At 36.4% G+C, this 72,089-nt stretch overlaps 1 protein-coding gene across 1 annotated transcript; it reads left to right on the forward strand.

Annotated features, from left to right (window-relative positions):
* The first annotated feature begins 2,963 nt into the window (after window positions 1-2,963).
* Window positions 2,964-29,790, forward strand: LOC121320399 (lipase member H-like). Its single transcript, XM_041258684.1, has 11 exons — window positions 2,964-3,103; window positions 12,646-12,717; window positions 17,022-17,392; window positions 18,116-18,224; window positions 18,670-18,771; window positions 21,061-21,150; window positions 21,935-22,102; window positions 23,634-23,723; window positions 23,852-23,960; window positions 26,312-26,485; window positions 29,517-29,790. The coding sequence occupies exons 1-11, from the start codon at window positions 3,085-3,087 to the stop codon at window positions 29,602-29,604; spliced, it is 1,392 nt and encodes a 463-aa protein (XP_041114618.1). The 5' UTR covers window positions 2,964-3,084; the 3' UTR covers window positions 29,605-29,790.
* Window positions 29,791-72,089: the final 42,299 nt, after the last annotated feature.

Here is a 72,089-nt window from a genome sequence, read left to right on the forward strand (position 1 = left end):
CCTTTGACAGTATTAAGGCACTAGCCTCTACACTCTAGTGCTAAACTGAGACTAAACTATAGGTTACAAAGAAAACCTGCAAACATTATTTACCTCAATCTCTGTAATTCTGTTTCACACAAAATTTTAAAACAGGTTTTTAACCAAAGTGTCTGAATACAGAGTTGTTGTTTAGTATTTTCAGAAACAAATTATTGAACTTTTTTATTATTATTTAGAGCTAAAGATTATAAAACAGAACTATATATATATATATATATATATATATATATATATATATATATATATTATATCTATATATATAATATCCCTTAAAAGGGAAATTCTATTCTCCTTTAACATTCAAATGACTGAAGTAATATTAAAATGTGAGAGGGTATTTACATGTTTCTATCATTTTTTCCAGTTTGGCCCTTACGCCAATACTGATAATCTGCAGCTTTCTTAAACTGGGTTTAAAATAAGTTTTTAGGTTGTGTTCAAGAACTGCAAGTCCAGTCTGTCTTATTTGGCCACCAAGAAAATACAATAAAAAAATCGTGGGAAACAAAACAAAAACCCAGACAGCGTTACAGAAATACCAAAAAACTAAAAAAACAAAAACAACATGATTCCATAGAGAACACTTTGCACTATCCATACATTATTTGCTAAACAGTTTTTGACTGTATAATTCCATACACATTAGACACGTACATATAGAATGCATGGTTTCCTACACTGTTAGCTTCATCACTTCTGACCATTATGGTAGTCTATGGGTGTATTTAGAATCCAGAACTTTACGTTAATGATATATATATATATATATAGTGTGCAAGTTTCAAGTAATCGGCTATTGCGTCTAAACCATATTTTGAAAACGTTTTGAAGATACTTTATAAAACTGACCTATATAAAATATATATATATAGTATATATATATATATATATATATATATATATATATATATATATATATATTATATATGAGGGTCAGTTTCAGTAAAATATCTGCAAAGTTTTTCACCATCAGTAGTAGTAATCCGCATGGAACCTTACTTGCAACATTTGTCACCACATATTGTTTATTATTATTATTATTATTATTATTATTATTATTATTATTATTATTTTCTCTCTCTCTCTCACTCTCTCTATCTCTATAGAGAGATAGAGAGATAGATAGATAGATAGATAGAATTGGGGAGCCACTATACTGGTAGCTCATACAAGTTCAACAAATTGCTCGGTAGATGCTAATCCACCCAGGCATTTTTGTAACTTTTGTTCTGTAAGTTTGCAGCAAGCTGATGTTAAGCCCCATATTTGTCTTTTTCAACAAATTCATGGAACCAACAGTTTTGGTTTTCTCCATGTTTTTGTTCTTGTGAAACTCTTGAGATTTTATTTCAACTCTAGACATGGTCGCTAAATCCTGGTGGTGAGGTTTGTAGCCTGCAGCAATAATATAGGAGACCAGCGGCACAAATTCCCAATTATGGGAATTCAATACATTTTGTTCATGGTAGGTATCTATGATAGATGCTACTTAAGGTTTGTGTAACATGAATTGTGCACTCGTAAAGCAATCAGCTATCCGATCACTAAACATGAAAATAACAAAAGTGCAAAGGATAGAAAATGACTGTTTAGAAAACAACTAAATTATAAAGAACTATCATTTTAGGAATGTAACAGGAGTGTTCTATTACTGTGTGGGATGCAAGCGACACAAGTTTATGTTAAAACATTGTTCAAGCTTTCAGGTTTTAACTTATAGAATTTACAATGGTGGGGCCACCACTAGGGTACCAGCCGTGGTAGCCCTAGTGCGGGAGGACATTCGCACAAGTGTACATACAATTAAATACAAAAATGCTAAACCAAAACACAGTGGAAAAAACAGCTAACAAAATAAAAGCTGGCCTAACAACAGGCGAGCGCTGCTCCCAGTAGAATGGGTCCCTCTCCCTGACACACACTGACTCCACTAAACTCTCCTCCGTTAAATCCCTTAGCTAAAGGGCAAAGATCCCAGTTAAACACACGGTGGTCCTTGCTTGCGCTCACCACCACGGGTAAACACATGCTGGCCGCTTATTTGGTTTCCTGACCCTGGATCTACACGCTGTCATGTCTAATTGTCTTTCAAGCATGACAGATTTGGTTATGCAAATGGATCTTATTCTGTAATACTTAAAGCCAGCACCTGCTTGTTTCAGCTTGTCTTAATGGATAGACCACTGCAGATATCCATCCTACATCCCTGAAGCTATTAAGTGGTAATGGTCCTAAGAGGCTGTGTGGTCCAGTGGTTAAAGAAACAGACTTGTAACCGGGAGGTCCCTGGTTCAAATCCTAGCTCAGCCCCTGACTCAAATGTGACCCTGAGCAAGTCACTTGTGCTCTGTCTTTCAGTGAGACATTGTTGTAAGTAACTCTGCAGCTGATGCATAGTTCACACACCCTAATCTCAAATCTTGTAAAGTGGTTTGTGATAGTGGTCCACTATGAAAGGTGCTATATAAAAATTTTAATCACTTTCTTCAAGTCAGTTCAATTCAAGTTGTAGTTTCTCTTCACCTTATTGACCCATGTTTATGCATGTTTAATGCTTTGTTTTAAAATGTAAGAAATGTTTAAAGCATACTTTCAAAAGAGGGAGGGAAGTGTAAGGCTTTACAGAAACTGAAAACAAGCTACATTGAAGGGAAAACAAATACATGATTTACAACAGAGCCATAACATTGTTCCAGCCAAGGAAAGCAAGCTTTTCACTTCAGCATAGCTTTGTTTTCAGTTTCTATAAAGCCTTCACTTCCCTCCCATCTTTGACAATATTTGCTAACAGACAGGTGATACTGTAGGTGTGTCTTCAGTTTAAAATGGTGAATGTAGCGTGGGCAAGAAAGCTGTTGGTATGTATCTGGGAGGAGCTTACTTTGAGTTTCATGCACAATACTACTCTGTACTTCCTGATTCACAATACTAGAGGTGCAGCTTGTTAAACTAGGGTTATTTTCCAGGGACTGAAAACAGAAACTTCAGGACTTAATAGTTCTGTCATTATTCAAATCCCTTCAATCCTTTCTTATATCGTCTATGGTCGCTCCTTCAGCTGGTAAGTCACTATTTTTTAAATGTAAAACTACAAGAAGCCTTTGTCATTAATTCAAATGTCAACAGCTCTTGGTATATACAGTACATATCAGTACATAGGGTAGCATATTGCCAAGTTGTGTTTGTGTTACATACTGGGTTATCAGTGCAGGTACAAAATAATGTAAAATGTAACAGGTGAAAAAATAAATCTGTAATTTTGTAAAACCCAGCTTGAAGTTCTTAAAGTTTTTTCTATAGTCATTTTGATTCAAATATGCACTCGAGTATAAATATTCATAGCCATAATGCAGAAAGTGCCGCAAGCAGTTATTAAACAAATGTATTTTATGTTATTGGTGTGTACATCATATTTTAATGCTGCAGTAAATATGTTCATAGCAAGAAGTAGGACACCTTCACAATTCTAAAGTACTTAAAAGGACAGGCTACACAATCAAATTGATGACTCCAAAATAATACAGTACTGTATGAAAAAAGCCAAAGTTATAAAGGAGCTTATAAAATTGTATAGTTAGGCACAATACAATGAAACATTAAACTGGAAAGGCAAACACCACTTTTACATTTTGGAATATGAAGTGTAACTTCACAATGTCCTTGAAACAATAAAGCACAACTTGACTTTACACATCTTCAAAAGATTAAAAAAAAAACAAAAAAAATAAACAACCCATGACCCTTTCAAAACCCCTTTTGAGAAGTCTCCACTCAGGAGCTAAACATGGACAACCTCCCTATTTACCACTCCTAAACTACAGCATGGATATCCAAAGTATCTGTAGCTGATGATAACTGGTCAGTAATGACACTTCATTTCTTTCTGATATGTCTCAATATGGCTGTCAATAGAATCTCCAGTGTATACTGCAGTAAAAGTACTAAATAAGTTGAATGGCCTGTACATTTAAATCCAAGTCTGGTCCAATAGGAGATAGTTAACACTGGGTAGTTGACACTAAACACTGGAGACCTATTAAATAATTTGCAGGATGTAAAGCAATATTTGTTTATATTGAATTAACACGTAAAAAACAAACACTTCTCCATATGTTTATTCCAAAATAACTTTTCACTGAAAGCTCATTGCCTTGGGAAGGTAAATTGCATGCCAGTTATACTGGTTTGACGACTAACCCTACTATCAAATCTTTCATCTATCTGGCTTAAGGTCGAAATCTGTTTGATTTCCATATACCATTTTTTACATCTGTATACAGTAATGGGTCTATTGATGAAAATGATAGTTATTTCATAAATATTATATCTTGGAGGTAGATTCAATTTAGAACTAAAGCGACGTGTTTTGTAAAGTTTAATTACCAGTCATACCCAAATTGACTGATACACTGTCTAGTTAAGGCTTGCCAGCAGATAAACTGACTGAACCAGAAAAAAGCAACATTTCCCACTTTTAACATTTTGTTTAGAATCTTCATTTCAAACGTAGAAGGGTCTACATTTCTGTTTTTCTGTGGTAGCTGTTTACTATTGTTCAATCGCCTGTGCTATCTTACTAAACCAATAAGCAGGCATGTGGTTGACCTGTTAATTTGTTTACATTTCCAAAGGTAGTTATAGCTGTAGTGATAAGTCAAGCCAAGTTTGTAACAGCAGAGTGCAAAAGATCATTACAGGGCTGGCGTCAGGGGGGGGGTGCGAGGGATGCAACCGCACCCAGGCCCAGCCTCTGCTGGGGGCCACACCAAAGATATTCTATAATATCTTCACCCATACCAATCGTTTTTTTGTGTTTTTTTTTTTTTTTTCCCCGAAGTCCACTATCGAGAAACAAAAAACTGTTCTCCTGGTGGTTCAAAAATAACCCGTGGTAAAGTTGTACTGTCAGTCAAAACACACATTATCAAATCAGAGCTACGCAGGCGGGACTCAGAGTGAAACTTTATAATAGGTCAGTGTCGATTAAAAAATTCCAAACTGTTCAATTTACGGGGGCAAAGGGATTGCATTTCTTTCCCAGCTGCTATTTATAAAGATTACAACAAACAGTTTACTAACAAGGTATAAAATCATAAATACTTCTGAAAAAAAACACACAGGCCTACTCAGCCAACTTTAATTCTCTGTGGGAACTCCTATATCACACCCCAATTTTCCATAATCGACTTGCGTAGTAAAAAAAAAATTAAAAGCGCTCAGTTATCAGCTGTTGCTGGTGAGTAGTTGCCCAAAATTATGAAGTGGACTTTGAAAAACAGTAGTTGACCAAAATTCAATTATGAAGCAGACGTGGAAAAACAGCAAACTTTCAGTTAAAAAGTATATTAGTTAAAAATACCACATAGCACAGATGTGGTATGTCTTACATCCACTCAGGGTGTCATGACAAGAATTACGTCTGGGCAAGTTATATGAGGAATTTCCTCCATTAGCAAATGTTTTGTAGGCGTCAAGGGAGGATTATTAACTTCTGGGTTTTAAAAGTTCACTAGATGATGACTGAAACTAAATTATTTTCAGCACTAAGTCTACCAAACTGCTCATTAAATGCGTTTTAGGGTTCCATTCAGTAATGCTGAATGAGTTTGTTAAAGGTCTAAGAGAGTTATTATTTACGCTTTGGAAATACCCAGGACGTGACATAGTCCACTGCTGGGATATTGAAGCGTGAAGGCTACCAAAGCACACATGGAATTATTATTATTTATTTATTTGGCCGATGCCTTTATAATACTACTAAAATAAAATATTTAAATAGGATACAACAAGTTAGGATTACAACAAGTTATATCTACAGTGACATATTAATAGTGCAATAGTGCAAGTGTAACCCTGTTTTATTAAACACACTCTAAAACAGTTCCAGCACACAAAGAGTTAATCACGTGGATGCAACGTGCAGGAAACAGGTGACCTAACTGTAAAAAAGCAAATGTATCTTTTAGATGCACTGGAGAGAAGCTTCTAGAAAAATTGACCAAAAGAAAAAAAAATTCCAAGCAACAGAGCAAGTCGTTAGAGCAATATATATAGTGCTTTATTTTTTTTAGAAATAAAAAAAAGAAAGCAAAGCGTAAGCAATACAGAATAAGTGAAAGAGAGAGAAATCGCAAGAAACAGCTGGTCCTGGTAGGACCATATATATATATATATATATATATATATATATATATATATATATATATATATATATATATATATAATTTCTGGTTCACTGATGAAGGCAGTAGTTTAAACATTTCTGTAAGTCGGGATCAAATAACAATCATTACTGAATGGGAAGGGAAGAGCATCTCTGACTGTCAATCTCTGAGCAAATATACAAAAGCTGCTCTATCAGGGCCTTGCTGTGAGGGGGAAGTCCCTCCCACCTCCTGATGAAGAGGGACGTCCTCACAGTAGCACATCGCCATTTTCTCTCTCATATCTCTGAGACAGGTCATAGATAGCTTTTGCTTTCACGTACCGAATTTGGTTGACTTGTTGGATTTATTCGCAAATTAAGAAATAATTTACTGTAAAATCACGCTTCAAGTGTGTCTAAAAGAGTGCCCTTGCTTTATTTTCGTGTCAGTTTATGATGAGAGCTGGTTTCGACCCCTCTGAAGAGATTAACGAGCGGCCATTTCTCTTTTCACTACACAAGGCCCATGTGGAGAGCTGTTGTGAATCTGTAAGGAGACTTCACAGGCTCAACCGACCGTGCCTGCCAGTGCCTACCATTGGCACCGACCTTGGAACAGGTCCACTCGGCGACCTTGGCGCTGATTGACTTGGCACCGACAGCGCTTGCCTCTACACCGATCCCGGCACCGACTGATTTGGCACCGGTGAATTGTTTTTAAACAGCATCTGCAGGCTGCTCATTGAGCACAGCAGTTAAAAAAAGAAAAAACAAACTGCAAAGCATGTCGGATCAGTCTACTGGGTCCTCCGCTGGTTTTCACCAGAGTGACCGGTGTGTGGCAAAATTGCCCAGGCAGTACGAGCACCGATCCTGCACCAGGTGCCTGGGGCCAGAGCACACGGCCAAGGCACTGGCAGGTGAGCTGGACTGCTCTCCATGTCAGAAGTTCTCGAGGAGAATTAAGGTTGTTGTTTTTTTGTTTTTTTTGGAAAACTTTTCTTTTACGGAGAAGCCATCGCCATTTCTTCCTAGCGGGACTGATGACATCATAACAGCTATTCAGCAACAACGTTATCAAAAGCTATGACTCAACTCTGCAACTACTTCATTTCCATTCTTTTGTTGGCCTCTGTGCCGTTTACATTAGCAAATACCCGAGCCAAGCCAGAACCAAGCCGTGAAACTCCAGCATTGCAACATTACTGAATCTGGCTCAGGGCCAAAGCAGGCTGTGGGCGGGGTTATTGCATTTCATCATCACGCTCAAGCCTCATGCCAACAGAAAGTGTCAGCCCCCAGGACCACAACCGCTAAATGTTTTCCTAACTCCTTACATTTACACTGTGGGACACATAACCCATAAAATACAAAATAAAAGAACTCCCTCGCTATAATGCATATATAGTGAAGCAAAAATATAACTTTCCATGAATTAACCATGCATAAAGCACCATGTAATCGCTATATTTTTTACAAAAAAAAAAAAAAAAATTCCCAATCGTGGGTCATTTTATTGATCAGTTTTTAAACTATAACTAGCCTGGCTAAACGGTGGGTGGGAGGTCAATTTGAAGAGACAGACAACCAAAGAGCGAGAAGGAGAGCGGCTTGGGAGACGGGAAACGGGAATGGGCACACCCCACGTTCGGCTACTGCCAGAGCATGGCTGAAGCGTCTCGTCTCCCAGAGAAAGCTGCAGCTCCTCTCGTAGCAAAAAAGTAAATACAGTAGGAAAGATAACCAGGTAATAGGCCTAATATTTATTTAGTTATAAAACAAATGCTGAATAAGATGTCTGTGTTATAAAGTGCCAGTGCAGCTTTTCTTCAGTTCAGATACTGTATCAAAAGGGAGGAACAGAAACAGAAGTTAGACTGAGAAGTTGTTTACAGTTTGAACAACACCGGTACTGTATTTACTGTAGAAATATTACATGAATGACTAGTAGGGAATTGAGAGACATGCTGTATCCAAGGCGCGTTATAACCGAGAGCCTTATAGTGAGGGACCACTATAGATATTCAAGCTGTCACTATTGATCGATGCATTAAAAAAAATTAAAAAATAGAAACGTTAAACCACGTTATTTCATTTTAGGATGTAATTAAATTATGTATATCTCTAATATGGTCCCCCGTCTTTGCTTCCTTTGTTTAGGCTTGTACACACACACGCACACACACACACACACACACACACACACACACACACACACACACACACACACACACACACAAGCACATTCTCAGAACTTTTCTGCATTAAAAAGAAATAAATCCATGATAAAAAATTATTTTATTCAATTAATGCTTAGTTCTATTTTTGCAGTCTGTGACATTTAATTTTATCGACATTTAATTTAACATGTTCATTATGCGTGACGTCTCTCAACTCAGCTCGCCTTTCTCTACTGTAAAAGCAACTCCAGCTACCCGAGCCATACCAGGCTGGCACAACTTGGCACTGGCTTGGCTCGGGTGTGCTGGTGTAAAAGGGGCATGCAGACTGAACTGAGTGGTAGGGTAAACGAACTGGTTATGTGAATGAATGGACAGTGAACTGTGGATTATGCTTATTGTGCTGTATTCATTGCTGAATGTTAATTGGTGATGTGCATAATGATTAAATTTTGTTATTACTTTTATTTTCTTAAAAAAAAAAAAAACACAAAAAGATAAATGTCATATGTAAGAAAAGTAATTACACTTGCTGTTAAATTATTTCTTTAGATTGCTGGTATGTTACTATTGTGCAGATCAATGAAACCAGTCTCCATAGAAATGTGGACGATAATCTGGAAGTGTTATTCACTAACATAAGGTTACACAAGGCTAGTGCAATAGCTGAGGATCCAGTAACATGGTGCGTAGGTCAGGCAAGTCCAGCGCATAGTAGGAGGGGTAGATCAAGACATCTACAAGTACAGTCTAAACAGGTGGGTCTTGATTATGCGGCTGAAGGCAGTGAGAGACGGAGCAATCCTGTAGTTCTCCGGTAGCTGGTTCCACCACTCTGGCTAGGGAAGAGAAGAAGCGGGCAAGGGAGTATGGATAGTGGAGGGAAGGCATGACCAGTCGGCCTGTAAAGGAGGAGTGGAGAGGGAAATAGGAGGGTTGGAGGTAGGATGGGGCAGTGTGGTGAAGAAAGTGGTAGGCAAGAACAAGGGTCTTGAACTGAATACGAGAAAACTGAGCAAACCGCATTACTCATGGAATATTGAGGAACACTAATGTATTTATTAGCAACAAAAAGTAGTACTGCATAAAATCATGAAAAAATCAAATAGAAAAAAAAAAATTAATATTTATTTTGTTACGCATCCATTTTCTAATAGCAATAGAACCATCATAAGAGGGCTTTAGCGTCTGGTAAGGCCCTTCTCGTTTTGTTAAATGCCCTCGTCTTCAACTTGGGACTTGAACTCGCCACATTCTGGCCTTACCAGACAGTAAAGCCCAATTCTTCGGGTTCTGTTGCTTAAATAGCTATATTAGTGACTTCCTTTGCATTCTACTCTAACTCTCAGTGGCATGGCAAGTGTTCACCATGTTTTACACATACTGTGATGGTTGCCAAATGATTATGTTATATAATATTTCAAATTGTGTAGTGAAAAAATTAAGCTGACAAATGTTTTTTGATTCAAAAACACTTTATATACAAGAAAGGTATACCTCCAATACAATCATATAAGCACGAGATTTAAACTGACTTCGGACAAGACCTCAGTAAAGCTCAGTGCATACATTTGTATCAGAAAGCACGGATATCCATGGAGTCAATTTGAAAGAGATGAAAAGACAGACAAAACTTTACAATTTGGGGTATTTATACCTTTGTAAACAACTGTTGACTCCACTCCCATTTATCTTACTTCTGTCCAATGATAGTGGTTTCCACTCTATCATTGCATATTCCCTCTGGGGGGGGAAAAGTGGGGCTGCATACCACGTTGTACCTAGTTCCCCTCTATCTCTTCTCACACTATCTCTGCTAGTCTCCTGCCTTTTGGTGTTTAGCTCAGACACCCACCTGTGACTTTGAGTCATGTTAAGTTGTGAAAAACTGCACGTAGCTTGTTTTGTCAATGGGAAATGAAAGAACTCAAAACTTACACAGTACTGTATAGAACCTTAATATAAAAGCATATTAAAGCAACTGAATTAGTAAGCACATTAAAACGACTATAAAAACACATTCACACATAATTTAAAAATAATGATTAAAAACAACTTAACTATAAAAGACACACCATGTAAAACTTACAATTAATAACATTACACCATGTAACAATTTTTTTTTTTTTTTTTTGTTCCTGGGTAGTAAGTGTCATTTCCTAATTGCTTATGCCTCAAAAGTATAGGAAATGGCTATTATTCCCCACAAACTTTGCTTTTGTGACCAGGACAGTGATATTTCAAAATATAACTATTTCCAATGGGAAAACGGGCAAATGTGTGTCTTTTCGTTCACATAAAGTCAGAAAAAAACAACATATGAATCCAAATTAACATGTATTTATACTAAAGTAATACAAAAATGACTACAAAAGATTTAGAAGTGAGTAGATTTTCGAGATTTACGATTATACTGTAAATACAAAAAAATAGTGATATTTTGAAATATCACTGTCCTGGTCACAAAAGCAAAGTTTGTGGGGAATAACAGCCATTTTCTATACTTTTGAGGCATAAGCAATTAGGAAATAACACTTACTACCCAGGAACAAAAATTGTGTTACATAGTGTAATTAATACCTCATGCAGAAAGCCATCACTACAATTACAGAATAATACAAATACAGAAATGTTTTATATTCAAGAAACTGTTGTTATGTTAAAGCATTTTTATTATGGCTTGCTACCTTGTATATGAGACACACATGTTAGTTATTTCTGGGTCTATTTTGGTAGCATGATAGCATGTCTGGTTGGTTTACTTGTTCAGGATAATTTTGTGGAAACGGTCTGTAATTTACTGACATCAACTTTATAGAACCACAACCCTTCCCTGAAAACTATTTATAATGCCACAAAAATAGTATCACTTACATTTTCACTCATGTTTCTGATGTGATATGCAAAGCTCCCACAGTTTGAAAGAGTTTACAAAATGATCATTTTGAAACCCCAAAATAACAGGTTCTCTTGTCCGACTGATCAGCTGGAGGCCTTGCCCTCTGTTACACCAGTTATAAGTACTACCTCCTTGCACACTTGCATCATTGCCTCCAAGACCATACATTGTTTTTTTTTTCATGGCAGGGGGCATTACTGCAGATGAGGAATATTAGCATTCATTGTTTTGGATCAAATTTGATAAGGAGTGGACTCATATACCTGCATTTATTTGGTATAACACATGGTGATAGAACATGGAAACCATTTACTGTTGTTTACTGAGCAAAGGGCATTTTCTTATAGTGATGTGTGGCTAATGGAATTTCATGTTTTTCTTCTACAGTAAAAATTAACACAGCATTGCTCCTTGCTGCTTTTAAGTTTACTTATTTTGCTCATCCAGTAATGTATCCCTCTCCTCCTCTGTATTTTGACCATATTCAATGGTCTCCTGATGTAAGAGATATAATAATAATAATAATAATAATAATAATAATAATAATAATAATAATAATAATAATACTGGGTAACTACATTTTCAGTATTTGTTTGGTCTGACATTGCTGACTTGTATTGTTATTTCTCAATGCAGCAATCCATTAACTTTAAAACATAACCCATTGACAAACACTGCTTTGGTCACTCTATTACTAGGGTGGCGAGATGGCCCAGTTTGACCAGGACTGTCCCATTTTCCCAACAATTGTCCCGGTGTGCCAACATTTTCCCTCAGAACTTAAAAAAGGCCCGGTTTGCAAGACAGCACTCCCAGGACCATGACATTATTTATGTAAACAATCGCCAATCATATTAAAATATGGTTCCAGCGTAATATTTTTTATATAGATTATTATACTAAATAAAAATTATGCAAAATGCTAGAATGAAAAATAAACATAGTAATGCATATGGATAACCATACTGTGATATATAATATATATATAGACACACACACACACACACACACACACACACACACACACACACACACACACACACACAACACATTGTAGTTTTTTGAAAAAATTTTTATATATGTTTCCCCGGTTCTGCGCTGGAACACGTAACCATCTGGTCACCCTAATACTGATAAGGGGTAAAATGCATTTTAGGATTACACTTCATATGCACGCTCATCATGTGTGTTTTCATTTGAAATAGTCTTTTGAGCTTCATTCTGAAATGCTCCTAATCCTGTACGGTATAGCTTTCCTACTTGACTCCAAACCACATATGTATAAAATTTGTTTAGTGGCTCATTTGACTGCAAGCAAGAACAGACATCACAGGACACACATTGCTCTCCTGATAATCCAGATTTTCTTCCTTTGTTAGTTCTGAAGATAAAAGCAGCAATGTTCAAATGGTGGATCCCGGTGCTCCTTCATCCCTGTGTACTTTGGGCAGGTAAGACTTATTGTAAAGTATTTAATAAATAAAAAAACAAAACCTTGAAATTTTAAAGGTTTTAATTTAATTAAATTTTTTACCTGAAGATTACTGAAGATTAATTATCATTTAGCTTTTATATTAAAATGCAATAAGCACGATTTTTGTAAAAGAGAAATAAATGTTAATGTTACATGAGAAATAACAAACATATTTAGGCATATTCTTTGGGTCCTTGAATTACCTTACTGGATTGTTTGTTACTAGTTTTGTATCATTCAAGTTTTATTTATCATTTTGCTGCAAAGTATGTTAACTTCAATTGTTTAGCATCATGTAAATACCTTAAAGGTTAAAATATATGGCATAAACACAGTACACTTTTTAAAATCTGTTGGAAAACTGTTACTGAAAAACTGTTATTGTAGTTGGACTTTTCCTGCTTATAATATCAATTTCTAGTTCTCAATGGAATTTTTCTTGATGTAAATGTCTCCTATCATAAGTTGTTTACATTTTTTTAAATGAAATCACAAATGAGTCAAAGAATTGCATGGCTTTCTTCTTTACTTAGAAGCATAATCCTATTTTGGAGGATGCATGAACTCTTAAGCTGAAGAGTGATTATTTTGAGGCTTTTTTCTCAGTAGCATAACAGACTGATTTTGTAATGAAGACTGTGTCATGAATAGTTTGCCTTTAGGTAAAGAAATACCATGACAGCAGCTGAAAACACTATACTGCCTGAAATAAAAATATTAACATTTTGGGGATCCTTTTTAAAAAAAGGGCTGCCTTATGCACTGATCATGTCCGTCCAACTGTAGCTGCCGATTTGCACCAATCTTCACCAAACTTTTATCATGCGTTCCTTCTTTTTCTTCTTAATCTTCTCTTCTGGAACATGAGGCTACACCCTTTGACCTCCACAATTATCTATCTTTGTTCACCTTCTCCACCTCTCCCCACCTCATATGTATGTCTTTCAGATCTGCCTCAACAGTCCTCCTCCAGGTGTTTTATGAGTTTTCCCTGTGGGGTATTTATTAAAGAATAAGAAAACTAAATAAAACAGATTCTTAAACACAAAATGAAAAGGCACGTGGGCCAAATAAAACCAAGATACAAATAAACTGTAAAAAAGAATACCTTCAGCAATACTGACACCGGTAGCAACTGTCTCTTTGTTTCTTTCTTTCTCTCTCCTTCAACCTCTCCCCACAGGTGACTCTGAGCTCTTGTATGTGGCTGGAGCCCTAATTAATCATTAATTAAACCATTACCTCAATAAGGCTCAAGCCATATTCCCACGTATTTCGTCAGGGAGAAATCAATCTAACTCCTTCACTGCCGACGAACATTTATAAACATAAAACAGAACCCAGCAATTACAATACCAGATGTCTTAGTCTATATAAACAAAACACATACACAAAACATAGCAATAAATCATAACACAAATAAATACACAAAACGATAACAACCATAATAATAATAATACAAAATGCACACACATCTGCAAAGTCCAAGTCTTCCAAAAATGACATGAGTCCATTTAATACCTCTCAATTTATCAGCTGTTACATTTCTCATAACCCAATCAAGTACAATGAGGAATAGAATGGGTGACAAAATAAAGCCTTGTCAGACTCCAGTATTGACTAGGAACCATTTGGAGATGTCATTATCTAGAATAACACTACATTCAAACTGGTTATAAAATCGGCGAATTAACATCAATATCTTTGGTGGGATTTCATATGTACCTAGTATTCTCCATAGGTTGTTATAATGAATACTATCGAATGCTTTTCTAAAGTCGATGAAATTGACATAAAGGGGTGCATTCCATTTAAGGCATTGTTCTATGATATTTCTTAAGACAAAAATGTGGACAATGCATCCCTTGCCTTCACAGAATCCAGCTTGCTCTTGACGAAGATTTGAATCAATTGTTTTGTCGATTTGGTTTAGAAGAGTTCTGCAGAAAACTTTGCTGGAAACAGACAGGAGTGTAATAGTTCTCCAACTGTCACACTTTCCCAGGTCACCCCTCTTCGGTAGTCTAACAATAAGACCTTTTGTTCAGTCTTTTCACCAACATTTCCCAGATGTTGGTGAAAAGATCTGTCAGTACTTGTGTAGCCGTGTCAATATCAGTTTTAACCATTTCTGTATGAATCATATTGACAGCTGAGGCTTTTCTGCACTTATGACTGATTGCTTGCTAACATCTTCATCTGTTGGTGGTCTTGTGTTTATATCAAGCATTTCCTGAGACGAAGTTGGAAAGGCAGGATTCTCAGGTTCTGGTTGATTAAGTATGTTCTGGAAGTGTTTCACCCATCTATCTGCTTGTTCTTGTTCTGTAGTGATGGGTTTTCCATTTTTGTCTTTGGCAGGTACAGCATTTCTCCACATAGCTCATGAGTAATCTTCTAGACAATGCTGAGTTCAGCACATTGGACTGCTTCTTCAGCTTGCTTTGCTTTTTCATCTACAAAATCACTTTTGTTCAGCTTCATTCTCTAATACGCTAATGACATAGTTTCTAAGCTCACTGGTAAACTTTAATTTCCAGGTTTCTGAGTCTGTCAATGTCAGCTTTTTGTCTTGTCTGCTGTTTTTGTGCTGTCGTGCTAAGTTCGAGCTTAATAGTTGCAGCTAGAAGGAAGTGATCACGTTTACACACGTCTCCTATAAACATGTCAGATTGTATCTGGTTATAAACTCTATGTTGTATCAATAGGATTAATCTTTCACTTACTGTGTGATGATTACACGATTGCGAGGACCCTTTGTATGTTCATGCACTGGTTAGCCTCTTCTATACATGTACTCTTTGAAGTTATTACCTTTGCGCTTACATTAAACTTGCCTCACTGAACAAAATTAACAATGTTAAAATTAATAAATGATATACTACAAATGTAGCTGTTATATACTACCCCTTCAAGGTTCTTTGTGATTTCAATGAGTGCACTGCCTTTATTCCTGTTGAAAAATTGTTTGCTTCAAAGCATGTCTTATGTAATTAAATATGCATACAAATGACCTCTGAATTCACCAGATATACAACCTATGATTATCCCATCTGGAATCTCTTAGGAGAAAGATGTAGGCTATTTTTAGCAATGTGATTTTTTTTTTTTTAAAGCTAGTGCTAATTTCACAAAGTTGCAGTGCCCAGCAATTATGTAACATTTTACACAAACATATCTGTTTACTACGTTGCTCGCTATGTTTAGCCTTCAGCATACTCTATCAGAAAGAAGACTTTTTTGACAACAAAAAACACATGAAGTTTTTAAAAAAGCTATTTCTTTCATGGGCATGGCATTTGGTCATAACAAAATTGAGACCAGGGACAGCTATGAAGAAAGCATCATCTATCCCTCATAAAATTTTACTACTATGATGCACCAAACAGTGTAGTAAAGCACAGTTAAAGTATGGTAAACAAAAAAACACCAAAAGTATTGTAAAAAAAAAAGTTAAAGCATGGCAAATGGATATTTTCCACAGCAAACTTTTATAATAATAATAATAATCTTTATATAGCACCTTTCATGGTGGACCATCATCACAAAGCGTTTTACAAGATATGAGACTAGGGTGTGTGAACTATCCATCAGCTGCAGAGTCACTTACAACAACATCTCACTCAAAAGACAGACTTGCTCAGAGTCATGCAATTTAATCAGTGGTTGAGCTGGGATTTGAACCAGAGATCTTCTGATTACAAGGCAGTTTCTTTAACCACTGGACCACATAGCTTCCTTTTAAAGAAAAGAATTAGTTTACAAAATATATTTTTCAACTTAACTAACTTCCAATAATCTGAGTGTTGCTGCTCTGCTTTATCGTGTTACCAGAGCACCTCCATGGAACTACATTATTATTAACCGTCCTGAAGTGTATGATTTTGCAAATCCACCGCCACCAATATTACAACTCCTGTACTAATACTCCATAAACCACTTCAGCTAGCTACTTCATATTTTCAGCGTTATGGAAACTCCTCCCACAGAATCTAACATCATCTTCACTTTGACCTATAAGATGGCCACCATATTGGGTTCAGTATTGGATTTTTTTCATTCCTGTTTGGTATAACGCATGCTTACAAATGAGTTCTCTCAATAAAGTGCCAAATGTGTCTAAATACTCTGCAACTATGTAGCATAGCAAACACAATGTATCAAAATATACTATTAATGTTGAGTTTTTTGTGTATTGATAAGCCTGTCAAGAAAGAAATAATAACTGGTTTAAAAATAACTCCAAATCATATATTTTTTTTTAATTTACTTCATTTCTAGAACCTGAATGTGAGCACTTCACAGCCTTGGACTTTCATGATTCCTTTATTGGGACAAAACTGAACGTTAAGCTATTGCTCTACACAAATGAAACCATAAACTGTGGAAATAAACTGGATCACACAAATTTCACAGGTTCTAATTTGCTGAATGTGAAAAGAAAAACCACCTTTGTAATCCATGGGTACAGGCCAACAGGAGCCCCTCCAGTGTGGATAAACACAATAGTACAGCTTTTGTTATCTGCTGAAGATATGAACGTGATTATAGTTGACTGGAACAGAGGAGCTGCTACCATCATATATCCAAAAGCAGCTGAAAACACAAAGAGAGTGGCACAAATCCTAACCACGTTTATTAAACAGATGATGGTAAGTTATTCTTTTAATATAATTATATTATATTGTGCAGGTATTTTTTTTACACTGTACACATTATTTCTTCTATGGTGTGTATTATTTTGACTGAATAAAATATATGTGTAAGCTGTACTTCGTATTGTGGAACTGAAGCGTATAGTTTAAAACTATTGGCACACAAGTTGAAAATTGTGTGAAACCCAAAGCTGCAGCCTTTGGTAAGGTAGTTCAAGATAAGTGCTAATCGCAGTCTGTGACACCAGACATTGATGCAACAGTTGTGTAGAATCTGTATAAAAGCAGATATAATAGAGCTGCTATAACTAAGAGAAAAGCCGTTGGTTAATGGAGCTCCTGCAGCTTTAAGACAGGTGTGCTGTGGATCACTTCCCATGGGGGATGGGGGGTTGTTATCATTTGATATCCTGCCACTGATTTTAGTGGGCGGCAATGAGAAAGATGTGGCCTACGTCTGATTACAGATATGCTGTTCGGTGGCTGCACTGACTTTATTCCTGTTGAAAAATTGTGTTTGCTTCAATACATTTCAAATTAACCTTACCTGAACTATATTATTAACAAATGTTTCAGTCATATGCTGGACTGTCCTTTAAAATGTGTTTCCAAACATTTAACCTGTGTTTCCATGTTTAAAATGTTGTGAAAAAGCTATGATTGTTATAAATAGACACAGTGACTAGTAAAGTTTGTTTTGTTGTGCTTTTTGTGCTTTAGGAAATGGGCAGTTCACTCAGCTCTTTCCATTTGATAGGAATCAGTCTTGGAGCTCACATATCTGGGTTTGTTGGGAACATGCTGGGTGGCAAAATTGGAAGGATTACCGGTAAGATTCAAAAGCATTTATTTATATTAATTGAAAAGAGACTCTGTATAACATGACATACTTCCAAGAAATATTGAAATTCATTCATTTCCTTTTTTTGTTCATGGCTTACCACAGTAGTGTCCGTTTAATTGATAACTATAAAACACTCAACAGTGATATACTAAAAGAAACTTTGCAAATTCTATATTTCAAGTACCATTTTTCAAGTGAAGACATTAAGAAATACTTTTATTTGAAACATTTATACATTTACAAAGTTTCTTTTAGTATTTCTAAAATTATTCATTTAAAACTGCAAGTAACTCACTTTGTTGTGAATTATGGGTGTAACAACTAAATACTAGTAAATAAATAATTATGTTTTTAATAATTATTTATGTTATTCTATTGTGGCTCTTTTGTATGGTATTTTCTCAGCACAAACTACATTTCTTTTTTTTAGGCCTTGACCCTGCAGGCCCAATGTTTACTGGCAAACCCCCGACAGAGAGGCTTGACCCCACTGATGCAGAGTTTGTGGATGTCTTACATACCGATATTGACGGTAAGTCAGTGTTTTAATCGTTTCAAACGCTTAGTAGTAGCAGCGTTTCTCAATGTCAAGTATTTCTTGTTCTATGAATTTGTATTTTGTTTGTAGGTTTTAACTATCATGTTTTATATGTCACACAAAACATAAAGCAGGGATTTCAAAATCTCCTTGGCCATGACATGGGGTACTGTAGATGTAAGTATACGGGCAGTGCAAATAATTGCTGATATAAAATTCAAAAGTGCATTTCGGCCAGGCAATTATTTTGCACTGCGCTTAAGAGCAATGCACATTACTCAACGCACACATATATTAATCTGTATTTTTGATAGTGAGGGTCTAAATAAGCACATTAAGGTCAATTTAATGGCCACACTTGCAGCTCAGAGGTGACTGAGTTAGGGGTACAGAGAGCAGTAGGCACTGTATGATATTTGTGGAGCACAAAACTACAAATCAAAAAGTATATATCTCAGAGGGAGGTCAGCAAAGTCCTCCTGACGCACGGAAAAGAAAATATTTTATTCTCAGAAGGAGCTGAGAGTCCTTACAGCTGAGGTCACTCAGCATGAAACAGAGTTGTTTGGAAAAGCCTCAGCCAACATCAGTTATGCTAGTATCCTAAGGAAATTATTGTATAGGCCTGCCCTTTTCAGCCTGACATCCAGAAATGTGCCTAGCACTTTGGAAAAGGACTATCCCTGTAGATATTCCAACTGCGGCCTGAAAGGAACCAGAGGCTAAGTAGTGCAGAGCACAATGCACTTTCACATGTGCAGGGACAGTGGCCCCTAGATTGACACTGCAGTCTAGCTCATCCCTCAATTCAACTATTAGGTCTAGGGTGACCTGCGGAGTGAGTCGATAATGCTTTAGCACCGCGTCCTTCGGCATCCCAAGCAAAGTGACCCTGGGATTGAATATGCTGGGAATTTTTCATCTTGCCCTTCTCCGACTGTATTCCTGCCTCTCCTCAACAAAAGAGCCAAGTGTTGCTGCATCAGGAAGTGTACCACAGCAGCCACCCTGAAGCCAGTGACAGGTCTCTGCAGGCTTGTGCTTTTATTCAGCTCTTAATTACTCGCTTCTACAATGGTTTGCACTTTGTAAGAAGAGCTGTAAAGTTTTTGGAGGGTCAGCAATTGCCTAAGTGCAGGGCAAAATCCTTACATCACATTATAATGTTTGGCCTTGCTTAGTATCCAGATCCCGCCCAACTCCATGCTCTTTTCTTCATTTGAATGCATTTCAATATAATTTGAATGGCTTAATGATGGTAAAGTGCACATTTGATAGTGGCTGCAGTGTACCAGGTGAACACCATTCTTTACATAAGACACTAAAATCAGACATTACGGCTGCTAAACACAATTTACGGCTGCATTATGGGAGTTTTGCACCTGCAAATCACTTTGCACGTATCCTTACCATTACCCCTATGTCTCCTAAATGACCACCACCACCCACTGTAAAATGTTGTTCTTCTTAAAGCACATAATGTTATCACACCATTGGAAATAAAGATTGCAAATTTACGACAGTCGACAACTAGGTAGTGAGTACTGCATTCAAAATAACCCCAAGTACCTAACAGAAGCGTTTATGTACATAAAATAATCTCCTGTTTTTTTTTTTTTTTTTTTTTGAGTTAATTTGGAGACATTTCTGTTTGTGTCTTTTGGCACAACTGAATTCATCTCCCAGCCCCCAGTTAGGGAACCTCCAAGAAGACCAAAAGCATGTGGTTATGCAGGATACTGGTCATTTCTTTGAAGTTGCATGCCCCATCCCTTTTCAAAGCCTTCTGTCATGTGACTATTCATATTTCAGGCCACTCCACCTCACAAGGGAACTGTGTGGGAAACCACCATCCGTTCAAGTCATACTGACTATCTTATGTTCTTATTTCTGTGTACACAACAACTTTAGTTCCAGTTTTCTTTAAAAGTTGAGATTGTGTATTGTTTTCATTCAGTCACAAATAACATTAACGGCATAAGCTAGAAAAAATGTTACTCTATACTCTGAATGCAGTCCTACAGTACATGCATTTTTCAATTCAGCACCAGCCTATTTACTTCTAATTGGTTGTAAGCAATCATGAAATAACAGCACATCATAACAACACACAAAAATAACTTGAAAAATCAAGTATGTCTTGCCCACAGAGTATGGTTATTCCAAAGCCAATAATGTAAGACAAGCATAGTGAACATTGCAATTCAAATGCGTGCTGTTCTTATTCACCTAATACAGTATTCCACCTCTGAGACTTGAATGAAAGGAAGCTTTTTATTTTAGCTTTAGGTTTCAGAGAACCGCTAGGACACATAGATTTCTATGCCAACGGAGGAACAGACCAACCTGGCTGCCCCAGAACCATATTTTCTGGTAAGTGCCCATCATACTATGGAAAGTTGTATTTATTACTATCACTTACACTGAGGCATATGCACAGAGGCAAGAGCTGGAGGGGATGTCGGGGGTATAACAGGGATATAGGCTGCCTGTCTGTATGATTGTGAGGTTTCTAATCATATCAGAACCTTTATTTAGTCCATCATCTGGAAAAGAGTTATCATGTTTAGTTTTGTTTATGTTTTGAATGGCTGAGGTACTTGAACGATTGTAACTGTTTTATATTAACTTTGCTGATTCAGATTGTTTCACTATTTCATGTGAACTGCACCTATATTGAGAATAAAGTATGACAGTAACTCAATATTGTTTGTCAGGAGTTTGTTTGTGTTATGGAATACACAAAATAAAAGCTCATCTACAACATAAAAATCAGTACAAGGCAGGGAAAAATAGCTCACAATGCTCATGTCATAGAGACAGGCAAAACACCTACAGTACCTCTACTACATACATGCAGCAGCAGTATATACCTGAAATATCACTCAAGTAATAATAAATGACAGAATCCAACCAATACAGAAATGCATAACTGTACCTAATTGTTCCACTGGACCCTACAAACTTTAAACTTCACAGCTGGTTTCACAGACCCTTATTAGCACCAATCTTGGACTACTCAATTTAATTTAGGTAAGACAACCCAAGATTACAGCTAATCAGCTGTCAATCATACAACTATAAAATAAAATGTCAAAAAGACAAGCATCTCAATTTCAACAAAAGGTGTCTTATCTAATTCACTTATGTCTTCTAGGAAAACAATATTTTGTGTGTGACCATCAGAGATCTGTATTCCTATTCCTCTGCTCTTTAAATAAGACCTGTGAAATAACGGCTTACCCCTGCTCATCATACCAACAATTTCTGGATGGTAAATGCACTCAATGTGAAGATTTTCATCCAGCACCTTGTCCTGTGTTAGGTAAGATTTATTCAAATTTGTGGCATATAATAATATAGAGCAGAGGTTTTCAACCGGGAATACACCTGGGGGCACGTCTGAGGGTAACAGGGGGTACGCATGAGAAATCATCTTGAATTGAGTTATTTTATATTATCTCTAAACCACTGCATACATAACTCATTTTTGTTTTGCAGCTCAAAGTTTACAGTCTGCCTATAGTTTCAAAATTATCATCCACCTGTACACACAACTGATTCTGATTGATCCACTAAATTATTACTAGGCACGGCTGCATTTTAGTAACAGCAATAGCGGCTGGTTGAGTTGTTTTTAATGTCTGATAGAGTAAATTCTGGGTATTTGGGAAAAATGAAGGAAGTCTACAGAAAGTGCAAATTGACAGAAAGTTAAAGAATCATGATGACAACCTAAAGCACCAGAAAAATACTTACAACTAGTGATTAGATACAATTAAGATAGACAAAACTAACATGTAGCTAATATTACATGTGTTTAGCATCTGTAATGCCGGTTGTAGGATACTTCGCATATTACATCATTTTTAATAGAATTGTTGACATTCTAGGCATTTAACTCACAGTTACACTGAGTGAAGTAACACACCCCAGTTTTAAAACCCTTGTGTTACGATTGTACAATATATCACAGACTGGCGGTTTTCAAGGGAGAGGTTGCAATGTATACATACAGTGTAGATAAAGCTATCTGAGGAATGTGAACAAAACAAGACTTGGACTGCAAGGCCACTTTAATAGGACTGTCCACCTGACTTGAATTTGGCATCGCCCTGAATTAGAAATGCTAATTAGGTTTATCATGTGATGTGACTTGTGGTCCCTGCATTGCTGTAAAGCCACCTAATAGCAAAATGTATTGTATGCAGTATGTCAAGGGCTTCGGGCATCTTTCACAGCCATCACAATTCTCAGATCTCAATCTAGTTGAGCATGTTAGGGATGACTAACAATCCTCTGCCTACCTCTCTGCACCAATTGCATGACATATTAATGACTAAATGGATTAACACTGATTGAGGCATCTTCCATCACCTTGTGGATTCTATGTCATGTCAAGTCAAGGCTGTGATCAGGGCAGACAGTGTACATCAAGATGGCCTTTGATACAGTGCTGTATAGGCCATTGTGTCTCAAACTGGTGTCGTGGAAACACTGGGGGGTTCATAGGGATTATTTAGGGGTCTTCAGTTTCTGGAAACTTATTTTTTCACCCCCAAAAAAGAAATAACTGCCTTAAAAATGTGAAATGTACAAACATTGAATTAAAAATTACTCAGACATTCTTTATTATCATTGTAGGGAAAAAACTCTTGTAATTCGATACACAGTTTCACACATTTTGTTGAACAGCAGTGATTTACTCAGTTCATTCAAGGTCACACTTAATTTTAATCCCCCTTTCCCTTACAAAAAAAAATTAAATTAAAAATCTGCAACTTGTTGCAGAATGTAGTCAAATTTAACATGCGTGTGGGGCAATGCTTTTACAATTTTTGTTCTTCAACATACAGGTTTTTACGTATACAGATGGAAAGATGCTCTTCTTAAACTTGAACAAACAAAAGCATATTTTTCTACAACAACAGATCCTCCATTTTGTAGTAAGTGACTTTTAAGTGTACTCATTCTATTTCTATCTATTGATTAATATTGGATTGTGAAATATGTCATTAAGAAATACATAACCTTCACCAAACAAGGATTGTGTTTTGTTTTCACTTCCCTAAAGTGTACAATTACCTTCTGGATATCATTACATGGAACAAAAGCACACGCTGGGGATTCATTACAATAAAATTCATGAGTGGAAAAAATGTGACAGAAGCAAAATTAAATCAGTAAGTTACATGTTTAAGTTCAAATTCAAATTTGAATTAAAATCTGTGTATTTGTGCAAAATGTGTATTATGTGTATTATTATTTATAGACCTAGAAATGGTCAACAGATTCAGTGTTTCAATACTGTTTGGTTACTTTTATTAATTTTAAAAGTATTAGCACCCTAAACTTAATACGATAATTCACGAAAACATGTTAAATACAAGCATGTAGTGAACATTAGCTACTAATTAATATCACAAAGACCAAAATACACAATTTATGGTAGTTTAACAAACAATCTTTAATAATAAACAAAATCACTTAAGCAATTTCAAATATTTGTTCATGACAAAAGTATTGGCACCTTTACATTTTAAAAGTCTGTAAAAATGTAATAGAACTCATTTAAACATATATTCATTGATTGAAAACCATTACACAGTAATTAAGCTGTATTATAAAGTCAATAGCTAGAAAAAGAGGTAATTATTTCCAGCATTTGTTGGTGAAAAGCATTGGCAACACAGCAGACAATCGTCAAGACAAAAAGTTAGATCCACGTTTGAGAAAAGCACTCATAGCAAATTGGCTACAGAATAGTATCAAAGAAATGGAATACCAAAATCCACCATCAGAGCAATAATCAAGAAGTACCACAGGACAAATTCAACTGAAAAGCTTGAAAGAAAGATGGACGTCCAAAGAAAATTACAGGTACAGCAGGTAGGAGAATCGTCCGAGCAGCTAAAAATAATGACCAGCCAAGGATTTAAAGAAAGATATAGAAGCATCAAGCACAAAAGAATTGCACAAAGGCAACTGAACAAAGAATAGTTGTACGCAAAGCTTGCACAGCTATGACCAAAAGTTTAGCATCACCTAGAATTTTACTGAGACATAATAAAAAAATGTAAATATATGAACATAATTATTATCTTTAATTTAAAGTTAATTTAAAGTCTACCGGAAGCCATAATAGTAGTCCAGAATTTCATGTTAGATTTAAAAATATCACATTTGTTAATTTTTGTCAGTTTTTTGTTAAGTATGTGGAAATCTAGTAAAAAGTGGTATGTAATTCAATATTTTATTCAGGTTTTATTTGACTTTATGAATAGAAAAATTCAATAGGGTGATGCTAAACATTTGGCCATAATTGTAGACCTTGCTGCAAACCACTTACTTTAAAGAAAATTCATAAAACAAACCACTAAAATTTGCCAAGAAATATGAACAGGAATCTGAAGTATTTTTCAACAAAAATATCTGGTCCAATGAGACTAAAATATAACTTTCCATCCATAATGGACCACAATATGTTTAGAGACAAACTGGGAACGCCTTCAATGAAGAAAATCTTGTACTTACAGTTAAACATGGAGGTGGTTCACTCACAGGGTTGTTTAGCAGTTCATGGATTAGAGACATTCATGTGATTGAAGGTCGAATGAATGCAGTCATGTATCAAAACATTCTACAAAGTGCAACAATACCATCTGCTCGTAGGCTGTTTGGCAGTTTATCTTCCAACACGACAATGACCAAAAGCATACTGCTAGAGTTCTTGAAGAAAATGAAGATAAATGTCTGAAAGCCATAATAAAAGCAAGAGCAGGGCACACAAAATATTAAAGCAGGGGTGCCAATACTTTTGTCAGGAATGAATACTTTAAATCAAACATGTTTGTTTGATTTTTGAGAATTACTGGAAATTATGTATTTTGCCTTTTTGTAGGTAGGTGTTGAGTGTTTGTGGCACAAATTTTCTAAAACAAATGTATGGCTTGACCCTTATTAAAGTTTTCTACAATAAAAGCATTGTAAAGTGCAATACAGCATAGGGAAAGCATGATCAAGCAAAGGTAAGCATTTGCAGAAAGGTTTGGTAACATATTAAAAACATGGCAACCCATGGTAAACTACGGTAAATGTATAGTACAATCATGGGGAAAGCATGTGAAAACTGCATAATTACAGTACAAAACGACAGTGGTAAATATTCCTAAAGGGTTTGAGCAGTAGTTTTATGTACTGCACTAACAAGGAAAACTAAAATTGCTAAACTAAATTGTTTGGCCATTTCCAGTCTAAATAATAAAATTAGTTGTATTTAAAATGGCAAAATGAATTATTCAGTTGTACAGTTTCAGGGACGTTTTATTCAGCAAGACGGTAAACATAACCTAATACATTTATGTCTGCTTTCACAGACCCTGATTCATACTAATCTTGGATTTCATTACCTGAAATAACACTATGAAGTCTAAGATTAGTGTTAATCACAGTCTGTGAAACCAGCCATGTAATTAAATATTTGAGAAATGTTGACAAGAAAAAGGTGTTATTATGTTTTTTTTCTCTCTTTCAGCAAAGCGTCGAAATTTGAAGAATACACAGAAACACAGTTGCTAGCACAGTTTGATAAGGATGTGGAGAATGTCCAAAAGATCTCAGTCAAATTCTCCACAGGAAATGTAATTGGCCCCAAATATAAACTGAGAGTTATACGCATGAGACTGAGGTCGTTGGATAACAAAAACAGGTAAATGTTGGGCTCAGTATATGTAAAATTATTAGTGGTTATTAAAAGAACCTTTGTTATGTTGCACATAGTTTTATGTGACTGCATAATTTGTTTTGCAAATGGCATTCCTGAGATATATTGCAATATATAAAAGTTGCATCTACCTAGTGCTTCCGTCAAAATATGCATGACAGTATTTTCAAGGAACAGTCTCAGAAGAGATACCAATTTCATTCACTTTGCTGCGGACTTCCACAAGTAACATTGATGAAGTAATTCAAGGCAGTAATCACTGGGGAATGGGCAAATCCCAAAAGAACAATTTCAAGACCCTGCAGACTTGTCACAGAGAATCATACTATAGGAGCCTATTGACAGTGCTAGGGCTGGCATTTCTAATATTTTGTCCACCCTCTATAGTTATCTGTTAAAACCAAGCTTCAGCTTGTGAACTACTGGCATCTACCACATGCTCAACAAGGATATTAAAGCGTTACAGAACCCCCTGCAGTGTTTACATGAAGCACATGACTTTACCTTTGCTGTATCCCATGTTGTCCTTATCACAGCAATATATTTGTCAACATAATCCTCTTGTGATATTTGTATTTACTCATCATAGGTAAATCAACTAAGGAATTGCTCGGGAACATGTGCCAGGAGAAAGACAATTTTTCTTCTAAACATTGCAGTGTATCCAGATCATGCGCCTTCCTGTGGGAATTGAAAATCATCGTTGCTGTGGGAAGATGATCTATATGCACTGCGATCTTTCTAAGAGTTCTCTATTTCCTGGTGAATGCTTGATAAAAAAAAGTTGAGAAATGTTTTCCCCACTTGACTTACCGAGAATGTGTGAGTCAGCAATATGTTTAGAAATGCAACACTGTGATAAGGATGAGACAGGACACAGCAAAGGCAATGTAATATGCTTCTTGTATACAGTGTTCTGTAACACTTTAAATTTGTAAATTAATTATACCTGATGCACAATGAAGGCATCGGAAATATTTGATTCCAAGATGTATGGTGGATAATATAAGTAAACATGCTATAATTCAACAGATTTTGAAATGCCATTTCTATCATAAGAAAATGTGTACAGACTTAAGGAAAAGACACAGGTTTAAATGTATTATTGAAAGAAATAACTTAAGCATTCACTGCCATGTATGATGATTAAAACAGCAAAGTGTAGTGCAAGTATGATAAAGAATATGGACTTATGTACGCTGCTGTGCAAAAGTTTACAGCGTCGAGGTCGGACGTCTCTGACCCCACCACTTCAGTTGGGCAGGACACAGCGGCGGGCTCCATACCGCCCCTTCCGCATGTATCGCAGAGGATGGAGTTCCGGGCCTTGATGCATCCTGCAGCTGCTGCCATGATCGTTCCCTGGCTGGCAGGCAGAACAGGAGGGGAAGGGGAAACACTTCTTAAAACAGAAAGGGCACCCTCAACAAGACCTGCCCTTGTGCCAGGACTTCCTGGAGCTGGTTCGCTTATCCTGGAGCAACCCGGCGTCCGCTCCCTCAGAGTCCTTGCTACACACCGCAGGAGCCCAAGAAGCTGGCCTAGGCACGTTCCCTGCCATCAGGGACACGGTCACGGTTCCACCTTCACCAGAGGGAACAAAGACCCCACTTCCCCGTCCAAGCCTTGCAGGACTACTGACACCATACTCAAGAAAGCATATGCGTCAGCGACGTTATCAGTCCGGGCAGCTAATGCAATGGCCATACTGGTGCTGTACCAGTCGCAGCTGGCGAAGAGGCTGCAAGAATGGGAAACTGAGGCGGACGCGGGAGAGCTCCAGGTGGTGATAAGAGCAATGACTGACCTAATGGGAGAGTTAGGTCAGGCATCAGGCAGACACCTCTGGTTAACCCAGGTCAAGGTCGTGGAGACCAAGAAGGTGGCGCTGTTAGATGCCAATATTACACCAGGGCAGACATTTGGAGCGACCATTGATGTGAGCCTTGAGAGGTCCTACAAGGCCACAGAGGCGGCTTCGAAATTCTCGGCCTGAATGCCGCCCTTCACCCCAGATCAAGCAAGCAAGCAGAGGACGAGCCGGCGATAAGGGACTACCGTAGGCCAGGGGGAACCGGTTCTCTGGCTGGAGACCGAGGCCGGGGCCTAAGAAAGACATGTCAACTCCAATCCCAAGGGAGACTGCCCCTGAGGGGCTCCGGCTGGCACCTTCCCCCCTCAAAACCAGACTGACTACTAGACACGACCCACGGCAAGGCTGCACCCAGGACTCCTGGGTGCTATCGACAATGAGACTTTTAAGTGGCATGACTACTGACTACTATTAAGTGGCACTAAAGAGCACGACGCACTGCATGTGATTCAGATTAGTTAGCTTTTCAGTGAAGCAATAGTTGAAAAGGTCTCAGTGATTCATGAGGCTTCAATTTTCCCATCACCAGCTGCAACCGATAGTCAAGGTTAAAAGGGGGGTGGAGGTACAGGCCTAGTGGTCAGGCTGTGTGTCAGAAAGCCAAACTATTTGTGATTAAGGCTCTTGTGAGCACTGTTATTTAAAAAAAAAAAGGAAATCAAAACACATTTAGCAAAAACTAACACAGAAAACAAAAGTCTAGCTCCTGATAAAGCAGTTACAAAAACTAAACCTACAGAAACCTAAAACAACAGCAGTTTCATAGCAGGCCCACCCTCTTCTGAGTCTAAAAACACTAACTGCCCTCTCTAGCCAGATGAAACAATCAACTCAGCCACCTGTCTCTTAACTGGATGTCCTTGGGCCCTGTATCCCCGTTTTGTATGTTTGCCAGTGGCTGGAACCTTTTTGTTCCTTTGAGTGCCCTCCTGGCCAACATAGGTATTACACTGCACTTTATATTTTTAATTGCAGTGCTTTCTCATTGCCACATAGGGGAAGAGTGTCATTGTCTCCTGTCGGTGAGAAGAAATGAGGTTAAACACTCATATAACCAAATAATCCATTCTCTGACAGTGTATTGTCTCAAACCAGATTTATTTTTTTTTTGTTAACTTTTTCAATAACATTTTTGTCTTCCAGACCACACTTGTGTAGATATGATCTGATTATGGAGGAAAATACTGAAGTGACATTCCGTCCAATCGTTTGCCAGGACATTGAAATGTAATATGAAAGCTATAGTGATGTTAAAAAAAAAAAAATGGATTATGGATTTTATAAAATAGCTTATTTGTAATTCTTTTGTAATAAGAACATGCAATAGTATTGGTATTATTTTTGTAAAGGATAATTTAAACAATATGTACAATATTTCTTTTGTTTCCTTTTTCCCCCTGTAAATAAACATTTCTAGCTTTTGAATTTATTTTAAATGTTATTTTTTATTCCTAAATCCTAAACACTGCAAACATTACATGGATTATTTCTGTTTGTTTTTTTGTTCATGTGTTCTTGTGCCTCAAAACTGTGTTTATCAAAATAAAAATTGGAAAGATAACTGATGTCCAACATATGACAATTATTCTTCTCAACAATGCTTGAAATTATCTACAAGTTATTGTGTAAAACTTCTGAATTTAAAATTATGAATGCAAATATGAATGTGAAAAAAAAACATTACAAATTTCTTTCAGTCTGCAGACTTAATCATATTTTGCTTCATAGTTTGTTTTACAGAATAGTTTGTAATGTTATTTAAAAAAAACAAAATAAATCATATAGTACACACATACGCATACTTCCTAAATTGTAACCCTATCAATGTGAGTTAGGGCATTTCGTACTGAAGGTGTAGGTGGGCTCAGAGTATAACATAAGCTTCCAAAAGTATTGACATGTCTCAAAAAAAAAAATTCAATTCCAACTGTAATAGAAAAGAAGTACAAATAAGTAATCATGGATGAAAACTTTGGGACCAGAGTTCAGTTTGTTGAGCTCTTACATTGCCCAATGCTGCCACCTGGTGTTTAAACTGGGGAAGCCTGGCTTTCATTGGAAAACATTTCACACTTTAGGGTTTTGACTATATCTACAAAACTGACTGTCCAATTGTGATGCAACTTGTTAAGATATTCTTTAGAACAATTTAAACTGGGGGTATATAGTTCAGTCTGCCTGACTGAATGCCATATATCTAGAGAACCGCTTATACAATTACAGTGACTTTTTTAAAAGAATGGGGTATATGGAGACACCCTGTCTATCCATGTATAGGTCACACTTATATCATTATATACAGCTATGCCCAAAAGTTCTGCATCACTATAGAATGAACACATTTTGCTTCATAAAGTCGAGTGAAACCTGCTGAACATTGTTACATTAACATACTGAATTACATACTGCTTTGTAGTTTTCTATATACTTAAAGAAAAACTGACAATTGAAAAATGTGACATTTTAAAATCCAACATGAAATACTGTATTATGGCTTCCGGTAGACTTTTGCAGTATCACTTTACAGTATATGTAGGTCATGGTGATCTTTTTCACATTATTGGTAGCACTAATTTTGTACTGTACTTACAGGGGTGGTGGGGGGTGTCTGACTGACAACCATCATAAGAATAAGGAAAAGAATGAGGTGAGATGAAGGGAGACTTGATAAATTAGAGATATACTGTATGTGTACAATATATTCATGGAATGAATGTATAGTCATGGAATATGTTAAATAAAATTGGTCTCCATATTTTTATTGATGTGTGGAAGAATCGGGAGACTGGGAGACCAGCATCTGTGTTGTTTATTAATTTTGGGGTTACACTTTCCCCCTCTTTAACCTTGACGATAGGCAATCCATGAGATCCAGGTCATGGCCCTAACATAACAGGGTAGAGGCTGTGCACAAACCAGCAACGCACACACTGAGCGAGCATCCGTACCACAGTGCAAAAGAGTCATGCTCATCTGCATTCATGGTTTTAGAGCTTTTAATCTCATCTCATTCAACCAACAGGGGTCAGCATCTTTAATGGCTGTGTATTACACATGCTTTTGGCTAGTAACATGTTTTGACCTAAAAGACACTGCGAAGGTGAAATGACCTAAGAAGTGCAAATGAACATATTTCCTGCAAGTATGACATGGGAACTGACTTTAACCTAATGGAGTTCCAGATGTCCTGTTTTTAATGAAAATACAAAACAGGTAACATTTATTCAATTGTTTTGTCAGCTGCAATCACTTTGAGGAAATAATATATTATTTGTAGCCACAGAGTTGGGAAGGGGATACTTGGGGAAGACATGTATAATTTTAAGGACACAAACAGGTATATAGGTCAATCTAAGAGAAATTAAGAAATCATAAGCAGAATAAGAATTTGTCACTGTGGTCTAAAGTAGGTCACAGAGTATTTAAGAGTATAGTCTTACCTGTATTTGTTGCCAGTTTCAGCAGATCGGATATATGTGAAATACCATATTCCCTGTGAAATACCAAGCATAGCCTTTCTAACTTGTTTGTACCACCGCACTGGATCAGACAGCATGCTGTTCTAGTCAAGGTCCACAAAATAGCTTGCTGCCTGCTGAGATTGTCAGATAGGCCCCTTGTGGAAGTGTTGATGGAGTGCTTACTGCATATATAATTCAAAATAAAAGCAACAGGGTGTTTGTTCACCATAACTAACTAACATGAAAGCGCCCTAGTAACAATCCCTGGCGAGTCTCCAACAATCACGCCTGTTGCTATACCTGAATATAAAAACAAGACTGAAGGAACACAACAGGAGAGTCCGTCTGCTGTGGAGGGACCTGTTTTCCTGTGAGGGACAGAGCGATGCAGGAGTTCTGTGCCTGTGTTCTTTGTTTCATCATTTTATCTTACATTGCTGTATTCCTGTGACTGAATTCAGAGTAGCTGTTTCTGTGTGACATTCTCACCGACTGATCAATTTTTATATAAAACAAAAGAACATGCTACTTTGCTGAAAAAGCAAACATGGAAAATAAAAAGATCAAGCAATAGTTCTCATATTAATGTTTCAATACAAACTACATACTGCAAATGACACATAAAACCACAACTTAACGACACAAATCCATGTGCTTGGCATGTGGCCAGTTCATGTCATGATCTAAAACCTGTTCAAGTCAGGGTTTATATCGTACCGTATCTCAAGTTTCTAAAGATTGTCTTGTCCAGTTTTGGCTGAAATCGTAATATTGGTACAGAAAAGCAATCTGAGGAATGTATTTTTTATGTATCTTGTTTTTCTACACTTTAATAATATGTAACCATTTTTATATATTTTCATTACTTTTTTGATCTGTTTTCTTACCGTATTTTTGATGTACATCTAAAGTCTGTGTTGACGGAAGTCCCTCTGGGCTATGGAACTGCTTTCATTATGGTTAGTTTTCTTTGTCTGGCAGGCAACATGACTGCATAACATGCTCTTAGAAGCTCTTGTCAGTTGTTGAAACCCAAAAAGGATTGTTCCAGGTCTGAAATACAGATTATATAATTAGCCAGCATTTTTTCTTGTCAATCAGCCAGTATAAGATTAAATACTATATAAATATGTAAGAATAAGTCAAAAAAACTATTGTATGTATTCAGAACTTGCAGTATTTATAACTAAAATTACAGAAGTGTGTAACAAAGATGTAAAGACATAGTACCATAATGTTGTACCACTCATTCTCTTTAGGGTCCTCATTGAAACAATGTGGACACTTACATATTGATTGTGAGTCCGTCTGTCACACTATACTGGGTGAATACGAGCAGTGCCTTGATTTTCCATGAAACTGGAAAATCAAGACGTTACGTATTGCATTTGGATATAGTCTGATAAACTTTTGATTTTACATGAATATTGTAAACCTCTACATGCGCTCATTCACTGCCTTACCTAAAGCAGTCCAAAGGCATTACATCATCACTATTTGACTAGAATTTTCAATTCCTGTGTTGTTTATTATGAGAGTAAAGGATGCCTGTTGGTTTATAGATAATAATTATAGACAATTATTTAATATAATCATATCTCTCTTCCCAGTCTCAGGCAGAACTGGACTATGCTCTATGGATTTTTGGAAGCATCATAGATAACCCTGCCCTGAGCAATGTCTGGATTTTGTGTCTGTTGACTTTATTGTATAGACGTTTATTACCTGTACATTGTATGAATATTAAAAATAAAGCACTGTAAGCATAACAAAATTAATTATAAACATTAGTAAATTCTGAGGAGTAGGTTTACTAAAGTATTGCACTTGTTGCAATAGTCACAAACCAGTTGCAAATGAATCAGAAATCTTGTGTGAAATGTACAGGAGCAATGCTATTTGCAACTTTTTAGGGAATGCTTTGCAGCTGTAGTTTCTGTTTGCAATTCAAGCGTAGATGAATATGTAATTATGAGCATTCCGAAGTACTATAATTTCGTAACTTTTTTTATGATGCCATTAGTTTAGGTCTAGGGTGGGCGGGACATATAATATTTTGATTACAAGGACAAGTCTCTGCTGGCGGCATTATGACTGAGTGCACGCCTGATTTGAAGTTCTGTATCTCCAGTTTTACAATTCCAAGAGTGCTAATCTACATATCATCTAAACAGTAAGTACTTGGGCTAATTAGCCACATTGTTGTTGGCTATTTTATTCAACTTTATATTATTTTCTATTGTGTTGAGTACATCGAGACGACATCTGCAGTCACAAAAAAGTGTGTGTGTGTGTGTGTGTGTGTGTGTGTGTGTGTGTGTGTGTGTGTGTGCTTGCTTGCTTGCTTACTGGGCAGGGCTAACTTTATGACTGTAGACAAGAATAACTACTGTACCAACATCACATTTAAAAAACTAAATAGGTCTATGTGGCAGGGCAGGGCCCTGTCTGTAAATATTGTTGTGTGGTGATTTGGTGGTGGTTGGCAGGGATAGGGTTAATTTCCTATCCCTGCCAAAATACATTTGAGAATGTGGCTGGAGCTAATTGAATAATTGATAAATAGGCTCCAGCCACATGCTATAAAAAAGGGGGGAATTCATTTGTTTGTTAGAGGTGTTTTGGGTGAGTGTTTCTGTGTTGTTACATTTGTTTTGTGTTACAAAGTTCAGCGAAGGCTCTGCCCAGCCTGAATAGTTTTTGTTTGACCTTTTATTTTCTGTGAGCAGTGTTTTGTTTAACTTTTTGATTTATTTTTGTTGATTAAAACAGTACATCAGTGCTTTAACTGCAGTTTTACTGTCTCTGAGTCTTTGTCCTACCAGCTATCCTGTCACAGTCTATCACATGTGATGTCAAAAGTTAGGTGTTTGTGTACGTCTGTGTATTAGCTAATTTTTGTTTACTTTTTCTAGTTGATGGAAGTCAGAGTAGAGCAGGTATGTGATGAACCGGCGGGGGAGCCCATCTCTGACAAGTGGAACTGGCGAGATGAGCAAGTTGCCTATCCTGAGATCCAGAAGATAAAAGTTTGGAAGGAACAAGGCAGACAAGCACTGCGATGGGGTATAGATAATTGGGATTATTGTGGGAGGGTGGTCCTTCCTTAATCATTGGTCCCAGAGATATTAAGTAAATTACATAACATGGTAATGGGAGGGCATTTAGGAGTGGTTAAACTGATGGACCGGGCTAGATCCCATTTTTATTGGCTTATCAACAACAAAAGATACAAATGCTAGACATGTTACTAAGCTATTTATAAATAAGTCATTTAGGCATGTTTTAGAAAAAGTGTGAAACTGAAGTGTGTAACACACCACTTAGGAAAGATGATGGAAAGTCTGTTGTAAAATCGCTTTAGATGCTGTTCAGACAGTGTGGGCAATTAGTCTAATATCAAAAATACATGAGTTTGCCCCAAATGCATGCTTCAAGTCTGCCCTGCAAGGACCATGCTCATTGGTGGGTGATGGAGACATTTTTGACTTGCCCATGAGGACTAAACTGATACATCAAAGTCACTTTACTTACTTTGGAAGTTGTCCTCCTGAGGTGGAAGGCTTGCTCAGTAACCCACTTGCCACGTAGCCACCCACTCTTATGTGTATACAAGGATTTTAAAGTATGCGTTTCTAGTTTATATTTCCCCAGTATTTTTTATCCTAAAGCAACAATTCCTTAAGACTGCGGAATTCTTCTTTGCATGTTTATTCAGGTTCACCATTCATATTGACATGCCTATCCAGACCTACTCGTATGGTACAGTTTTGATTATCAGTTGTTTGTAAAGTACTCAGCTTCTGTATGTAAGGCAACATATCTGCTCACGCTATTCTTTATATGTTTGGGATAAACAATGATACAAACAAAAAGCATATGTAGGACTTGATTCTCTGCTTGAATAACAAAATGTCTGGCCTTGTATTATACTAGGAGGTACACGGTCCATCTGTAATACACCTCCTACTCACATAAGGCAAACATGTAAATAAGACAAGCAAGTAAAGAACATTAATTAAAGTGGGGGGAAAGGAAAGCAGGCATAGAGAGGAGGGTAATATCACAGCCTGTTACTGTCAACGGGCATTCAGTGTAAAACAGATAAAAGTAATGAGTAAAAAAAAAGTAAAAGTAAAAAAAATATACCGCTATAAGTGACCATACTTTGTAGGTTGAACCTACTGACCGACTGTTTTTCCACTGCTGATCATTAGGTTTGATCAGTGTTATGGGTTAAGGATATGAACAGGATAATTACAAATGAATGAATGAATTCATACATAACTAAAATAACTCTGCAACAAGGAAGTGATCCAAACTAGCTACCTAATAAAATAATAATAAAGAAAATGTGAATTCCAAGTTTATGTTAACGACTAAGGGGTAGGTGTACTAAAGTATTCACCATGTACACCAATGTGTACAATGCAGCAGCATGATTTATTTTGTGTTATTATACCGGTAGCTTACAGTCTAAAGTAAAAAGAAAGTGCACTAGGTGTTCATTTGATTTTATTACTGTACTGTATATTATATAGGTGTACTGTACAGATTTATATTTTTGTTCATAATGGAATGTAATGTGTAGCCTAATAAAAACACATTAGTGTTATTTCAGCACAATGATATAATAAATATATATATGTGTTCGATTGTATAGTATTTTTTTAAACCTGACACCTCCTAATATCGGACAAACATATCTGGTTTAACAAGGGGCTATTGTATGATTATGTAAAGCTTTTTGATAGAAACACATTTTTTATTAGTGGGTGAAAGTGGGGGCCCCACTATAGAATCTGATGGGATTAAACTGCCTTTCATATATATATATATATATATATATATATATATATATATATATATATATATATATATATATATATACATAATCCAGGGCTGGCAATGGAACGTGAAACAAGCAATGTGATTGGTCGAGCAAGGTTCCAGCTGCCTGTATACTGGTTGAATACGGATAATTGGAGCCTCATCACATTATTAGAAATCACTGCTCTGCCTCACAGAATTTAAAGTAATGCTAGCCATCTTGTTTGCAGTTACAGATACAGTAGATTAACTGGAAGACGGCAAAACAGAAAAAAATACGAACACAAAAAAATTGCTGTCTTATACTCACTCACCTGACTTTGTAACTTCAAATGACGTATTTTTAGCAGTTTGTAAACGTTAAAGAAAACACAAAAGACACTTCTGTACATTATCCACCCATCTCTGACACAGATTTTGAACAAATTTATTTTTGTTCTTCACGTTTGTTCTGCTCAAACAGTGTGTCTGCACTGAGTGACAGGACAAAAATAAAATAACTCAGTGCCTTCTCAACTCTGCCCCCTGGTGTATCTTTCAATGGCAATGTGCACAATATCAAAAATAAAGAAGTATAGGCAGTCCTCGCACTTACGACACAATTGGTTCCTGAAAGTCGCGTTGTAAGTCAAAGTGTCATAAGTCGAAGCACATTTTCCCATAGGAACAATGTTATAAATTGGGGTTATGTTCCTGACTCTTCAGCCAGATAATAAAGTTTTACAAAAATGACCATTTATATTGTACTCATGCAAATATTTATTTTAACACCAGATGATTACGTGCATATTACTGACACACCCACCTGGCTTGTTTAAAAGTACAGACTCAAGGCTTTGCAATGACGTATTCATTGTTTGTATGCGGTACTTCTAGCAGGAAATACGATCGCTTGAAGTTAAGCCCCTCAGCATGTGACAGAGTTCACAGCTTAGGTTTCGTTTTGAGTCCACTGCTCTTATCAGCCATTGTCAAGGGCAAATAAATTCTAAAACAAACAAAAACAAAAAAACAGTTACATGCATAAAAAAAGGGCTAGACTGAGTCAGGGCGACCATGGCAGGTACTGCGGTTCGGACACCGAGCATGCGCACATGACGCGCGTGTTGTAAATGCAGTATCGATGTTGTAAAGTCGAAGCAGGGTAATAATGCAAAAGTCATAAGTGCCGTACGTCGTAAATCGAAGCGTCGTAAATCGAGGATCGTCTGTACTTTCTTTTACATGTTTTAATAAAATTAATTTACTCAGCTTAACTTAGTGTGTAGTTCAGAGTTATAATTGGGACTACTTTATTGGAGTAAGGATATTTATATATATATATATATATATATATATATATATATATATATATTTGCTATTAAACATGATTAATGCTTTTTTCTTTAAATCCACTCTTTTACCTGGATTATAAATGTAATAAGGCCCTTTGGGTGTCTGTATACATTTGGGGGTTGGAGGCACTCGACTTCGTCTCGTTCCGCACAATGCCTGAGGCATCCGTATATTCAACGTATACGGACACCGTGTAAGGACTTATTGCATACATATACTATACATACCGATGCACAAAAGAAACGCAACACTCAGGACTAATGGATTTAATCAAATATTTTAAACATAGATGTCAAACAAAATTACAGAAAATGTTAACAAAATTACAGATCAAAGAATCATGATAAGTTTTCAGTATGAAATGTGACACACAAAATGAAAACATTACAAAGTTAGTATCGGGTATGACTTCCCTGAGCAGTAACACGATCCTGGCAGCGTTGACACATAGACCTGATCAGCCTCTTGATAGACTGCTGTGGGATGTTCTGCAACTCTTCCTGTGCAGCTGCAGCCAGCTGGTGAAGGTTGGCTGGTCATGGTTGTCTCCTGCGGGTGGCACTGACGATTTGGTCCCACAGATGCTCTGTTGGACTCAGCTCTTGACATTGTTTTCTTGAAGTCGTGCAATTCTAATCCTAGCATTGTGTGATCTTTCATTGTCCTGCGGAAAAACTGACACTTGATTGGCTTGCAGGAACAGAAAAACTGTTTATTTTAATGCCTCATTTCTCAATGCATTGCTGAGCAGTAAGGTTGCCCTCAATTTGCACGAAAGTTGTTATTGTGCTAAAGGAGATTCCTCCCCACATCATCACACATCCACTGCCCCACCGGTTGGTTTAAACAATGCAACAGTCAGTATAACGTACACCACAGTGCTGCGGTGACCCTCTGCCTTCCAGGATGTGGCCTGTCCCTCACAGAGCCAGTTTCCTGGTTTCTCTGGACTAGTCTTAGCCATTTAGGAATATTCTTTTAAAAACTGTATACAGGACCATGTTACCATTTATGTCTTGCTGTCAACAAACATTTTGTTATTGTTAAACTTTGCTAAATGTAGACATCAGTATGTACCTCTGAAAGTAACCTGTATGGATTGATGCAAGAGAACATCAATACTGTGTGATGTATCCGTGTCGTTGCTTGCAACTACTGTACGAGCTACAAGCTAGAGGTTGCGTCCATACCAGTTTAACTTAATCTGAATTGTATAATATGTAACAATATACACCGGGTCACTTTCATTTTTCATGTTTTATTATTTAAAAGCACAGAGAAGTTAACAGTTTTAATACCGACAGAAAAATAGATTTGTTTGTGGAATGGAATGGTATGATTTCCATTACATGAGAGCAGGTATTAAAACTTCATGCTGATATTGGACTCAGCTCTCAAGATAAGCACCAACTAAGACATGGCTTATTTTACTGTAAACTAATGTACTCCATCTACGTTTCCTTCCATCTGATGATGTAGATATGGTGTTGATGGCTGATGTGTAATTTGGTCTCCAGGTATCAGCTTATTTTGCCTCCCTGGCGCATCAGCACACGCAACCACTGCAATGCTGGCACCAGAGATCAACCACTGTGCAGCCTCCCTAGCGCATCAGCATGACAACCGGCTGGACTGAGCTGAGTAGAGTACTTCTCTGGGGTCTTCAAGTGGGCACCTTCCATCCTTGGTGTTTCGTCAACTAGCCAACGGCACCTTAAGAGGGCTTGTGGATATTTGTGCGCTCTTTTGTTTGTTTTATTTGTATTATTATTGTTTCCCATTATTTGTAAAAATTTTGTGAGGATGCATGACTGATCAGCTATTGATTATTTAACTAGCTGACAGTCACGCATCCTTAGTAAACCCATGCAAAATGTGACCAAGGGATAATCAGATAATTATAGCTGGTTAATCCTTCAGTTTGAGGAGACTGTGTTTGAGAGTGGAGAATGAGTGTGGAGACAGGAGCTAAAATTACTAAAGAAAGATAATAATTGCTAAGCATGCACCAGCATGAAAGTAATTTGTTATTGCACAATATTTATTTGTTACTGCTATGGTTTATTTGTTTGGCCAGCGTGCCTTTTGTTTTGAGTGTTTTGTTTTTGTTTAAATATTCTATTTGATAAAGCACTGAGCACCATAGCGTCTCAGTTTGTCCTGCCAGTACTGCCTTGTGATTTCATTTACCTAGTCTGACGTTAAAGTCTGGTCTTTTCAATCCACTCTTTTGCTATTACAAAACAAAACACATTTTAAAGTGATAGCAAATAGCAGAAAAAATAATAACTTAGCTGTGAACTTGAAGCTGCATGTTTCTGGTTTGCCATCTGTGAAAATGTTCTTTAGTGACCAGAGGGTATGTTTGAAACCATGACAGTTTCACCTCCCTGTGACTAGAGTCACAGTCATATTTTAGTTGTGTGTACATGGGTGACTGGTATTCCTTGGGCTGCATCTTTTGTAATATGATTCTGGTAATTGGTCTGTACAGTTTGTTTTATAACTCCCCCCCCGTTTGGATGCGTTTGTGTTTTTTGTTTTGTTTGTTTTTTACAAGTAGCACTGCCCCCTGATTGTTTCTATTAGAGCCTCTGTCCTGCCGCCAAACACAACGTTTGTGGCATGCATATGTTACATAATCAAGCTAAAGAGCTTTCACTGGGATAAATGAAATCAAACTAAACAGTCTGTATTAATTAATCTACCAGCACACATTGAATGTGCTGGCAGTCTTACACAAGTATATTTTTTAAAGCCTTGTAAAAATAGTTGCGCCAAGGGAAAACGTTTCGCTTGTGGTGACATGTCGAGCGGCTAGCGGCTAGCGGGAGCGTAGCATAACGAACTGGGTTAAATAAATAAATCTTTCAGACGAAGAACAGTAATGTGTATTCCAAACAGAATTGAGATATCTTTTTTATTTCAAGGTCTTAAGAAAAAAATCCAAAGTTCCACAATTTTACAATAATCCTTTTGTATGACTTCAGTTTCCCATAGATAGATTTTCATATAGTATATAGGTTTTAAAATGTCAGATTTGGGACACAGTACATGTCCAGTTTTACTTGCGGTAAGTGGAAAAACGTTTATGTTCTTTAATTATGGAACAACAGTGACAAACAGGTTTTCCACTTATTCTTGCAAGCACACGTGATCAAGTGTAAGTTACGTCTTTTAACGGTGCATCAACTATGTATATATATATCGTAACAATGACAACAAAAGCAAGACTCCACAATCACATGATCACAGTAGATTTAATTGGAATATTTAAAATGTGAGATGATGCAATAAAAACAGCAGTAATTATATCCACATAATCATAGGTCATTTTAATCCTTTGAAAGGTAAAAACTGTCTCAGTCCTACAGAAATCATAACACTATGGCAAAAATCTAGTTTCCCTTCTGTAGAATGGTGTCCATGCATTGCTAGGCAGTACATCATCCTATGATGCAAACTCTGCATCTACCTATTGACAACCATAAATATTATGCTGACAACTACTTCCACAAAGTGTAAGCATGTGCACCCTTGCATGTATAGATGTTATCCTTCAGGTACCCACTGCTGCAGCAAACCACAACTCAACTCCCGCTATTTATTTGAACAATGTCGCATGGCTCTCACAATATAGATCTCGCTAAAAAGACGCAACAAATATTTAAATTAATATATTGCGGCTCTTTTCATTAACATATTTTCTCTTAGTACATACGACAAAAAATGCAAATGGTGGTGTGTTTGCACTGCGACTGGCCCATCTTAGTACACCTACCCTAAAGTACTGTATAGGAACCAGTATAAGAAATGTGGGATAAACAAGCCTCCACATTAGGACATAACTACTCCACCTGTTGACGAGATACAGACAGATGGAGGTGCTGCCAGCAGGTCAGCCATTGCAGGTAAAGCAATTAAATTGAAACCTGTTTCAAGAAACATTACTGTCAATGTTGAACATGTGCATTGCAAATCACAGTATGTGCCTTGCAAAGTGTGAAAGGATTGCGCAGAGTGATGAAAATCTGTAACCTACTTTACAGAAGACAACTTTCAAGAATCCCTGGATGAAATTGGTACAGCAGCCAGAGTAACCAGCACCATGGTCTTAGCGAGACGTGCCTTCAATCTGGAGCCACAATCCTTACACTTGATTTACAAAACTGGATTACCTCAACGTGATTCTAACTTGGTCCAGAGCTGAAGGATATGCTTGCCCAAAGCAGGCTGTGAAAACAACTGACAAACCTGCTTTAACTGTACAAGCAGAGTATTTTTAAGGATCTTTTTATCCTTTTAAATTCCAACAACATGGTCAGCTGAGTTAACAAATTATACAGTGCCATAATCTCTCTCTCTCTTTGGGGGGAGAGTAACACGATTTTAGGTTAACTGAAACAAAACCACCCCAGGCAGTACAAAGCCACTCTGTAACTTGTCTAAGTAATAAAACAAAAACAATTCATGAACATTTTGACTTAATGTCATTCCCAATCTTCTTCAATGATCGTTTGTTCCAATTGAATTTTCTCAATTTAATTTTTCCATTAAAACTACTGCATTTACCGATATTGAAAGGTTTATAGTTGTGGCTGTACCCAGGAATAATCCCAATTTGTGTCTTTCTATAACAGAATTTGATTTTATCCACTGAAATAGATAACCTTTAAAAACTCTAGGCTATCAAATGAGTACCATTGTCAGCATTACTGTTTTTTTTTTATTCTTGCTATTTCCTGGTATCCAAGATGTCAGACAAACAGACCTATCTTACTGTACAACTGAGAGGACTCAAAACATTCATTCATTTTAAGCAATTTAAGTGTACAACTTGGGTTTGGGAGGATGGACAACCCCCCCACACAATTATCACTTCATCTAATTGAATCATATCATCTAATGAATCCAAATTGAATAATTACCACTAGCATAAATAACCTGTGTACTCACCCTTCCTTTCTCATTTGTTCTTTCACAACCCACCACCCACCCCCCTCTCCTATAAATTTCTAAGTATAGTTCTATGGGGGTCTCCTGTCTCTTCTTATGGTCAGGTAGGGGATCTTCGATCCAAGAAGGTGTTATGCCAAATTTTTCTGTTTTTTCTATGTTCTGTGTTCACTTGCTTCGCATACCTCATCAATAAAGTTTGTTTATTTAATCATTGTGTAGTGGGGTTTGTCCTGAACTATTGAAAAACAATGGCTACAATTCAACAAAGTGTGTATTTAATGCAGTTAAGAAATTGTTTGGGTCCACTTGTAAGAAAAGATTTTCAAACTTCTCTTTATCAAGTCAAGGTTTTACCATGCATTTCCACAGTAACAAGGCTCTTTTACTGAATGATGGCCCAAGAAGGGAAGGGATTCACATCTACTATATGAAGGCTCATTAAGTAACCCTCTTCTGTTAAAGCTACACAGGATAGAACCAGGATTCACTGACTGTAACACTTTTCTGTCTGAAAATAGCATTATGTCACCCCGAGGGACTGAAGGGAAGAAATTTCAATTTTCTATTCTTTACAATTGTACATGTATACGTAGAGTACAGAGAATTAAAAAACAACAAACAGCTCTCTATCCAAGGACAATCAGCATCAAGATACTCATCAATCACTAGAAATACTTAATGAAAAAGAAAAGTAATTGAGATACTATATAGATAGATAGATAGATAGATAGATAGATAGATAGATAGATAGATAGATAGATAGATATATAGATAGATACCTGTACTCTTACAACTGAAAGAGTAAAGTCTAAGCGAAGATGCTTTGCTCATGGGCTAATGAAACTACTTATCAGTCGAGTCCAGGTGGATTCACAAACAGGTACAATGAATTAATGAGGTGAAGTATTCTAAGTTGCCGGTGGCTACAGTTTGATTGGATTCAGTGAGGCATTCTGCAATGTGAAAAAGTTATCTAACCTACACTGCTGAGAAATACTGCATATCACAGGAACACAATTAGGTATGATTCCCCGCTCTTATATAGGTTATGTGAGTCTTAAAAATATAGCGTTACACATCCCTAATTGTTGTTACAACTGTTTAAATAAGGTATCTGCAATTTTTCTTTTCATTGTTAACATCCTGACAACTATTTACATTCAGTTTTAAAGCTATTTTCAAAATTTCAGCTCTAGTGCACTGATAGGGTAAGGGTTACTGCCCACATTGTCAAACAAGTAACACAGCAATAACAATCCATGGTGTTGTACAGAACAGAAAAGCCAGAGCACTTGTTATTATGTTTTTTTTTTTGTTTGTTTGTTTATTTTTTTGCTCTTCCTGTAGTGATTTAGAAGACAGATCTCAAACCCCAGTGCACTAGAGTGGACATTTTGAAAATAGCTTTGAAACAGACTTTAAAGTTATAAGTGTAAAAACTTGTCAGGATATTACAATGAAAATAAAAATTTCAGGTGCATTATTTAAACAGTTGTAGCGACAAGTGGGGACATATATCGTTATATATCTACATTTGTACAGGTGCCAAATAGCAAGCCGGGTGCTGAAGTCAGTAGCCATCAGTAGTAATACAGGGCGCCACTGGCACGAATTCCCAACTGTACTAATATAATACTTTTTGGGGTACAAACGTGAGTTTGTTCTAGATGCTACTTAAGGCTAGTGTAACATGAATGGCATCGTATCTTAATGCTAAGGGACAGAAAAGTCTAAACTTAAAACAAATCAAAACAAATCAACTATCCCATTGCTAAACATGCCAAAAAGCTAGTGTAAAGGATGAAAAAAGTGTCTTGCTATTCTTTACAAAGGGCTTCATTATTTATTTATCTTTTGCTTGGTACTGCCTTTAGTTATAGGGTTATATCACAGACAAGATCTTCACTGCAGAAGTCTTGTAAACATATGGTACAACTTAACAAAAAAAAAAAAAATTCTATTTGTGTGGCTATTCAATATGAGAAGGTGATTTGCCCACCTTTTTTTGCTGTAGCATGGTTTGCTATAGCGTGAAGAATGTGCTTGATACGTGCTGCTACGTCAATGCGACAATGGAGAGGAAATGTGGAGCTTCTAAACTGCATGGAAAGCAAGCAAATGATAAAAAATAAATCTACAATATTCCTGTTCTCCATATAAAGTGAACTGCTCAGTAGCCATATTTTGCAGACACTTGACCAGGGAGGGTAAACAAAAGACCGTCATGTTAGGAGGGTATGTGTTTTGTTCATGTGTTTTTGTGTTTTGTATAGTTAACTAATTTACATATTACCACTACATTACGATTCAGAGTAAACATTTGATTATTTTAAACTTGTTGAATTAATTTTCAAGCTGCACAAATGTCTTAGTATTTCCCTTTTAACGCAATGACTTAACTACCATATCCATCACTGACTGTGACCTCCTGTTAGAATCCTTCAACATAATTAAAAAAGAACAAAATATATTTTACAATCCATGTCATATTAATAATGCTGATGGATAATACTGTACTTTCAGGAGGTTTTGTTTAAGTGAAGCAGATAGTAATAAGCATCCTTTGCAATTCTAATGAGAAACAGTAGATCATGTTTTGACAAGTATACATTCTGTACAAGTATATGTATAACATACATTTTCAATAATAGAAAATAACCACCTTCAATACATTATCCTATGTTAAAGAATATGTATGCAAAACATGATGAGTGATAAAAAAATAGAGGAAATATGCAGACACTTTATATATATATATATATATATATATATATATATATATATATATATATATATATATATATATATATAAAATCATTGATTTTCAAGGTTTACATTTTGCGAGCATTTTTTTTTTTTAATTTCTTACGATTTATACAATATAAACCATTTTTTTCTTCTCAAAAATGCCCTGCATCTTAAGCAGAGAGAACACTAAGTCACTTTGTAGCTTAGAATTTGGTTTCAGGAGACTAGGTTTCAGGCCACTGCATGGCACACGACGAGAGACTTTGGTTACAGCAAAGTTGCCTCAAACTAGGTCTGTCGGTCTCCTGGAACCAGGTTTGAAGCCACTGTTTCTGAAAAAGTGGCTTTGTGTTGCCTCAGCTTTAAATTCGAGTACAGTGATATGTTTATTAAAAATTGCCAACAAAAGACCAGTCTGTGCGAGTACACAAAAAGAAATGTGACTGACTCCCTGAAAAAAGATAAAACAAAACTGCCCGATATTGAATCACCAATGACACACAGACAACCATTTTCAAAGAAACATCATTAGCGTCCCAAAGAATTTGAAGAGAAACTTTTACAATTTCAACATTTCTTTATTAGGCTCTGTTATAACAAACAGTACCAGCTTTGACAGATCGGAAATGCTGATCAGGGGGCTCCCAAGTCGCGTGCCCTATAGCCTAGAGTCACTGGTTTGTGTCCAGGCTATTCCACTGCTGACCATGGATGGGAGTTCCCAGGGGGCAGCGCACAATTGGCAGAGCGTTGCCCAGATGGGCAGGCTCTAGGTCGGTCAGGGTATTCTTGGCTCACGGCGCACCAACGACTCCTGTACACTGGCCGGGCACCTGGGGGTCTGCCTGTAAGCTACCTGGAGCTGCGTGGTCCTCCAATGCTGTAGATCCGAGCTGGTTGATTGGCGGGCCCACAGAGTGAAAAGAAGTGGACTGCTGACGGCACACTTTCGGAGGATGCATGTGTCTGTCTTCATCCCTTGCGAGTGAGCACGGGGGTGTCAGCAGTAAGCCGGGTTGAAATAAAAGTAATTGGACATTTCAAATTGGGGAGAAAATAAGAAAATTAATTGTTGATTCCAAATTAAAAAAAAAAATAAAATAAGTAAATAAAAGGAATTTTTCGCGATATGTCAAGCAAAACGTCATTTTTTATTATATGTATAATTGAGGTCGTTTCTTTGTAAATGCATCTTTATTTGATGTTTTTTATTTCCTCAAATTGAGGGTGGGAAATTTGGGCTGTGTCTTAAATTCGAGTGCATCTTAAATTTGAAGGAATATGGTATACAATTGCATCTGGAGTGTGGCAGGAGAGTGACAATAAACATCTGCCACCAGAATTCAGCACAAGAATCTGAAACTGAGATGATAATACTCACTAACAAAATGTATTAGTTGACAAAAAAAAACAAAACAAAACAAAAAAAAACATTAATGTCCATTTATTAACTCAAGCATTATAACTAGAAGTAATAAACAAAGTGTCAGTTTACAAAAACCAAAAAGTACAATAAACAAATTATAACGAACCCTCAATAAAAACCAAAAAAATGTATCCAACATTTCTAAATTGTCCAGCAAATCTAAGCACCTGAATGTGGCCATGTTTTAAGGTGAGTGAAGCTAAGGGATGTAACCTGCACATAAAACGGATATGATACCTGCCACACTCATCGGGCCTTTAGCATCTTCTTGCCTGGGGTTTCCCTTCTTTCTGTCTCACAAACCCTGTGGCGAGGTAAACTCCCTGCCTCCTATAGATGCTTTAGATTGCACTTGGCTATAATCCAATAACGACTGTATACCAATATGTTTAACCTTTCGGATACTGTACCATTGTTACAAGACTACGAGGACCCTTTGTATATGTGTGCACTGGTTATTAGAAGTGCAAACAACTATTTACTGTACGCAACATTTTAAACCAAAAACTGAAAAAAACTAACTTAAAAATACTACCAGTGGAATATAGAAACCCACGTAAGAATAATATTCAACATAAATACTTATTTCTAAATCAACCTGCTTGTTTCAACACTGCAGTGCAATGAAATGCAAACACATTGTATACCGGCAAATAACTCAGACTGGCATTTCCCAGGACCGAATTTATTCTCATTCACTATTTAAAGAAAATGGTAAAAGTCACCTTTTTATCAGTAACATCATTATCTTAATCTTAAGAAACTTTACTTACTCCCAAGTGTCCACTAAAGGTTTCACTGTCTATTTTATTAAAGATTAGCTTAGCAATTTTCAGCAAACTATTTTCAGGCAATTACAAAACAATACAGGGTTTATAGCTCAGCACCATTATATATAAATGTCCTTAGTGTGCCTTTATTATACAGTGTGTATTTCTGCTACTCAAAACTGAACAACAACCTTTATGTAGCCATCTACATAACTTGGTTTAATAAAGGTAATAAAAGAATATGGTCCCCTGCCCTTTTCATTTTAACTGTCTATTACTCTGCAAACCTGACTAAACCTGACTAAAATTTGACATGTTCCTCAAAAAAATAACATGTGTGCTAAAAAAATAATTGGCATTTCCACAGGCAAGTGAAAGACACAGCTGAAATTAATATTAAATGGCTGACAGTGAACTATCATGTTTTCCCCAGGAGTGAAGAAGGATTCATAACTCAACAGTTCAATAGTGAAGAAGGGAGGCCTACCTCTTAGCCAGGAGAGAAATGGTCATTAGACCATCATGTATAGCCAATTATATTTTAACAGCGACTATTCCATCTACTGTGCTCCAGACATTTTGGGGGTAGTGAAATCATAACTAATCATAATACAGTCCAGTAGACCAATCTATAAGCTAAAAGAAACCTTTCTTATAATGTTCAAACTTTCAAAGGATTAAAGGTATAACAGTTTTTTTTTTTTTTTTTTGTGAAATACTTAAATTGGTCTAATTGTACTGTTAGACATGGTACTAATAATACCGTAGCCTAATCGTTGAACCTTTCCAAAAACATGCTGCAGACAAAACGGAAATATTGTATTGCAAATTACGTTGCAAATATTGTATATGCAGCTATGACTCGTTTTCTTGTATCAGATTACATGGTGTTCTTTAATGAATTACATTTAACGAAAGTAAATCAATGACAAAAACTGAATGAGGATAGCTTCAAATGTCACTTAATTTCTTGCTTACATTTGTCTTTCTTTATGTTTGTAATCAAAATAACGAGTTCCTGATTCTGTTGCTAATTTTGAGTTATTACCATCTTATTTCTAAATCTGTCTTTACCTGCCGGCTACCCCTTTACACACACAAATGCCGCTACTGCAGAGACGTTTAAAAAATTATTTGAAATACCCATTTACACAGCACGATATTGCGCAAACTTTTTCATACAGCCAAAGGGATCATGTGAGCACAACTTTCAAACTTGTCAACAGATTGTTTTCATGACAACAGCGATTCACCCATAAATTAATAACGCACGACAGCGCATGCTGGGATAACATGATGCCTCAGGTGGTTGGGCATGAGGCTGCAAGCCGAGTGCGTCCAACACCCGAGAAGTGCGTGCTTAACTAGGGTGAGCTACTGTTACCACCGTGTAGACTGGGATACCTGCAACTTTAAGGGTAGGGATTCATTTAGGTGTTTTTAATCCCTCCTGTTTATTTAGTTTATGTAGAGAGAAGGTTCCTGAAGCTGGACCTTCCTTTTAGTGCTTGGCTCGAGCTTGGCCTCCTTTTATTTTCTGTGTTCTCGTGTTTTTTTTTTTTTGCTTATTTGTTATTCATGTACTGCATTGTATACATCCTCCTGCATTATGGATGCCATTTCTGGTACCCCAGTGGTGACCATCACTGCAGCTGCCTCTAAAATAAATAAAACCTGGATGCCTGAGCGGTGTTTCAAAGTCAAACCATTTGAGTCTCTCTTGTTTATCATCAGATTCCCACACAGTAACAGAACACCACTGTTACACCCCCCACTAAAAAGTATTGGCAATATTAATACAAATACTCAGTATATGACTTAGTGACATGATTCCAAGGCTTGATATGTTTTCACAGGAAAAGCCAAGGAGTCAGTTAATGTAGTACAGTAAACGTAATTATTTTTGTCATTTTTCACCGTGACACATACAGAGTATTAAAAATAGTATAGCGTTACTATTTATTGTAGTCGCTATTAAGAAATGAGAGATGGAGACTGTATATACCAAGTTGAATCACTTTATTAACAAATCCGAAGTATCACATACAGCAACATATCACATTTAGGTGAACACAGTAATGGCGGTCTGCTTAATCTTTATCTTCTCTCTTTCTCACTTTTCCTTCTCGCTCACACAGGAAGTTACATATCATTCACTCTCACTCAATCGTGCAAGATTAAGTAACCTATTCCTGACCTTACAATAGTTAATGTTTTTCAGCAATGAGTAACCTTTATATGGATGCTATGAGACTGTGGATTGTCGTAAAGTGCACTAGGACATAACTACGGAGCCTGACTTTTATTGCATAAATTATGAATTTTTAAAACATTATTATATACATAACTATTTTAAGCACAACAATACCAATCGTCACTTGATAGATGAGTGTGGCAAAGTGGTTTGCAGTGCGCAGGTGTTAAGGTGATGCGGTGCTCAAGTAATGACAAACAACAACGTCCAAAGTCACTTGACAACTGTAAATAATAATCACAGGCAATACACAGCTATGTGTACTACTCAGTAAAACCCCACTGGGTTCAGTCCCAAAATAATAATACAGTAAATGCACACACAGAACACAGACATGGTCACAAGTCCAGAGTGAGTGCTAACGTGCGAGTGTTGAAATACATTTATTTGTGAACAGTGTTATCCGCCTAACAAGAACAAACGTTTACAATTAGTACGACAAAACAAACAAACACTAAACACTCACGGTATATCACAGTCCTTCAGCAGTTCATCCATAACCATAACAAAGGAGCAGCTCTCTCGGCCACATCCCCTTTTGTACCTTCAGCCACGCCCCCTTGGTTGGTGAGTGAAATCGTTTTTCCTCCAATCCACGATTGCCACATCGCTTCCCGTCTGGGGCGAAGACTTCATGTACTGTGGCTCTGCCCCCATCATGGATGGCCAACTTTCGACTGACCATGGAATGAACTGTCAAACCATCCAGTCCAGGGCACACTGTTCCCTTTACGCAGTGCCCTCACAGGTTGGCAGGGAGATTTATACAAGATTCATTCTTTCTCTGTCAGTGAGTGAAAGCAATTCTATCAGTTGTTTAGTTTGGTAACAGATAACATAAAAAGATAATAAAAAAAAATGAAATTGCCACATTATATTAAAAAAGAAATCATAAAAATGAGTAATTTACTATTATCACATATTCATTAGCTTTAAATCTAATAGAATTAGCTCTAATTGCTTGTTATTAACTTGTAATATTTCTTATCGAATAAGACATTGAATACTTTTAGTATGACATATAGCCCCAGTGCAGACTGTTCAGTTCATTTATTTAATTAAAAGTCTATCATTGAAACAACTATACTAAAATATAACAGGGGAACTTTTGACATGGAAAAATGTTACTCTAAAGAAGGAAAAAAAAACTCCTCCTTTAAATCAAGGGATATAGTCAGTTTAATTAAGTCTGCTGGTTCGTCAAGGAGAGGCTTTTACTCTGAAGTAGGGTGCTTGCAGTCTGTTATATGTATTGGATTACCACAAATGAAACCTATGACAATCTCCATTATATATACAATCTCTCTTTTTCTCTCTCTCTCTCTCTCTCTCTGTCTGTGGTGAGGGACAGTACTTTCTCGTGCTGGGAAGAGTGAGTTGCCAGTGTGGCTCAGGGAGGACCAAACAGGACAGGACTTAGCTGGCTCTATACTGGAATTACACTGTCAGTGCATGCACCGATAGCTATAAGCAGGCTGTAAGAGGGGAAAGCAGAGGTAAGTGAGAGACTTTCACTGATCGTCATTTAGCAGATGGCAGTATCGCCTTTTTTTTTTAGAGGGGCTTTGCAGCTACCTTTAAGAGGTGAATAGTAATAAAGCTTGATAAAGCTTTTGACTAATTCAACTGTTTTAGATCTATAATTTACTGCAGCAATACCAAATAACCAAATGAATGACTACAGCTGTGCTAACTGTTTAGTAGTCTATTAATATAAAGACATTTTATAGTTAGAGGTGTTTGATTAACATTGCAAAACATTATCAGTTGAAAGTATTCAATGTATTTATGTTATTATAGTCTGTAACAGCCTTAACCTCTTCAATGTTGACAGCAGATATGAGCATGAGAATTTGTGCGTTTCCCAAAACTTCCTGTCAAATATGACCATGTTGTGAAAATAAATTAAACTAGCATTTATGCTGCATGTCATAAACCATAAGGACTGATGAGCATAACCCCGTTTGATACCACAGGTGCTTTATATATTTACAAATTTAAACATTTAATTAAAGAATCTAGTCTAGGCATTTGCATTGTTTCAGTAGTGAGGTTTGACAGCAGGAATGGTATAATAGGGACCATAGATTATCCACCAAGCCTGTTTCCTTTGGCAACCATTTATTTATTTATTAACCATTACACCCATTAGGACTGAAGCCTCATTTACAAGAGGCCCTGGCATGACAACACAAATAAACAGCAGCAGTGAAAGTCAACTCACCCACTGAAGTGCACAACACAGTTTAATACAAACAATAATAATAATTCATACACAATATAGAAAAACAGAACACAGTAATACATTAGAATTAGGCTTGACAAAGAGTCTTCATTATTTCATAAACCTTCTCATTTTAAAGCCTTTGAGACTGATATTGACTGGCTTTTCCATGATTATTAAACTACATGAAGCACGGTGGCAGTTAACGGTAAAACACCAAAGTGATCACAGGAATATTTTAAAGAATGATCTCTGAAAATAGAAACTTTAGTTGTTAAATGACAATGAACAAATGGGTTTGGGACCTGATTCTGGGTTCTGATTTGGGATTTGGGGCGCAGTTTGAGGTAAACTGGAAGTGGTTTGTGGACGGTGTTTAGTTACATGCTCACTGTGTCTAGACTGAGGATCAGAATGTGGTATGGTAGCCTAAGAGAGAAACATCATTCATAACCAACCATAATATCTACAGCAATAGAAAACCAACTTCTGTATATTTAATAACATTGCCAAAAATGAATTCCTCATTGGAAATTATAGTTGGTTAAAACAAGTGAATTAGTACTATCTGTGTGTGTCTCCAACTTGCTGCATGCCTGAACAAAAGGGTTCAAATAAATGTAAATATATTACACAAAATTATTTAATAAGAGCAACATTTACAATGACTTATACTTGGAAGGAAAATATTTTTGTTTCCCAAACTTTACTATGCATTGACATACCCAGATGAAGAAAGCAGGTAGCTTGACAAGTCAAAGAGTACAATTCTATATTTAGAAGAGAACAGATACATACAGAGGGTCACTTTAGAGATAATAATTCATTGAAGGTGTTTAAGAAAAAAACTGTGTGAATTTATATTGAATAGTTTATTCTAAGGGGGAAAAAGCTGAGAAAAATATAGCGCTATCCAGAATGATACGTTAATATTGCTGCACACTAATTTCCAATCTGTTGTGTCTGGGATGTCTGCCAATAAAATGACCAGTGATGGTGGTAGAAAAATAGTATGCCACTGACAGTCCTGTACTTGGATTATTAATGAGTTTTAATTAAAAATGTAAGTAAAGCAAAATGACAAAAATTAAACATTTTTAAAAGGCCAACTCAATTTTGGTCGAATGCAGAAAACTACAATTTGCAAAATGAATGTAGAAAACTACATTAATCTGCACAGCTGCGAAATACAGTCTCCATGCCACTGAACTCTCCTGCTGTGAGTATTCCCCAGGAGATATGACCTGATGGGAATACTTCAGGCTGGCACCTGAAAGGCATTTTCATTTATCAACTCACAGGAGGGCTTAGTGCAGGAAGTATTGGGAAAAAATGAAAAGTATTGTGTGTTGGACATGTGCACCATATATTTTGCATTGTGTGTTCTTACCCCATGCATTCACTTCACAGCCCCTGTGATTATACAAACTATAAACTCTGACAACAATAAAAATTCTTACATCCTTCAGTCTTTTGGGACTAGTCACAATAATTGCTTTGGAGCCAGAATGTTTTACAGCAGGCTTGCTTCCCAGCTCAGGAGACTAGTTTTGGGACTGCTGCATTTGAAACACACAGTAGCAAAGACAGAATCCTCTTTTTTGTGTAAGTCCCTACTTCTTAAAGAGGAAAGGCCAACCTACAGTATATGTGTCTAAAATGTATAGCTTTTAAGGAACTAGCCATATATTTGTACATTTTTAACACATGAGGTCTGATACATCTCTATGTTAAATACATATCTATTTGCAAGCTTCACTTTCACACAGCATTGCACTTGGGTTAGCCAGCTAGCTGCTCCCCCTGATCACATGCTTGGCAGCCAATAACATGCTTAGTTATATGACTTGCGAAGTGAAATAGTAATACACTTCTTAAGAGCAAGTCAAGCAAACACAGAACTTTCTTAAATCTTATGTTCACTGTACCATGTTTCTTTCAAAGCTGCATATTTGAATCCAGTACAGTGAATGGAAGTGCACAACATGTAAGGTTTATGAAATTATTTGTGTTTAGTTATTTGTTTTTGGTGGGGATGAGCAGAAGTGAATGTATAACTAAATTCAGAGGCAGGGGCTAACCACATACATATTCTGAGTATGAAAAAGAGCTGGCTTATGCAAAAAGACTGAGGTACTGTAGAAGAGCTTTGGTTTGAATTCAAGTTCAATATACCCATCTACAGGCCGCAATAGTGCAGTCCCATGTTAGCGTTGCATAGAGTTTTGCACTATGGGCTGACAAAAGGAGTAATTTATTTGATGTTTATATAGTTAGAAGGGAACAATACAAAAATGTAATATTTGGTATGTTGTGTGTTTTTGTCTTAGCATTTTTTAGTAACTCCACTGTTTCCATGAACAATGCAACTAACTTCAAACTAAAATGCACCTATTGTAGTGTGAGATGTATTATTGTTTGTACCCACTCCAAATTAGACAGGTAGATGGCACTGGTCACAGATAGACAATTATCTGCAGTAACTAAACTCAAAGATAAACAAGGGTGTCCTTGGAAAACTTGATAACTCTCAACTTAGGAACCACCTGATTTTGCTTAATATTTCAAGAAAAAACTAAAATTTGCAACCCACAAACATTTCAGTTTTCCAAAAATAGCATTTGATTTTTAATTGGGTTATCAAGTTTTTCTGGGACACCCAATTACTTTCCAGTATCCTCTAACTAAAAGATAATAAATGGATTATTTACTGTATATTATGCACAAATTAATTATGCTGGGAAAAAAAATGTATATACCCATACCAAGTGAGTTTGCCACCCCTATTTTAATGATCTAAACAAATAAATACTGGTGTTGTTTCTATCCTTCAAGTAGGTCTCACTTTGATGTTTCATTGTGATGACTTTCTCATTTGAAAAAAAGTCCCCAGCTAGTAGCTAGCATAACAAACAGTGAATCCAAGCAGTTCTTTTTATTCTCAGGGTGAGCTGCTTTGCATAATAATACAATATACTGTAAAATATACTGACAATTAACTTCACAAGAACACAGGGTCTCATAATATTCTTTCCATTCTCTAAAATAAATCTTTTTTGCATATTGTTTTGAATTAATTTAATTGATATCATGGTCTCATTGGTTTAATCTATCCAGTATTAAAGAAATGTAATGCAAATCTTATGAGTGTATACGGTAGTGAATGTTTCGGGGGGCTGAATTCACTCTTAAAATCCATCCCATAAACCAAAGAATCTGTACATTTTCTAGGTTAGCTGAGTTCATTTAGCTTTACTTCTTGTTCTAGCCAGTGGCAATTCATTTCCACTTGGCATCAAGGTTCATCCACCACTGTGGTATAGTTTCCATTTATAGTCAAGAGGGGCTGAAACCTCAGGAGTATCTTGCACACTGACTATGTAGCAGCTGTGGCTGGTAGCATTCTAACTCCCCATATTATAGCTTGTACATGCTTACCAATTAATGTTAATGAGTACATGGGCAAGTAGTCTTACAAGATTGTGCATGTGCTTTCATAGAGGCCATGGGGAAATATTACTCTGGTTAATTTTATGTGAATCAGCTATTTTTTCTTTGAGGTAAAACAAACAGCCCACATCTGTCTTTACTTATATTCAGTTAGATATTAAGTACAGTTGACGTGTCTCTTTTGAATATCCTTTACAGGGACAACCCTTGTAAAAGTTTACTATAGTATTTTTTGCAGTTTTACCATGCTTTTCATATAGTTATACTATGCATTTACTATAGTTTACCCTGATTTGCCATGTTTATTAATATGCTTTATCATATCTTGCTATTGTTAGCAATGCTTAGCTACGCTTTACCATGCTTTCACTATGCTTTATTAAACTTTGCTGTGCTTTTACTATGGTAAACTTTGATAAGGAAAAAGTTGCAAATGGATACCATTTCATTGTATGTATATGTGTGATCTGGAAACTACTCTGCCATGATATTATATGAACCAGAAGTCATTACACAATAATAAAGTAGCAAAAATGAATATACAGTAAATGTGAACTTCAATAGAAATTACAGTTCAGATCAATTCAGTGAACCTTGGGCTCTTTGTTTTTACATTTTTCCTTCAGAAATCATAGACCGCCATGTGTTAAATAATATGGCACTCACAAGTTGTGAGTGGTTGTGGCCTAGTGGGTTATCCCAAAAATCCTTGGAGGCTCCAGGTTCTTTGAATCACTTGTGCTTGGTTACCCACCCATGATAACTTGGTACATTAGGTTTGCAGTAGACAAGCACTACACCACTATTAAACTGGGGAGGTGTGTCGAGAATGCATGTTTGTACTGTACTCCTTTGTTATTTCACTATCTGACTTACACATCAAACAACATTGAGATATTGAATGTAGTGAATAGCCTTTAGACAGTAAAGTATGGTACATGTACAACATCGTTTTCTGTCAACATGGTCAAAGTGTGTATGAACTGAGTTTGTGAATGATTGCATTTTGGAATAGTGAGGTTGATTTTTAGGAGATATTTGACATTAAACCGGTGCGAGGCTTTGATAAGAGAATATCCGCTATACATAACTGTAGGGTAACAACAGACTGGTACATCAGTTATTTTCAAAATAACAAGAGCGTGTTTGCCATGTCAGGCATACTGTATGCAAATCGTATCATTGCATTACAGCTGTCTCATTTAGGGAGATTTAAAGGGAAATCAAATTGGAGATAAATGAGTCAACACTATTGATTTCCTGTGGAATGTGTGTGAATAAAAGCACTTAGTGAACTCTAGTTTATTGTTAACATGAATTGTGTCCCTGAATTTGCTTGAATCAGCAGTTGACTAAACCCTGAGAGGCTGTTAAAACCTCTGTTTTACAAACAGATTAGGTGGATAATCTGCATTGTTTTTGCAAATGGGAATGCAGAGGCTTTTAAATAACTGCATTAACGGTACATGAAAAATACAGTAGGGCAAGCCAAACAATTTATTATTGACAAATTCTTATATCAAGTGCTTTATACTGTGTATTGATAAGTAAATGAAAGAACACTGTGTAAGGGGGGACCTTTTCTGCAATAAAATACAGCTGTCTTAGTTGTAATGGATGAAAAGCACTTTGTCCTTAAAATATAAACACTTAAAAAAAAAAAAAAAAAAAAAAAAACAGCAGATTAGAATCTCTTACAAGATCAAAAGACAAAAGAGACCCACAATATAATACACAGGAACAAGTCTCCCCAAAAGGTGGTTGGGGTCTTGAGTTGAATAGTTTCAGTGTCTACAAGAGCCTTATAGTTTTATAGACTGCCTATGTACCAATTCAGTGAGATCTATGCATGTTTTTTTGATAATAAATAATGTGTTTAATCTACGAAATACGAGTGTGTAATCCTTAAAAAATATCCTCTTTCAGAACCATTTAAATATAGTTTGGCAATTAACTCTTGTGAGATTTTGTAAATGATTGAAAAGCTTTTGTATTACACTTTTTCTCTAAAATCTTTGTGCTTGTTTGGAGAATTGTTAGTGATAGGACTGAATTGACTTCCTCATTGAAAGTTGAAAGATCCAACTGTATGTTGTTACTAACTGAAAATGATGATGCCCCATTACGAAATCTAAATACAAGCTATGGGTTACTTAGAAATGTACAGCTGGACGCTGAACTCTCACAGTCCTACTTTCACTGAATCTAACAAGATAGACACATCATTTAAAAACAGAAAACACTCACAAAAAATAAATGTGTGCTTCCTTGCACACACAGATGGGAAGCAACCTTGGGGGGATATAACAACATTTCTGCTATCAATTGGTATTATAAATTTTGTGGTTAAACTTTGATAATAAAGTTAAATGAGTGCCAGACCAGGGTTTTTAAATCAACCTACTTACTAGCTCTTATTATGACTACTTCAAATTGGAATAAGCAGGTATTATAAAGACAAAGCTATAGATGATAAGTTGCTGCGACTGCTTCCTGGTACTTAATAACTTCACTAAACTCATTCCAATACTGAAGCTGCACCCAGAACATGTAATTCAAGCAGAAACACCAGATGCAGCAGCTCACATATGGCGTTGTATTTGAAATATTTGCATATCCTGAAATTATGTAAACGAAGTGAAGAACCATAAGATTCTCAGCACAATGAACCAGTAATTAAAATAATTAACCCAATTCAGTATGTTTTAGTTATCATTTAACTACATATAATGTTCTCTTTAAATACATTTTTTGTGATCAATGTTTAGGGCCCCAATCAGAATCGCTTAGTTAAAGGAAACACCCAGGAGTAATTGCGTCCAAACAGTTTTTAATATGTACTGTAGCTAAAACTCGAGGTCCATTACTGTGGCCACACAGAAGACAGTTTGTGGACATTTACATAACAAAAACATCTTTGACTACAATAAGGTTATAAGATAAGCCAATCACAAACATGCCTTCAAATCATGATATCTTTCTATAGGGCATCTGATTTCTATTCATTTCTCTTTTCTATGTTTGTTGTTGTTTTTTTTTAATATAAATAAGAAAAAACAAAACATATAATGCAGAGTGAAACTCTCTTTTGTGCCACTTCATGTGCCCCTTTTTATTTAATAGGAGAAGACTTCAAGGAGCAAAAGTCTGCAACATCTCTACTCAGTTACTTATTGTACCATTGTAAATCCTGTCTTGTATAGACAATGTTATTCATTATTAACAAGATCAGAGTAGTGCAACGTATTATAATTCCCCAAAGCTCCATTAAAAGTTAGGCTTCCAAAAAATGTCATTAAAGTTTTATGAATTGACTGCTAGTTCAGCGCATTCATTTGTCTGAGAGCCTTCGATCTGTGATGTACTGTTTGTCCCACTGTAGGAGGCATATTTAATAGTATTATAGCAACAGGACAGAATGTACCCTTTGTCGTCCAGTTCCTCTAAACGGTAATTAGAAAGTGGAAGTCTCATTCAGATCTTATTTATCTGGAACTAATATATATATATATATATATATATATATATATATATATATATATATATATATATATATATATACATACACACACACACACACACACACACACACACACACACACACACACACACATATATATTTACTAGATTGTTTAGTTTAATAAACTTTCAATTGGACTTGGGAGAGGCTCATTTGTTTTGCCATAATACAAATCTGAGGATACAAACTCCCAAATTTACTTCCAGTGCAGCACGTAGCACGACCCCATCTGCACTTCACTATCTATGGGGGTTCAGGTGAGTCTTGGTCCATGCTGCATAGGAAGTTGGACAGGAAACAGTGTTTATCCACAAATGTATGGTCTTCAAGGGTAAATGGCTTCTCCTGATGTAAATACACATTTTGGAAAAGTAAAGTAAAATAAAATAAGGGGTTAGTAAGAAATGTGTTGTATGTTTTTTAAACAATGTTTAATACATATGTAATGTCATTAGATTACAAGTGGAGTTTGAAGCTAGCAGTAACTGCAGTATTTATTTACTGTAGCAAAAATGAAGGTCTCTTTTCTTTGTTGGTTTGTGGTTATAATGTATTTTTTCATTGTTCGTTTAAGGCTTAGGTGTAACTAACCTTTTGATTGCTTTTGTCTGCCAGTGCCCAATAATGAAATGGCTGGAGGACAGGAAGGTGTCAGATCAGGCATTCTGTTATTTGGGACCTTGATTATTATCCTGATGACAAGGAGTCAGATCATTAAAGGACAGGGACAAGGTAAGTTAAAAAATATCTTTACATAAACTTTTGCTGGTTTAATGGCTTGATATTACTTGGAAATTGGTGCTTTGTTAAACAATGTTCCCCACCTCTTCTTTCTGGGAGGGGTTTGGATTAGTTCTACTGTTATACATGTACGCTGTGTGGGTAACAGTTCTCCTTGTGATTGGTGAAGTTTTGTTCGGTTTGTATGTTGTTTTTTTTTTGTTTGTTTGTTGCTGCAGTTGCTACTTTTTATTATCATTAAACAGACAATCGTGTCTAGTTTGTGTTCTCGGGCTGTGCTCACACTGGCTCTGTTTAGGGGGTTTGGTCTGCACTCGATTTGGTACTTTTGGTGTGAAGTGTGAACAACAAAGTCTGCTTTGGAAACAAACCATACACAGTCCTCCTTAAAAGGTGATCTCGGTCTGTTTTGGCAAACACACCGAGTCTGGTTCACTTGTTAAACGTCAATGTGAATAACATATGGAGTCCGTCCTTTTGCACATAACATTACAAGGTAACCTGACTCGGAAGTAAACATGCGTGTAGTTGAGTTCATATTCTGAGGAAACAAGTAGAGCAAAAAACAAAAAATGTCTTTGGGAACTACATTATGGTTACTTACCAAACATCCCATGAAAACTGGGATTGTCACAGTTTCAGCCTTATTTATCCTGGTCAGAAAACTGTAAAGTTGCTCATTGTTTCGGTTTTGCTGATGTATTTTTTTATTTTTTATTATTAAGTACAAAACTGCATCAGTGTGCTCTACAGGTTAATAACAAAGTAATGCATTAGGTTGTGTTAGCACAATCAAAAATAAAATAAACAATTATATGGTTTATTTGTTTAATCATTCTGATTATGTGCATATGTTTAAAAGGTAGACCCAAATAGCTGATCTATTTTTTAAATCTGGTTTTTTGTACCTTTAACGTGTGGTTTGATGACAATATAAAGAAAATAATGAATTGCTATAATCTGCAATAAATTACCGCAATGTTAATTTCTAAATTACTGTGTTATTATACACTGTTATTTTAACAGCTTCAGAGTTGCTACGGCTTCAGTGAATTGAAGAAAAAAAAAATCCTAGTTTTTCACTGTGGAAATCTGGACAGTGGGAGAAACTGAAGCTCTGACAGAAATTTGGTCAGACACCAAAATCCAAGTCGAACTGGACAAAACAATAATAGTCAAATACATGTAGTCTTTTCTTAAATTACTTTGTTTAATGCAGACTAGGAGAACCACGCAGAAATGCGAAAACTATAGGCATTCAATACGTATGAATTAAATTAGAGAAGTGCTCCCCCAGTGCTTTCTTCCACAGCAATATGTAATAATCTAAAACATGCTATATTAAAAACCAGAGCAATACATTAACAGCTGCCACCCGGTTCACACACCATATAAATGAGCCGAGTTCACTTGAAAACCACATTGTGAACACAAATGGACTCGGTCCTGAAAAAAAATGGAAAAGGACCAAAAAGAAAACAACTTTAGTTCACAACCAAAAGAGCTCTGTCCATTTGCTCGTAGATAAGTGCATACATTGTTTCACACTAATTTTCATATTGTTGCCAGAATATTCTTTTTAGCCTTGGACGTTTTATAATGCTTTAATAAAGTAACATCCAGCACCACTGAAACAGTGCAATCCTAAACATGCGACACATGCCGATAAGTCAGTAGAGATTTTTTCAGCAAAAAGAACGAGATCTGAAAGGTCAGTGGGATCTGAGCAGCTTTTTGAAGGATCCCAGGGTGTCAGCTTCAAAACATTACTGAGGAGACAATTCTTTGTTTAAAAAAGTGCCTCCTATTTTCTGTTCTGAATGCCCCTTTATCTAATCTCCATTTGTGACTCCTGGTCCTTGTTTCTTTTTTCAGTTTGAAAAAGTCCCCTGGGTCAACATTGTCAATACCTTTTAGAATTTTGAATGCCTGAATTAGATTAGCCGTGTAGTCTTTTTTGTTCAAGACTGAATAGATTCAATTCTTTTAGCCTGTCTGCATATGACATGTCTTTTAAACCAGGAATAATTATGGTTGCTCTTCTTTGCACTCTTTCTAGAGCAGCAATATCCTTTTTGTAGTGAGGTGACCAGAAGTGAACACAATATTCTAGAGGTCTTACTAATTGTATTGCATTGTAAAGTTTTAACATTACTTCCCTTGATTTAAATTCAACACTTTTCACTATATATCCGAGCATTTTGTTGGCCTTTTTATAGCTTCCCCACATTGCCTAGATGAAGACATTTCTGAGTCAATATAAACTCTTAGATCTTTTTCATAGATTCCTTCTTCAATTTCAGTATCTCCCATATGGTATTTATAATGTACATTTTTATTGCCTGCATGCAGTACCTTACCCATTTATTCTTTATTAAATGTCATTTGCCATGTGTCTGCCCAGTTCTGAATCGTGTCTAGATCATTTTGAATGACCTTTGCTGCTGCAACAGTGTTTGCCACTCCTCCTATTTTTGTGTTGTCTGCACATTTAACAAGTTTGCTTACTATACCAGAATCTAAGTCATTAATGTATATTAGGAAGAGCAGAAGACCTAATACTGATCCCTGTGGTACTCCACTGGTTACCTCGCTCTTTGAGGTTTCTCCTCTTATCAGTACTTTCTGTTTTCTACATGTTAACCACTCCCTAATCCATGTGCATGCATGTCCTTGAATCCCTACTGCATTCAGTTTGAGAATTAATCTTTTATGTGGGACTTTGTCAAAAGCTTTCTGGAAATCTAAATAAACCATGTCATATGCTTTGCAACTATCCATTGTCGATGTTACATCCTCAAAAAAATCAAGTAGGTTAGTTAGACATGATCTTCCTTTCCTTAAACCATTCTGACTGACTCCCAGGATACTGTTACCATATAGGTAATTTTCCATTTTGGATCTTATTATAGTTTCCATAAGTTTACATATAATAGAAGTCAGGCTTATTGGTCTGTAGTTACCTGGTTTGGTTTTGTCTCCCTTTTTGTGGATTGGTATTACGTTTGCAATTCTCCAGTCTGTCGGTACAACCCCTGTGTCAAGAGACTGTTGCATGATCTTGGTTAGCGGTTTGTAAATAACTTCTTTCATTTCTTTGAGTACTATTGGGATGATCTCACCCAGCACAGGGGATTTGTTTATTTTAAGAGCTTCTAGTCCCTTTAACACTTCTGCCTTCTGTTATGCTAAAGTTATTTAAAACTGGATAGGAGCGGGTCGACGTGTGGGCCATGTTGCCCGTTTTTACTTGTCTTTTTCTGTCAAAGTGAATCTAATCACACCCTACTTGTAAATGTGCTCTAATTTATGGTGCAATATAGTGTAGTGACAAACAAGACGAAATCAATGGCTGTAAAGTTACCTTTTCTACAGCGCCAAGTTTATTTTGGGAAATGAATGCTATTGAAAAGCTCCAAGGTTAATGTGTCCTTTTGTTATTTAGCAAGGAAAGACTGGAGATTTTAACATTCAGTGCTCATATACCGAATCTGATTAATGAGCTTGGGGCATGGCACATGCCAGAGTAAAATATACTCTTAAGTGAGCTGAATATGGTACGGAAATGTCCTAGAAGAGTTGGAATAGAGAAAAAAAAGGCAATTATGCTTGCTGGAGACTGTGGGGTTTATACTGTATGCAATTAACTTTCCCCTCAAAGTCTCCTTTTTTCTTTATATGAAATAGGTTTCATCAGAGTGATTGCATGGCTTGTATCATTTGAAATATGCCTTAATCACATTTTAAAGCAAAGCTCCTGGTGGCAGTTGTGTCCCTTTCTTGTGATAGGATTCTATACATTAGATTTCTCTCTTACACAACATTAAACTGCTTTACAATTAAAACCCAGGGAAATGCTAAACCAGTGGTTGCGCATTGTAAGGGGACAGTTATTTTGTTGACTGAATGCAGTACTGCATAGATGTGTTTCCAGATGGCATCTGCCTCTTTGTTCACACATATATTCATACTGTATATACATATCCTTGAGCAGTTTACTTCTGAATGTATAAACCAGCATGCCACGGGTGTGTAGTTTATATATTACATTTCTCTAATATTACATTCAGTTTTTATGTAGGGTACATGCTTTCAAAGTTCCTTTGAAGTGACTTGGGTCTGGTAGTAACCGGCAATGCAAAAGCCGTCTATAATATTGAAATACAGCTTACTATTACATTGAACAGTATACACAAGAAATACAGGAATAGACATACTGACATACTGCAGTACCATGTCTGACCCCCACTCTGAGAACCCCTGTATTTCACAGGGCATTGTATTGTTATCCACTTGAAAATTAGATTATGCATCTCAGTGCTCTAACTTAGCTCTAGGATTTTAAAATAAAGAAAATACACAAACTCCTTTGCTCACAGGTGATGTGCTTCAATAAAGTTTAGAGGTGGAACAGTAAGCCGAGTGCGTGTGTGTCAGTTGTGGAGTTGATAACATTGGTTTTTTTTTCTATTCTTCTACTGTAGCTGTTCATTTTTTTCACTCTAGTTTGTTTTTTGACTATGGCAAGTGTTAAGTCTGTGTGGGTGTCAAATGGTGTAGTAAATTCAGCTCAATCTGCCTGGGGTTCACATTTACTAGATTCTGCAACAGTTTGATAAATATAAAGCTTGCAAGGTTTTCAGGCAGGGAATCTACAGTATCAATAATACAAGTGCCTAGTATATTTCATTGTTCAATCTTCAAGCCAATTACTGGCAGGTTACCATCAGCCTATAAGATATATAATCCTACTTCACAAACTCTTGCCTGCTTTCGAATGACCAACCTCCTCCTCAACCATCACCGGCTCACTCCCAGCCTTCTCGAGGGGGGGGGGTATACGATGCTCCTCTGCCTAATCATTTTTGTTCACTAGGATGAACACATCTCATCGATTTATTATTTTATTCTTAGTTTTTTAGCAGGCGGCACTGGGATGCTCCGAAGGATGAGGCTGTGCTCCAACTATTTTTACTCTACTTATTTTTTTTTTTCAACCATTGTTTTGCTTCAGTGTTTTTGGAAATCTGTAAGATTTGTATTATAATAAAGGTGGTTATTTAATGCAGCATTGTCCCGACTGAATATGAATTTGCTCAAAATGTTATCAATTTCCAGTCTGCTATCAGTAATGCAATCTGTACTGAAATTATAATTTGAGTTATTTTCTGGAACATAAACTACAACCCATTGCACTGCAATGGGAACAGAATGAAAAACATCTATACTTTAGAAAATTTCACCATCAATATACTTCAAAGTTTGCACTACTATTAAAAAATGTATCCCCACACACTCACTTTACAACCCAGACCTTGCATCAAGTGATATCCATCTGGATCATTTTGTTGGTTTGAGGATGGATGAGGATGTGAAAGCGTGTTTTATATACACAGAGCAATTCTCAAGTTGACCACTTATTGAGAGACACCATTCATCAAGAGGTCTTGTACTGTATGTCCTTGTGAAAAGGCTGTATTTGAATGGAACAAATCTTAAGGAGTTCATGGAAAAACAGAGCAACATCCAAAGTGTCACAGGTTAAATTGCTGTCAAAAAAGATAACAAGATAAACAATTCTAGAACTATTAACATGAGTCACAGAGTGAGATGTAGCCAACAGCAATAAATGTTTTGGTAACACTTTAGTTTAGATAATAATTGTCATAATCCGTCATAATTGTATCTCATTGATTGTATGAGATACAATTGTGAATTATCTGTTTGAAACGATATTAAAACAAGTACTTACTCCCCAAAGGGAAAAAACAAGTTGTCTCTAGAGTTTGTTTATATTGACTAAAACATATATTTTATGATAGCATAAATTTGTCAATAGTAAAAAAAATCCAGGCAGAGAAAATGCATTGAAGGGGCAATATGCCCTTTTTAAGTAAGTCTGTGTTAATGAACAACCCTCACTACTTACTATCATTGCCTCCTGTGTACTATTTGTATGTGTATCTTGGTCATTGATCAGCTTGGGAACCTCCTGAAGTCATTACCTTCTATTCAATTTGTATGTTTTCTTAGAAGATCTCCATTTTATGTCTTCTTGGTGCACATTTCTTTATATTTTAAGTTTGATACATAATAAACACGAGGGCAAAAAAACAATCATGTCTTACTGTAACAGAGGGTCTTAGTACCTGCTACTTTGTTGTGGGTGTCTGCTGAAGGAAGAGAGAGAGACAGAGGGATGCAGTTGACTGCCACTCAGGCATCCAGGTTTTATTTCAAATAAATAAAGTTGCAGTGACGGGTTGCTACCACTAGGGCACCGGCAATGATAGCCCTAGAGCAGGAGAACATACACAGGCAGAGTGTAATCAAAATAATAACAACAACAAAAAAAACCCCGCAAAACAAAACATTGAGAAAACAGCTAAAAACAAAAGTTTGCCAAACACTGGCTTAGAGCTGCTCCCACTAAAAGGGAAGTCCCGCTCTGGAACCTACTCTGTGACACACTGAAATAAACTGTTGTGGGATCAAAATACTCTAAATTAATCCCTACACAATTCACTCACACTGGCTCTCCACACAGTAGTGATGCTGCACACTTGCTGGAACTAGAACAAAAGAACTGGCTTCCAGCTCATTTTTTTATATCATGTGGCTGGGCTTAATTGATCATTCTGGCAGGAAATGGCCGAGCGGTGACATCAGGCCAGAATGAGGAAGCACACTCAGGGCAGGTGACTGCAGTTGAAAAAGACGCAGCATTTATTAAAGAACAAAAATAAAATATTTAAACAAAACAAAAAGACACTGCTCACAGAGCCCAGATAAAAATGTTTAACAAAAATAGTCACAAACACAAAATAATAAACTCCAGGTCAGGTTAGGCAAATCGCTTTCACTGTTCCTGTATAGTTTTTAAATATCTCCTCTCATCCCTCTCTCGCTCTCCTCCATACACCCACCTTCGAAGTGCAGAGAGCTGCAGGTATTTATACAGGTGACCATCTCCCGATTAGCAACAAATGAATCACTTAATTTGGGAGATGGCCCCCTTCTGGGGATGGGCTTCTCATCCACGCTGCAAAAACAAAACATACGGGCCGCTGTCATTTACAATAAATACATTTTTAAAACAATAACCAAACAAAATACATAAATACAATAAATAAATCATAAAACTAACAAATACAAAATAACACAGGGGCAGAGGGGGAGACCCTGTTCTAAAAATAAACAACTAAATGTACAGGGCTGCTCACCCTGTTACAATCATCAATTAGTCAATTAAGCCCCAGCCACATTCCGCACATTGATTTGGCAGATTTAGATTTAACCCCATCCCTGCCAAACTTAAATTCAAACCTTTTCAACTTTATTTACAACCCACCATATCTATTACACACCTACATTCAATATTTACACAATAGATTATTTACACATGCAGAGCTTTTGCATTTCCTCACTTACTAAAACACAGAAGCTCTTATAGCTTTGATAGATGGTATCCTTTGGCTATGTAATTTGTGATGATTAAGTACTTGTGAAACCATTAATCTTACAATGCAAGTATCATTTTCTAGCCTTCCTGGGCTGTAGTGGGTGAATCGACGAACACCGAAGACAGAAGCTGCCCATCTGACGATTTGAAATGCCCCACCCAGCGTATTCCAGATGGTTCTCATGCTGAGGCCCTAGGGAGGCTGCACTTTGGTTGATCCCTCGAGCCAGCATCACCACCATTGTGTGTGTTGATAAGCCAGGGAGGCCACAAATTGGCTGATCCCTGGAGCCAGCATTACACTTCAGCCTGCAACACTGGATCAATAACGAAGCCACGTTACCTGGCAGAGGAAAAGCACTGGAGGCTCATATCTTACTTCCATGTGTGCAGATGTTGCAGCGAAGCTACGTCTTGCTTGGTCCCCGCCACTATTATCTCATTTTATCTTGGTGAAAGCTGAGTCCAATATTAGCATGAAGTAATTCTAATTAAAATCTGACCAGCTTTGAATCAGATGCTCTTCTTTAAAAACAGCAAAGGGTGCTATTAAAGTCACTGTAGTGTATCTTCCCAATGCAAAGCATACACATTGCAGGATGTACCAGAGCATATTTGCAGAATCACATTAAAAAACAAAGCTGTTGTGTATTAATGAATAATGTTGAATGAAAGGTTTTTGGATTCATATATATGTTTGTGTGGTTTATTCCTTTGTTTTTATTTGCATTCAAATGTGAATTATTTATTAATGAGTACTTTTCTCTAGGCTAATAGATATCCCCCAGTTATAGAACATAGCCACCCATATTCATGATTATAAAATAGCATGTTATAAATTAGACATCCTGAATATTAACAGCATATATCATATATTTTTTTTAACTGCTGTCTCCAGCTGCAAATTCACAGTCATGTAGGATCACTGTTTTACAGCTTAAGTTTTTTTTTTTTTTTAAATATGTGATGCTTGTTGTGGATTTTAGGGCTCAATCTTGGAGTTTACAATGTCTTTCAATTCTCTGTTGCTCTGTCTACCCAAAAAGATCCTGAGATGACACTTGTATGTCCTAAGAGACATGGTAAACATAAGCAAAAGGACTGTCACAGTTACTATCAATGTTCATGGACAATCAATTCAATACATGCTTTCACATGAACTTCAATTCTGCATATGGATCTTGAAAAAAAGTGTATTTTCCATGGTTGTTTAGGTATTTAAGTGTAGTTAAAAAGGTTCCACACTTTGATTCAGAACAACAGCAGAGTTCCAATCTGGCATTAGCAACAGCATAGGTCTCTTTCTTTAAGAAATTTGACTAAAAAGGCGAAGTACATCACTATGAAGGCTTGAGCATATACAGAAAAGATAAGGCTATACAATCTGTAAGAAAAAGGATTCTGGAGTTTGCCTTTAACAGGGATCGTAAATTGTACAGAAAGAGGAAATAAAAACATGTGATATAAAGGTTTTTATAGTCTTATAATGTATGATGTTCCATGAACCAAATTTTCTTATATATTTGTGTGACCTTTTGAAGATGTCAGATATTGATTTAAACATGGCTATATTGTATTATACGCTATGGTACACAGAATTTATTCTGTATCAAATGTTTTAGGGCAACTGAAGTGAAATGTATGACTGTTCCCAGAGGAGTCTACAGTCTGGGGCTGATGACCAGACACAGTAGCTGCAGATTTTTATTCCAAACTAACATTATTAGGTAATGTATCTTTATTGCTAATTAATATTTTTTCTTAATTTTTTTGTTATTGCACATACTTTTTCATAAAAAGGACAGTAATTATTTCCTCTTTCTACAGTATTACTAAGACCATTACCTACAAACTAACAATATCGCAAAAGCAAATGCTTATTTGCTTAGCTTGCTGTCTAAAAAAACATATCTGTATTTTCCATTTTTTTTTCTGCAAACTCTGTGATCATTTGGCACTGCTACAGAAATTGGCTGCAGTACAAACACCACCCTGTGAAACAGCATTATTGCCAGAGTAACGCTATCCAGAAGTATTTCTTGCTATAAACATATTGCAGCTTGAACTTTGACCGGATTCCATTATCTAGGGACCTCTCCAGCCACACACTTCTCCACGGAGGCAAATAGGGGTTAATTCACCAGTGTTTAAAGCAACTGCTTCTGTTTGTGGTTAATTAAAGCCCAGGCAAAAAACAGATGATCTGTCTGCAATGACTAGAGTGCACAGAGTCCACAGAGACTGGCGCCAGTGGTGCAGTGTGCGTTGCTGGCCATGCTTACTAGTCTCAGAGTAGATTACTTTACAGCAGGTGTAATCTGATGATGCGAGGCCTATCCCAAGGAACCTTTCTCCTCCTTGTTTTCTTTTGTCAAACAGCTTGAGTCTTAACATTGCTGTGGGCTACTAAATTATTAATTGTTGTTGGCCAACGTGTAACATTTTTAATATAATGAAATTATAAATCGTCAGTTTTTGTGATTGTCGATTTACTATACAGTGTTTTTTTCTTTATTTCTTTTTATGACTCAGTTGTATATTTCTAGAACTGTTATTGTTAACAGTTAACAAAAATATTTATACATTGAAAGACAAATATTTTCCGAATTATTGCCATGTGGAATCCCAAACGATCCCAAATATAACAAACGAAGGACACACTGAAACGTGGCAAAGCCTGTCTGGATGCTGTAAATAGCAAGTTGGGACCCAAACAAAGTAGCAGATAGCAAAATACTTGCTGTAATGAATTAATACATACTAAAAGAAATTTAAAAAATGGGAAATATTCTACAGAATAATCTTGTACTGTATATTAACACAATCATTTACAAGGAATACAAAAATACATCCTAGTTATACATTCAGAAGGACATGTAGTTCTCAAAAAAAGTAAAGATAATGTTAATCATATTCATAGAATCTGTTGCTACATTGTTGGAAAAAAAAAATGTTGGCAGTCAATTAAAACTTTCAACTTTTTCATAGAATATGTTACCTGCATGACTGAATAAAAGGAGATAGCTTAAAACCTGTTTAATGTTATTAACATATGAAAAATATCACTTCAAATACTATTTCTGTTGCTTTAGCTGAAGAATGAAAGTACAAAAATCGATCACTGGAAAAAAAAAAAGATTTTGTTTCATTAGATACCAAAATAATTTTGCAACTGCTTATCTGTCTTGATCATTATGTTACGAGACAGATAAGAACGCACATCGGCATTTGTTCTTTTCAGTATAACCTTTTAAGATACCACACTACTTTCTGCTCCTTTCAAGTACATTTTTTTTTTTTCTCTTTCCTCATTGTCTCCTGGGGTCAAGTTGGCTTTGCAAACAAAAGAGTTTTTGACTTAAAAGATGTGGGTGCTTGAGCCTCCTAGGCATTCATGCTCTAGTGCTTCAGAATACAAGTGTACAGCTATGGCCAAAAGTTTAGCATCACCTGTAATTTTCAGATTTTCGGAGGTATAATTTTATAAATATTATTTGAAATGTTTTACTGTTTACTGTGCTTTTGTTTTTTTTATAAAGATTTTTTGTCATACTACCACATATTGTATACTGTGGCATACATGCCAACAGTCCCTATGTGGTCAGGACAGTCCCCATTTCCTGCGTCCCGATGCATAGGAAGAAAGTCCTGATATTCACCCATAGAAAATAAATTCATTAATTCTGCACAGTAGAGTTAGTGAAAACCACACGCTGTGCTTGTCGTGCGGCTGACACATCTGCTGATCACTAACTTACTGGTATACAAAGGTAAGAACTCTTCACTGTGTCTGTGTTTACTGTCATGCTGGTCATGCGGTGTTGAGTTGAGGGGATAGGTCTATCATTATATGATAGTGTTTTTTGCGTATCACACCTCTTATGTGTACGATGCGAATATCCCCCAGCCATATCTAGTAGCCTATATGTGTTAATGCAGTTTGTTCAGTAACTTGTTCTCAGTGTGTTCATAAAGTTTATTCAAAGTCTCCTCATGGCTTTTTTGGAGAAGAGAGAATCGTGCCTGTCTATTTTGATATTCCGAAAGACAATTGCGTGAAATAAATCAGTGTGCATCCACTTGTTTGAGTTCTACAACTTGTCCTTCAAACCAGAGACTAGATGCTATCCCTGTTGTGGTTACTGTGTTGCTATACTAAATTTAAATAGATTGACTAAACCGATAAGACAGTGAGGAAGCAGACTTAGTCTACATTGACAGAAAACATTCAGAGGGTGGGTACAAAAACAGTGATTTTCTTTCATAAAACATAAAAAAGGTAAAATACATACATTAATACTGTATTTATGTATTTTCTGGTAGATTGATTTAGAACAGATATTAAACCTAGTTTAAACAATAACATTCATGGTCCTTTACCAGAGATTAGGGACCTTAGGATAATGGTACTACCTCCAGATCTGATCTTTTTTCACATAGACAGGGTAACAACCTATCAGCAATTATGGAACTCACAGTATCTCACAGGTTGTGAATTAATATTTATCATGCATAACAGCTCAATTAGTTCAATAC

Source organism: Polyodon spathula, chromosome 9 (assembly GCF_017654505.1).
Source record: "Polyodon spathula isolate WHYD16114869_AA chromosome 9, ASM1765450v1, whole genome shotgun sequence".
NCBI classification, from domain to species: Eukaryota; Metazoa; Chordata; class Actinopteri; order Acipenseriformes; family Polyodontidae; genus Polyodon; species Polyodon spathula.

What these genes read in the sequence shown, in the direction of transcription:
- LOC121320399 (XM_041258684.1), top strand. An exon ending in CAAAATTGGAAGGATTACCG is followed by an intron (nt 18,225 to 18,669) that starts GTAAGATTCAAA and finishes TCTTTTTTTTAG; the next exon opens with GCCTTGACCCTGCAGGCCCA. An exon ending in AGCACCTTGTCCTGTGTTAG is followed by an intron (nt 22,103 to 23,633) that starts GTAAGATTTATT and finishes TTCAACATACAG; the next exon opens with GTTTTTACGTATACAGATGG.